At 35.5% G+C, this 72089-nt stretch overlaps 4 protein-coding genes and 1 pseudogene across 6 annotated transcripts; 3 read left to right on the plus strand and 2 right to left on the minus strand.

Moving 5' to 3' along the window:
• The first annotated feature begins 10919 nt into the window (after positions 1-10919).
• On the plus strand, positions 10920-12825 carry LOC113289330 (annotated as a pseudogene).
• Positions 12826-12891: 66 nt separating this feature from the next.
• LOC113289328 (wall-associated receptor kinase-like 14) lies at positions 12892-16727 on the minus strand. The gene is made up of 3 exons (XM_026538561.1): positions 15776-16727; positions 14747-14824; positions 12892-14300 (listed from the first exon to the last, which is right to left on the minus strand). Exons 1-3 carry the CDS (start codon positions 16494-16496, stop codon positions 12958-12960), a joined length of 2142 nt encoding a protein of 713 aa, XP_026394346.1. The 5' UTR covers positions 16497-16727; the 3' UTR covers positions 12892-12957.
• Positions 16728-27606: 10879 nt separating this feature from the next.
• LOC113291502 lies at positions 27607-28248 on the minus strand. Its single transcript, XM_026541027.1, has one exon. It carries the CDS (start codon positions 28246-28248, stop codon positions 27607-27609), a length of 642 nt encoding a protein of 213 aa, XP_026396812.1.
• Positions 28249-29803: 1555 nt separating this feature from the next.
• Positions 29804-34912, plus strand: LOC113289331 (flavin-containing monooxygenase FMO GS-OX-like 3). Of its 3 annotated transcripts, none has more exons than XR_003330951.1 (8): positions 29804-30441; positions 30873-31000; positions 31762-31914; positions 32022-32104; positions 33702-33837; positions 33937-34094; positions 34333-34518; positions 34596-34912. XR_003330951.1 is itself a non-coding variant. In XM_026538562.1 (8 exons), exons 1-8 carry the CDS (start codon positions 29892-29894, stop codon positions 34617-34619), a joined length of 1434 nt encoding a protein of 477 aa, XP_026394347.1. In that variant the 5' UTR covers positions 29806-29891; the 3' UTR covers positions 34620-34912. The 3 variants fall into 3 exon arrangements, 2 of the variants coding, with proteins under 2 accessions (XP_026394347.1, XP_026394348.1); XM_026538562.1 differs by having other exon boundaries at positions 29806-30441; positions 33937-34110; XM_026538563.1 differs by having other exon boundaries at positions 29808-30441; positions 30930-31000; positions 33937-34110.
• Positions 34913-49397: 14485 nt separating this feature from the next.
• Positions 49398-51181, plus strand: LOC113286191. Its single transcript, XM_026534879.1, has 5 exons — positions 49398-49548; positions 49642-49694; positions 50420-50596; positions 50708-50788; positions 50884-51181. The coding sequence occupies exons 1-5, from the start codon at positions 49492-49494 to the stop codon at positions 51050-51052; spliced, it is 537 nt and encodes a 178-aa protein (XP_026390664.1). The 5' UTR covers positions 49398-49491; the 3' UTR covers positions 51053-51181.
• Positions 51182-72089: the final 20908 nt, after the last annotated feature.

Below are 72089 nucleotides of genomic sequence, written 5' to 3' on the forward strand. Positions count from 1 at the left end.
AAGGTTGGATATTCTAATTGATTGATCTTAACGCACAACCTGTGATATTTCAATTATATAATAAAATATAATGCGGAAAAGAAATAACACAGACACCAGAATTTTGTTAATGAGGAAACCGCGAATGCATAAAATCCCCGGGACCTAGTCCAGTTTGAACACCACATTGTATTAAGCCGCTACAGACACTAGCCTACTACCAATTAACTTCGGACTGGATTGTAGTTGAACCCTAATCAATCTCAAACTGATTCAAGGTACAGTTGCGATCTTTACGTCTCTGATACCAGTAGGATACTACGCACTTGATTCCCTTAGTTGGTCTCATCCACAACCAAGAGTTGCTACGACCCAAAGTCGAAGACTTGATAAACAAATTTGTCTCACACAGAAAATTCTATAGGAATGAACAAATATGTCTCCCACAGAAATACCCAAGAGTTTGTGTTCCGTATTTTGATAAATCAAGGTGAACAGGAACCAATTGATAAACTGTACTTATATTCCTGAAGAACAGCCTAGTGTTATCAATCACCTCACAATAATCTAAATCGGATGATGGAAAAACTAGATATTGTGGAATCACAAACGATGAGATGAAGTTTGTTTGTGACTACTTTTCTATCTTGCTTATCGGAGAAATAAATCTCAAGCCAATTTTACAATTGTACTCGTACGATAGAAACGGCAAGATCATATCACACAACTACAAGAGAAGTAGTATCGGTCCGGCTTCACAATCCCAATGAAGTCTTCAAGTCGTTAACCTATGGGGTCTCGAGAAGAAACCTAAGGTTAAAGGAGAATCGACTCTAACTATACAACTAGTATCACACAGGAGGTGTGGGGATTAGGTTTCCCAGTTGTTAGAGTTCTCCTTTATATAGTTTTCAAATCAGGATTTGCAATCCAAGTTACCTTGGTAACAAAGCATTCAATAATCATTGTAAGATGAAAAATCTTATTCAACCAATCTAATATCTTTCAACCGTTAGACCGAACTTATATTGTTACACACAAATGAAATGTACCCTCATTTAGGTTTATGAACCGTACCCAAACGTGTACACTCATGTTGGCTCATCAAATAGTTAACCGAGGTTAGCCACTTGGTTACTCTCATATTAACCTTATTCATCTTATCCATAACTAGTTCAAATGACTCAAATGAAACTAGTTAAAGAGTTTTTCAATTGCATAGAAGACACAATCGAAATCAAATCGGTTTGATTCACTTGAATCAATCATGAACATTATATACACGGTTTGCAAAGATTGCATTCCTTAAGATTTAAATGTTTAAGTTCATGAACTGACCGGTTTAACAAAATAACCAGCTTAAGTATGCGTACGTGTATGCGTACTTAAGCAACCGGATTTGAGTTTGTCAAGTTTCCAAACTCAGCAGAAATTTTCGGTTGGAAAACTTCCGCCAGTATGTGTACGGGTACGCACACTTAAAGTGACCAGTTTAGGAGTTTGTAATTCCCAAACTCAGCAGATATTTTCGGTTCGAAAACTCCTACCAGTATGCGTACGGGTATGCATACTTAAGGTGACTAGTATAGGAGTTTGTAATTCCTAAACCCAGCAGTTATTTTCGGTTCGAAAACTTCTACCAGTATGCGTTCGGGTACGCATACTTATCTTGTCCCCTTCACCAATTTTGTATACACACATATGCATACATTTGGTTCCCGGTTTATGGATTTATACACTAATGTGCGAACACACTATATATGATTATATCCAAGGATAGTTATCTCATCAACTCTTAATTTCAATCATTGAAACTTTCTTAGAGAACGTTATATAGTTGCTTTTCACAAACTATTTTTTCGTCAAAGCGATTTTCAAGTTATTGAAATTATCATAATGAAATATTCCAAGGCAACATCAAATGATTATATCACACAAACAATGTTAGATGTAACTCGGCAATTTTCATATGATCTTATTCGGACTTTCGTCACGAATGTAAGATGAACATGGCTAAAGCGAAAGCTTGCCAACACATATTTCGAGAAATATATAAGCGAGATGAACTCAACTCGAAATCTCAAATGTGTATAATAGAAAACTATATCGTAACACGACTTATGTCTCAATATAGGATATAGAGAAGAAATAGACTTTCCAAGTGATAGATGAGTTTAAGTCTCCACATACCTTTTGTTGATGAATTTCCACAAGATTCCCTTAGTAGTTCTTCGTCTTTAAATGATGAACGCTGAGAGATCTAAGCTCAACTACACTATCTATGTCCAAGTCCGAGACATCTATAAATAGGTTGGAAATCAAGACTTATAGTTTTGATCACTAACATTGACAAACATGCTTGAGATAGCAACGCATGCGAGTTCGATCACGCAATGCTCTAACAATTTTTATTGTGATAGTTACGGATTACATAGCCTGTGAATGAATGTTTATATTTTTTTCTATGTGTATTCAGTTTATGAGATGTCTGTTTCGGTTTCCATTAATCTTAATATTCGAACTCATATGTTGTGACCCTTATGGTTTGTGTGGTTTTTTTTATTTAGCGGGATTAAGTTCTAGCCCATGTTGGTAGACTTTATCAAAGGATCATAAGGTGTTCCGATTGAAACTTATATATGGAAAGTCACAATATGTTGAATCAGTTTATGTTTACATGAGTTGTGTTTAGCATAACATATGTGTTCAGGTTTTCAACTTTTTCTATTGACACGCATTAGTTAAAACCGTTTCAACCTCTCTCTGGTAAAGGTTGCTTTTGTTGTTGTTATTTTGTTCTTGCGAGAGGATGAAAACATATTGGGGGAGATTTCTTACCTGAACTTGCGCTTAATGATATATCTTTCTGTGGAGAAGAGGATGCGGAATCTGAGGTAACGAATTTGTTAGTTAATCATTTCCTGTTTAAGAAAAGCATGTTTGTATTGCATATACTTTTCTTTTGCTTAACAAAATTTCGGTACAACTGAAATATTCCATTATTGTGTATGGATGTGTGTGTGTGTGTATGATCCAATTATTTCCGGTTAAGAAAAATTGTGTCAATTTATTTGGCTTATTGTTTGGTATCTTTTTTATTATCGGGTATCAAGTGTTTTTGCTTAACGAAATTCGGTGCAATTGCGGTGCTATAATATCTATGTTTGTTTCAATTACTTACGGTTAAGAAAATAATTGTGCAAGTCAATTTATTTTTCTTTGTATCTATTGTTTATGGATTAACGAAATATGGGATTTTTTTTTTAGTCCAAATTGATTCCATATAAGAGAAACTAAGTTAATTTTGATCTTAGTTAGACTTATAAAATTGGAGGATTCGGTTATTCAAGTCAAACCGAATGCCTTGACAAGAAAAACTAATTAACTAACCTAGTGTTTGTCTTGTCTAAAGAGAAAGGTCTAAGTTATTTCTTGAATAATTAGAGCCTGAGGAGAAAAATAAAGTTAATTCTGTTCTTTATTTTGGTCTTATCGAAATAAGTGATTGTATGTTTGCAATCGGTTTAACAAGGGAACTAAGTTTCTTAGTCGATTTGTTAAACTATTAGGGAAAAATGCTTCGGGAAATTGTTTCCTTGATAACATATTAAAACTAAATTACTTGTAGTTTCGGTTTTAATATTGGTTATCAAAAGTGGTATGTGAAACCTTTGTGCTTAACTCTTATAGGTTGTTTACAAGTCTTTTTGAATTATAAGATCCTTTCGGTTTGTTCTTTATTTTCTCGAACCTTTGTCATTTTGTGACAAAAAGGGGGAGAAATATATGGAGTACAAAAGTGATTTGCAATCATTAATGAAAGGACAATTATGCTTAAACATTATATCTAACGAAAGAGTAAAGCATTGACTAAGGGGGGGAACACATCATATTGTTGTTCTAGTATTCTGACTACAAAAAGGGGAATAACAAAGATGTTCGGATTTAAGATCTACCTAGCTTACCTTTAGGGGGAGTAAAAGATTTGCTATTCAAATATTAACAACGGCATTTATTGATTGAATATATGCAGATTTTTGTGCTGTTGAAACTTGGAATCAAGAGTAAGAAAAATGAATTCTTATGTAATTTGTTTACCCATATGTAATAACAGTTTTGTCACTAAAATTGACAAAGGGGGAGATTGTTAGAGCGTAGATCGGTTGAACTCACCAAGCGTTTGTGTGTCAAGTTTAGTTGTCATATTTTAGTGTATCAAAACTCATTTAAAGTCGCTTGATTGTAAACTAGAGTCAACTTCGTAGGTTAGACTAGAAAATCTAGGAATGTTGAGATATACAACTCTTACTTCGAAGACCTGGACTACAACGACAACATCATCCTTCCTCTTGAGGTTAGTAATATTGACTTGAACTGTTTAATTCCTAACGTATCTTTCAAGTCGTGCTATATTGAAAACAAAACTGCAAAGCTGTATATACTGTACATATTGTATAATAATCTAGTAGTGTGACATGGTCATATTTGTATGATTATAGTATTATGGAATCTGGATATGAAGTACAACGCTTATCTTTTGAACTTCATAGATATGACATCGACATAATCTTGTATATACTGTTATGATTATGTGAAAGGGTTATGGTGAAGATTTCATCCTAGGAGACAATGTTTTACATTTGTTTAAGGTAAGTACATTCATGAACTTGTTTTATGAATCGAAATGGAAATCGTTAGGCTTATTGGTTTGTTCATTGCAAATCTTTGGATTACCAATATGTGTGAGATGGTAGAACCGATCGTAACTTTGTTATGTATCTTGGTCCAACTAATCACAAGTTCCCGACTTATGATTTGGTATGACTAGTTTTTATTAATTAGTGTAACCGATCCTAAGTAATCACCATGAGATAGTATGATTGATATTTGTAATTGGTATGACCGATTCTAGTAATTGGTGTGACCGATCACAGAGAATTGCGTAATCGATCCTTGTAATTGGTGTAACCGGTCATAGTAATTGGTGTAACCGATCCTGGTAACTGGTGAGACCGATCACAAGCAATACCATAAGTATATGGTAACCGGTCCTGGTAATTGATGTAACCAATGCTGGTAACTGACGTAACCGGTCCTGGTAACTTGTGTGACCGATGACAAGTATTTCCATATTGAGGTATAACCGATCCTAGTGATTGGCAGAACCGATTGAACCCATGTATGTGATTTGACCAAACACATAGTGATCTTGGAATGCAGGTGAACCAATTCTAAACTTGTTTGGAAGTGCATTATAACCATTTTCAAGAATGTAAATCATATAAATATGAATAAGGATTCAAAGTGAAGAGATGTCAACATACTTTGAACATGTACAGTAACTTTTATCATTTATTGTTCAAAGATATTCCTTAGACTCAAGGAGATACTGTACCGAAATAAATCGAGAATCTTTTAATTAAGGTTTTTGGTTTTATATGCTTTAATTACCAGCAATTAAATGCATATCTTTAGAGAATAAAAATTAGTAATGTGCACTTACTAATTGGAGATTTTCTATTGCGAGATTTCGGAAATTTTGGACGAGCATTTATTGGAATTAGGAAAACCGAATTTTTCTATTCATTGCATATCTTGAGAATATTTTCGGTTTTGGATATTCTTTGGTATCCAAACATCCTTGGTCTATAAATACCTTAGTTTACATTTCTTGCAAACCATCCTAAGATCCAGGCAAACTTCATTCTTGTTGTTTCTGGTGGAGCCGTCTAATCGGAGAGGGAAGTATCCTAATTAGGTGAAATCTCTTACGACCGCTCGTTTAAAGACTTCTGTGGGATCAAGAAGCTCTATGAGTTCCGTTGGTGGGAAACTAGATAATTGCAGTGTTATTAGTTTTCGATTGATTTGATTGACTAACGGTTGTTGAAACTTTGATTACACCTAGTTTTTTTATTCTTGAGAATCTTCCCTTCTAATATAAGATTCACATAGTATCGACGGGATCTTTAGAACTATTTGTAGATTTAAAGACATCTTGTGATAATCCATTGTTAACAGAACCCGTTATGTGTGTGATTGATCACAAGATATTCAAGTGTTGTTGTGAAGGCATTTATTGAAGATTTGAAGATGAAGAAGATTTAGTTCTCATATCTTTGGTGTGCACAAACCTTGATCGTATGGGGTCCAACTAGAATCAGATTTATTCGATTGATTAGTTGCGTAAGATCGGCATTCTCAATATATCTCTTTGAGATTTATTTGGATTGAGTGCAACTCTAAACTTGACTACTTTTGTAGTTATTGGACAAATTGATCTAACCAGGAAAAGGAGTTTATTATATTAAACGGAAGAGCCTTTGCGTATGACTTGAGATATATTTATCCTGAAAGAATCGAAAGAGTTGTTACCAAACTGATTTGTTGTTCCTTTAACGTTTGGAATACGATCCAAAGGAATTGTTACAGTGCGTGCACTCATCGAAGTGTGAAGCGCGGGGATACTGAGGAAACTAAGTGAACTAGGAGTAGTTGCTTGGTCTCAACTATACGAAGTTGGTTTAGATTTTGTATAGCGGCTTAATTCTGACAGTATTCAATTCTGGACTTAGTCCCGGGGTTTTTCTGCATTTGCAGTTTTCCTCGTTAACAAAATCTTGTTGTGTCTTTTACTTTTATGTTTCCACAATTGTATTTGTTTATTATAATTAAAATTAGAATACACAAACGTTAATTCCGATATACTTGATAGTGATCCTATAGAGTTTGGTTAAGTCTGAACCTATTATCAAGTACCACACTTTGGTAGTCGTATTATCTCGATCTCGTATCCATAGACAATCACACAAATTGTGAATACCGATTTTTTGCATTGTCTCGACTTTGTCTATAAACAATCACTTTCGATAAGAGGACTTATAAGTGGATAAATAAAATATTATGGTGAATTTGGGTAACCTCGTCTTTTCACTTGGAAAAACGTCTAGAAAGAGGAAGGGGTGTAACATGTGTAGGAACTGAAACCTTAGGTTGGTCAGTTGAAGATGGATTTTCCTTAGGTTCGGTTCGCACCTCTTCTTCACTATCGAAATTCGAATCCATAATCGGTTTTGGGTTTGATCCTGGGGGCGATCCTTGACTCGAATCCTGATCTAAATCATCACAAAACTGATTTTGTTGATTTGGATCTTCTAATTGCTTCCCACTTCTCAACAATACTGCATTAATCTACTCTTTTGGATTAACAAAAGTTGTTGATGGAAGTTTCGGTGATCCCTGGGACTTTATTGTATTAATATCAATTGCCAACTGCCCTATATGAGTTCTTAAATCCTTAATTGCAGAATCGATACTTTGTTGATATTGTTGGTTTTGCTGATGGCTTTGGTGAAACATAGAAGTTATACCTTGTATATTCTGCATAATGGTGTTGAACTTCTCATCGATGGATGAAACTTGAACTGTTGTAGTTGTTGGAAACCATTCTGTCTCCCATAAGTTGGTATAGATACCGCAACTTCTTCTCCATAGTAGACAACCGCTGCTCTGTATGTGAAGAATCTCTTATCTCATTGACTCTTCTGACCCCGTGAATCAGAATCTCTAGTATAAAATCGATGTGCATTTGCAACCATGTTCTCAATCAAACTAGTAGCCCGTGTAATGGTTTTGTCAGTCAGTGCACCATCAGCAGCTGCATTGATCATGTTCCTATCAGTGAAAGTAATCCTTCATAGAAGTGCGTGATAACAAGTTGTTGTGGAATCTGATGATGTGGACATCTAGCCAAAAATATCTTGTACTCTCTTGGTACTCACAAAGAGTTTCTCCAGTAATATTCACAATACCACTGATCTCTTTACAAATAGTTGCAGCCTTAGAAGCATGGAAATACTTATCTAGAAACAGTTGCTTCATGTCCGACCATGTTATAATACTAATATAACCATGACTCTGCTTAGTCTAATAACTAGAAAGGAAAGGCTTGCATCATAGCCTTTTCTTTGTCTTCAACTCCCTTCCATAGATTTGTCACCACATTCTGAAACACTTGAAGGTGCTGGTTCGAATTTTATCCTGGAAATCCCTTAATCTTCGGTAATTGTTAATCGGATTCGACTTCAGCTCTACTGTGTCAATTATAGTGATACACGGTAATTGCGAATTTGAGCATGAAGATGTTAATTCTCGTAGCTTCTTTTCTTGAGGTGGAGGAGCGCCCATCTCTTCTAACATAGGATCTTGCAGAATTCTTCCGCTTCGAGTAGTAATACCACACTTTTGATAACCAGTGCGATAACCAGGAGTCAGAGATTAAGCACCTAAAATCAAAAATCTAGAAAATAATATCAAATACTAACAGTAAAACCGAAAAACAAAACCAAAAACGAAAAACAAATAACAATTAAAACCGACCAACTACTCCCCGGCAGCCCTGCCAAAATTTGGTACGTGTCGTGAGTGCAACAAATTAAATCAATTATTTCCAAAAAAATTAACTAATAATATAATAGAAGCGAGGATCGTTCCCACGAAGAGCAGAGAATTTTCAGTTATCAGATGTCATGAATGTAGGGGTTTTGTTTATTGGTTGTAAAGCAAAGTAAATAAAAAAACAAATAATAAAGATGTAATCAAGGATGAGAAGTATGATTGAGGAATCCTTCTTCCTTACTAAACATTCATCAAAGAATGTATTCAGTTATTCGTCATAAATCACGGATTATCACTAATCGTAGTGTAATAGGCATGTTTGTATAGCTATCCCCAAGATTTTTACTATTACCGAATAACAGGTATGCTTAGTTATCGGATTCTACCCGTCTGAACCGCCTTGAGGTTCGCCTAAAATATGTAATTTAGTCGAATGCTTTAGGGTTTATGAATTTAAGTTTGATCCTAGCAGTTAAACTCAGCACACGTTGTCCACATACTAATATTATCTCTGCATGTGATTGCTCCACAGAATCCCTCTGCAAGTTCTCACGTTTTCTACGTGTGTAAAGGTTATTCAACAATTATGAATATCCTAACCTGTTACTAGCATTAGGTCAATCAATAGGTCAGTTTAGTAAATCCAACAATCAATCACAAACATTTCATCGTAATAGAAACAAACGATAATCATATGAAGAATCAAAATAGATTCATATATTAAATCAAATCATGTTTAGAACTTAGAATTCATCCTCAATCACCTAGAAGTTTATCTACTCATGGATTTAGTGAAACCCATGATATACATATGAGATAACAAAAGAGAAATAGATACGATGGAAAAAATCCAAAACCCTAGTTTTCGCTTCTTGTCTTCTTGTCTCCACTTCAGATCTTGATTAGACTATGTCTGGAACTCCTTGGAAAGTCTTTGGAAATATCTTTTAAGTACCCCTAACAATATTAGGGTTTGGCAATACTTCGGAACTAAGTTTTCAATTTTTCTAAGTATCATCACTTTTTGAATTGGGGGATCGGTCCTGCTATTGATCCCCCAGGTAAGAGATCGATTCTGCTATAGATCCCCAAATTGTTTCCCCATAACTTTTTCATATGAACTCAGAATGACATCATTAATTTTTCAATCTTTTTGTCTCTTCATTCTCTTCAACTTGGAGCTGAATACTCCTGAATTTGGTCAAGTTCCTCCTGGTCCTTAGTCCATTCTCACGTGTATGTCCGTTTCAGCACTCTTTTCGCTCCTTTTGGATGATTTTACCTAAATAAGACAAACAAAAAAGAACAAGAGTAATACAAGGTAATATGAAAGAAACATAGCAAATATAACAAAAGTATATATATATATATATATAATAAAGTATGCACTTATCAATTACATGACGAACAAGGCAGTGCAGACTGCAGAGTTCACCAGACTCACACGTTGGTGTAGTATTGTGCCAATTTGAGTTTATTTATTCTTTTTCTTTTCCTGAAAAAGAGGTTTCCCTCATATCATAGATAGTAGAGTTTCTTGTTCTCTGTTAAAAGAGTTATGGATTACGGTTACATGTTCGTTCCAGCTTTGAATGTTCAGAAAAGTTAATAAAGCATTTAGACTATTATTGTCTTTCCATATATGTTGTATTGCATATTTGTTACAAAAAACAAAGAGTCTAGTTGCCCATATTACATTGATCCTAAAATGAAATCCAGGGGTATAAAATTTATCTCAAATTCGGTCTTGCTCCAAAATCCGCGCATATCTTGTATCTATGTTCCCTTGTTGTTGCATACTTTTCTACAAGCAGTAGTACAGTAGATTCAGAATTGCTTCTAAACGAGAATGTATAGCCACTCCATTCTGTTGCCCATCGAAATACTGCCTCAACTCCCTTTCTCTTTAGTTGTTCCCAGAAATTGCAATCTACATTAAATTCTCTGGCTTCTCTGATTGTACATGTGTAATCACATAAGGTTAGCCCAATTCCCGCCGTTGCAGCCGAAAATGAACATTGTTCTTTCAACGATGGATTTGAGTTTATTTACAGTTCTCTACGTATCCATGTTAAGTAGATATAATTGTATACAAGAAAATGAAAACTTTGATTTTAATTACCTTTTCTCCAGCAAAGTCCCCAGGCAAGGCGGCTTTCCGCTTTTGACTATTAACAGGCTGCAGGTAATCTATATACTAATATATAATGATATAATAGGTTCGTGAAAGTGGTGAGAAAATCGACACTCATCAAAAATTGATTAGTATCTACTCCTTATCAAAAAGCAGATGCCTTTTGGACGCCATATATATATCCTTGATGACAACAGGTAATAAAGTAAACCATCTTTGTGTGTTCAGGCCATTGGCCAGCCTTCACACAAACATCAGCAAGCTAGCAGACATAAAAGTAGACCAAGTAGCACCATTTTCATCAAAATATTATATGAAAATGGTGAGCAGTTAATAAAAACACGGGAACATGAATTACATACATATATATTGTCACATGGGAGTTGGTACACCAACTGAGCTCGAATGATCTAATAAGTCCTTCTAGGTAAATGATAGTCTAGTAAAACAAAACAAAAAAGGACTTGATAGAAAACGCCTCCAAATATGTTTAATCAATTTCTCTGCAACCTCAGTTGTACTTCTTAAGATCATCATCAAAACTTCGTTGCTTCAGTGAACACTGTTTGTCAAACAAACCTTCAAAAAACAAAAAAGTTTTCGTTATATATCCATGTCGATGAACTGCCCTCACGAAGCTGAAAACAACGCTGAAGTTGAAAACAACACAACTGTTAACTTCCCATTGCGAGAGATACCAGGTAGTTATGGGAAACCTTTTTTTGGTCCCTTGCTAAACCGACTCAAGTATTTTCACTTCCAAGGTAAAGAAAAATACTTCGCGTCTCGAGTTAAGAAATATCAGTCCACGGTTTATCGAGCCAATATGCCACCAGGTCCCTTCATTTCATCAGACTCTAAGGTGGTTGTCCTTCTTGACGCAAAGAGCTTCCCTATCCTTTTCGATGTTACTAAGGTCGAGAAAAAAGATGTTTTTACTGGTACTTATGTTCCTTCCACCAAACTAACCGGTGGCTACAGAGTCCTTGCATATCTCGACCCGTCTGAACCTAATCATTGCAAGCTTAAACAACTACTTTTCTTCCTCTTTCATTCACGTCGCGAATTTATCATTCCAGAGTTCAGAACAAGCTTTGGTGAGATGTTTGATACTCTTGAACGTAAGGTTGCTACAAAAGGTAAAGCTCGTTTTGATGGCCTGAATGATAAGGCATGTTTTAACTTTGTATGCCGGTCGTTTTTCTCGACGAACCCTGCCGATACAAAGCTCGGTATTAGAGGAGTACCCACTAAAATCCTTGTGTGGATTCTTTTCCAAATCAGTCCTATTGCTTCTACAGGATTGCCTTGTTTTCTAGAGGAGCCTCTCTTCCACACCTGCCTTTTGCCTCCGTGTTTGATGAAGCACAATTATAAGAAGCTATATGATTTCTTCTATACGTATTCTGGTTGGATTCTTGATGAGGCGGAAAAGATGGGTATCGAAAGAGAAGAAGCTTGCCATAACCTTCTTTTCGCTGCATGCTTTAATGCTTTCGGTGCAGTGAGGATCTTTTTTCCTATCCTCATAAAATGGATTGGCCGCGCAGGCATAAAAGTACACAAGCAGTTAGCAGATGAGATAAGGTCAGCAGTGGCATGCCATGGAGGAAATGTTACGGTGAAAGCAATCGAGGAGATGCCATTGTTGAAGTCCTCTGTCTATGAAGCTTTAAGGATAGAACCACCTGTGCCGTTCCAGTATGCTACTGCAAAGAAAGATTTGGTGATAGAGAACCATGAATCAACTTTCGAAGTTAAACAAGGGGAGCTGTTGTTCGGGTATCAGCCATTTGCAACCAAGGATCCTAAAGTATTTGATAGAGCTGAAGATTTTGTAGCTGACCGGTTTGTGGGAGTTGAGGGAGAGAAGCTGTTGAAGTATGTAGTATGGTCTAACGGACCTGAGACTGAAAATACAACGGTTTAAATAAACAGTGTGCAGCGAAGGATATCGTGGTGTTGGTCGCAAGGCTTTTGTTGGTGGAGTTATTTCTCCGCTACGATACGTTTGAGGTTAAAATACATACTTCACCATTATTTCCGTTGGTGACATTCACTTCTGTTACGAAATGCAATGGTCTGAGTTTGGAGAAGCAAATGCAATAGATTTTGCACTCCAGGAAACTTCCTAGAGGGGTTCTCTGTTGGGTTGGACCACTACTGACAAGTTATAGTAGTATAGTAGAGATTTTATATTTCTATGTAATTGCTTCCCAAAATCCATTTTCACTTATATTCTGTATAATTAGTTTTCCTTGTGGATATTCAATATCCTTTGTATAATTCTATTTGAAGCTTCTGTTTTGAAAATGTTTCTACAGCCTACACTAAATTCGCAACATTCCTCCATATGGTTCAGATAAATTTGAAATGGAAGATCGGTAAAGAGCATTCATGCATAGCTAGAGTAGAGAGAAAACACGACGAATGGAAGTGTTGGAGAATCATAAAAATCCCTTTCTGATATTCACAAATTGAGATGAAGTTGATAACATTTGGTTAACCACATTCTCCAACAAACTGTTTGACGATGGTGAGCTGTCTTCACTGAACCATGGTGCATGCACAGAAACAGGGGAGCTATCTTTTACCTCGTGAATGGAAGTCACAAGCTTAACCCTCTGCGACACAGTTAGTCTATGACTCTCCGTCACTTTCTTGATTACCGATGACCCATCCAACTTCTGATCACTTTCATCATACACGGAAGAACAAGTTGAGCCTACTGATGATGCTCCCCAGATGCCCTCTTCCATCGGTGCCCAAGCACTACGCCTGATGTAATCTAGTTCACTAGCTACTTCCATCATAGTAGGCCTCATGTCCCTATGAAACGCAAGGCATCTAAATGCCAATTCTGCCACCTTGTGTACGGAGGAAAGTGTCCATGCATCCCTGTTAGGCTCAATGAATGGGTCTATTATGTCATCCAAACAACCTTTACCTATTTTCTCTACAGCAAGTGCAGCTAAATTTATCTCGCTTTGAGGCCGTGAGAAGTCTACCACCTTCTGCGCAGTTATGATCTCCACCAAAACCACCCCAAAACTGTAGACATCACTTTTATCTGATAGGTGGAAATTCTGATGGTATTGAGGATCAAGATATCCCGGTGTCCCTTGTGGTGCTGTTGAGATGTGAGATAACTCAGTAACTCCCACCCCCACTCTAGAAAGACCAAAATCTGCAACCTTGGAGTTGAATTTAGCGTCCAACAGTATATTGCTAGACTTGATGTCTCTGTGGTATATAGGTGTGTTGGCTGAGTGGAGATGTGCGATGGCTTGTGCAGTTTCGGAGGCAATGGTAAGGCGAACTGTCCAAGGAAGGGCAGCTCCCTTTTCTCTCTGTAAATGTTGAGCTAAAGTACCATTTGGCATGAATTCATAAACAAGAATCTGCTCACTCCTTTCTATACAGTATCCTAAAAGGCGAACAAGATTTGGATGGCTCACAGAAGAGAGAAGCTTGACCTCATTCATGACTTGCTCAATCCCATCTTGATCGCGATGTCGGATCTTTTTTACAGCAACCCATTCATCATTGTGAAATATTCCTGCATAGACTGTCCCATACGCCCCTATTCCTAACATATTGTCCTCTGAGAAGTAGTTTGTGGCTTTCTCAATTTCTCTGTAGGTATAAAAAGGGATGCTACAGCTGCCCATTGTTTCTGATAATAGTCGTTTCATGTCCTTGTGGGATCTCTGAAAGGTGGGCCGACGACGTCTGAAGCAGTAGCATAAAAGAGCCAGGCCAGCCATAAAAATAGCTCCAGCAACAATGCCTGAGAAAAAGAGATGCCCATTTTTACATTAAGTTGTGTGGTTCCTTAATGTAATACTTACCAATGAACAACAAATACACGCACATGAATTGCCAAATTTAAGCAAGTATGTGTGGACAGCATTAAACCCTACTTCGCAAGCAATTAACAGTGTATTTCAGGTATCTCAGAAGTGCTAGAAGTGAAGCTTTTTCTGTATGAGCTTTTAAGTAGCTTATACAATTCTACATCCATCACTAGCTAATAAATCAACCAAAATACACTGTTACAGAGTTTAGCACATTAAGTAATCAGTTGACACTCTTTAAAACCTTTGATTATCCTTCTTATCCAAACCTAAAGATTAAACCAACTTGAGTATCTTGAACAGTTATGGGATAAATGGTTTGAAGCTTCTATTTTACAAAAAAAAAAAAAACATAAATATGTGGAACAAGAAGGATTACCTCCAATTAGAACACCGACACTCGTAGTTCCGCCACACTTCCCTGACATGTACTTCGAAGGGTTGCAACTGGAAGAAACTGCAAACATACAAATAGAGAAACAGATTAGTACATAAGTTGCATAAAACTTCAATTATGAGCTTTCACATTAAACCGTCACAACTGATATAATAACGCTACAATTATCCCCAGCAGAAAACTAGAAAATGAAGGACGGCAATCCAAATATATGCTCTGCAACCAAACTAGAATTGCTAGTAAGAATTCAAAAAGCTTCCTTTTCTTACTAGTTCACATCAAGGTGGGAGTTGAGTTGATATCTGAAGTTACTCAGATGACCCAGCAAGCAATACACGAGATGATGTTAATATAGTATATATATATATATATATACACGTTATTGGTGACCTGCATTGTACACATCCAACTCCAAGAATCCAACTATCAATATCGTCTCTACCATTATCCTCATCCTCACTAGAAAAAACATGAACAAAATTCATGGGCCTAATCTACCAGTAAAACGGGTCTGACTCAACCCAACAGGAAAAACAGAATCAACATTAAAGTCAAAATTTTGGGAAAACCAGACATAACTTCAGTTCCAGTTTTAGTGTTGGCGTAAGTGAAACGCAGTTCCCAATACAACAATTTTTTTCATCTTCAAGTTCAAAGTTCAAACTTTCATTTTCATCACAGCCCATTTTTTTCATCGTTATGACCAGACCAAAAACTTAATGGCGATCATTCAATTCTCATCATCCGCTCGTGGGTCCCACCCAACCTTGACTAAAGTTTAAAAAAATCTTCTCCAATACATGACTTTTCACTATTCTCAACCACACCAAAAACTTATCCCATTTTCATGATAGTGGTACATCCACTTTCTCTAATCATGTACATTTCATGATATACTTTTGTAATGCTCATTACACTCCTAACACTAACAGCAATTAGGTTTAATTTCATGATTAAAGGTTAGTTTAGTGCTGTTAAATTAAAAAGTTTATTGGTGGTTAAAGATCTTACCTTTCCGACAACCCTCACCGGAACGATACCCATCTCCGAAGAATCCTTCTTTGCAGTGGCACCGGAATCCTTGCCCAGAAGGAGTACGTAAATCCGTACAATTAGAATTTCGAGAACAAAACTTATCTTTTTTATTAGAACAAGAACCTTCTAACCACCATTCTAATTGAAGAGATTGAAATTGTAAAGAAACAGAAGAACTGAGATTCTTTGAATTCCGATGACCCAAAGCAATCGATGAGAATAATGTCTTACACCCACTCTGACTAATATTTTCAAAATCCATAAAACCATTTGTTCCGTTAGAGTAACAACTCAAATTACTACAACCGCTGGATTCAAAATTGGTCTCAACAAATTTTGCTGGTTCTCTACATTTATGAAGAAGCCTAGAACTGCAATTCCCTAGTAATAAGCCATTTTGAGATGTTAATCCATAGTTTTTACTGAATAGATGTCTTACATTTCCGATAGGACGACCACAGCTTTCTGGTAAATCTATAACGATAGTTTCATTAGTTATGCTTTCTACTCTGAATTCATGGATTCGAATTTCTTCTGTTTCACCGCAATTTAATTGAATTCCACAACTATTAGAAAACCCAAATGGATAAGGAACTTCGGCTGCGCCGCCGCATGATCTGTTACACGAAGATTGAGATTTGATGAAGAAGAGAATAAAAATTGAAACAAAAAGGGTATGGTTTTCCGTAAAAAACATTTTTTTTAACGATTAAAAAATGATTGATTGATTACTAACTGAATTGCAATTGAAAAAAGCTTCCTCTGGTTTTTGGTGCAATTTTCATCACTCTCTCTTGTAGTACAACTGCGAGATTTCAGCTGTGAGAAAACATTGAAACTCTGATCATCTTCATCTTCTTCTTTTGCTACAAAAAGGAATGAAGTTCCCAGAATAGTTTTGCTTTTGCTTTTGCTTTCTCTCGGTGCGTCTCGCTGTTACAGCTTACATATGGTGAAGGAATCGATGTGCTGTATAAAATGACTGAAATGTCCTTGAGGTTTAAAGATATTGGCGGGGTAGATGTGCTCTCTATTCCTGGGGAAAAAACCTTCCAAATATGGATTACTTACCAAAATATCCTTCGGAAAGAAAGCTAATCATGCATTAAGAAGTCAAAGAAAAGATTTACAGTGTTTGACTTTTCGTCCTTCAGTAGCTCCATCTCCTCACCAGTTTACAGAATCAAAGAAATTTGGTGATTTTAGTAGGAAAATACTGCTCGTCTGCTCGCGACCAAATTCAATTATACTTGATATATGATTTTTTATAAGGGCCAAGTAGCCAACTAACGTAGCTTGATGAAGTACACGAGCTTGTAGGACCAGTTTTGCATTATTAAAACGTATAACCGGATCAAAGAATGATCGCTTCAACGTTCTTGATGATACGTGTTTGCTCTGGTTACAGCTAATTATAATGTACTCCATTGCTTCCACATGTATGTCGTAGAAATAGTAAGATCAACAATATTGGTTAGCTCACATTTAAGGTTGACTCGTCGATATTAAGTGTTTCGATATCGGTTATTCCGGAGATATTTTCTTCAAGGAACAATTATTAATAATTGGTTAAGTGTAAAAGTCAATGCCTATTAATGAGATTTTTGAATTTTAGGTTGCCTATTAATAACTGATCATAATACAAATGGCAGTTAATGAACTGAAACTAGGGCTTGGTCTTGTCTGCACATCAATAATTGACACTTGACTAGAAACTTGAAAGCGAGTAGAAAGACTTGAAAATCGATACAATCCAAAGAGCACCATTCAATGGGAAGTTTCAGAAATTCGAGCTAGTGCACAATTGATTTTGACATGCACAAATGTGAGCTTCCATATCTAAAAAAAACACCTGGAGGGACGAGATATTGGGTGATGATACCGGTGACCTGAGTTCAAAACTCGTCAATTCTAAATTCTCTGCGGACCAGAAGACTTGTTTTACCTAGTTACCAACCCTTAAGACTTGTCTGAATGATTTAGAGAGGTGAATGTCGTTAGAGAAATCAACAAACTTAATTTTAAATAAGGGAATGCTGTGTTCTGTTTTAAATTGATAATCAGCTCCTAGCTAAACTGCAAGCATAGGGATATTATTTTAAGACTGTAATAGTTGCTTGCCTTGGGAGGGGTAACAACAGTTGCCACTCTGTGATTTATTGATTGCAAGCAATTCCCAACTTCCAACTATAACAAACAATTTAAGGATGTGATGTAAATTTCTCTGATCTTCTCAACTGTTAAGAGGTAGAACATGCATTAAATGAGGAAGTAACTCATTTCAAAAGATTCAAGAGGATTATCATGCAGTGGGATGGAGTGTTTTGGCGTAAAGGGTATTATGGCCATTGTAAACAGTGAATGTTCTGTTCGCTGGTTATGGGCTTTATGGTCATTTTAATCCAGTCTCTTTCCTGTTCCTTCCCGGATGGCCGAATGTCATATTGTCATTGCTTTTCTCAGCGTCTAAAGGGTTGACTAAATATCTAAACTCACAATAATCCGTCGGTCTCGCTTTGCTGCATCCTTGACTTCAGAAAAACACCAACGTGTAATACTATAAAACAGTGGCGAATCCAGAACAAAATTTTACTGGGGACACATTTTATTCTCGAAGAACATAACTAAAATCGTAGCGAAAAAAATCCCAAACATCAGCACATAAGTAAACTAAATACCATAAAGTTCATTCAAACCGAAATGTAAGTACGTTACTGAATATAAAACTTGTAAAGAAAAAAAGGTTTGATCTAGCTAAATCACCAATTAAAACTCAATAGAAACACACAACTTCTATGTCTGCCCGCGACGACTGCACATATTCTGAAACCTTTTCATGACAATATCATCTCCGATCAGATCGAATAAGTGTCTCTCAATGTAGCAAATCAAAATGTCATTCATCCATTCGTCCCCCAATCGATTACGCAAGCGATTCTTTGCAATTTTCATAGCAGAAAATACCCTTTCTACGGTGGCAGTAGCAACTGGTAGAAGTAATGCTAATGTGAGAAGTAAGTAAACCAAAGGGTACACTTCATCCTTTTTAGTCTCTACCATTTTGATTGCGAGATCAGTAATTCCATTCAATTCTGAAAAGTCATTGCTGGACCTTACATCCGCAATGTAATTTAGTAGTTGATCTTCTAGTAACACAAGTTGAGTAGGAGAAAAATCTCTTGGGTAAAACCGAGCAAAATAAATTAGTTTATCTTTGTCAAATCCAGAGAATGAGTCTCTTGGACTTAAGCATGCCACCGAAAGAAGTAATTCAGTGTTCGTCTCGGTGAAGCGATTGTTTAGTTCTTGAAGTTGCATATCTATGACTGTGTATAAATACTCAACTTGGTAATGATACAAATTATTTACCTCTTGAGTATTACGCCTTGGTTGACCCTCCCGTTGGAACACATCATTCATATCAGGAACTTTGATGCGGTGCCTTGCACAAAAAGAGGATACTTCTGACAACAATGAATCTCATTCCTTATCTCTCATTATCTGGAGTCGTTCCCTGCATACTGTAACTAATTTCATGGCATTGACAATGTCTTGATCTTTTCTCAGCAATGCCTTTGACAGATCATTTGTAATTCCCAGAATCTTTTTCATCAAGTGCAAGCTGAAAATAAAATTGAAATTTTGCAAAGAATCTAGGAGAACCTTAGCTTCAAATTTCTTATCAGAATCCACTGCTAAATCTTCCAAAAGTGTTATAACAGATGAGAATATATTAATCAGGCTTACTATCGTATTGTGATGTGAACCCCAACGTGTGTCACCAGCTCATTTAAGAGTACTTTCTTGATTAAGTCCTCTCCCAGTTAAAATCTCACCACTACATAATGCCTCAAAGACCGCCTCAGCTTGCTTTTCACGAAGCATATCTTGACGTTTGGCTGATCCAGCTACCACATTCACCAAGTAACTCATTACGACATAAAGTTCTTCTACATATGTATGTTTTTTTGCCACAGCCACAACAGCTAGCTGCAGTTGATGAGCAAAGCAGTGGACAAAATACGCGCAGTCATTATCTTTCAAAATCAGTGCCTTTATACCATTATACTCACCTCGCATATTGCTTGCCCCGTCATAACCTTGCCTTCGTAATCTGGAAATGCTCAATCCATGTCGAGAAAATAAATCATCCACTGTTGCTTTAAGTGAATTGGCAGTTGTACTAGTGACGTGTTCGATTCCTACGAAACGCTCAATTACATGACCTTTGTGCACATATCTCAAAACAATATCCAGCTGTTCTTTTGATGATATATCTTTAGATTCATCTAAGAGGAGAGTAAATGGTCCATCCCCGAGTTCTTTAATAATTTCACTTAATATTTCAGAAAAGAAGCACTTGGTTATATCTTTTTGAATATCTGATGCTATTAACTTTTGGTTCCCTGGAGCATTCTCTAGTACAACGGCTTTAATTTCTTCATTATTATCTGCCAACCATTTTAAGAGCTCTATAAAGTTTCCTCTGTTGAGAGAAGCTTCAGTTTCATCATGTCCACGAAATACAAGCCCCTGCCGTAAAAGAAATCGAACACAGTTAATCGATGCCCTCAACCTTTTCCTATTATCCCTTTTCTCTTCCTCCGACTGTTTTTCAATAATTGCATCAATGTGTTGTTTCCTATTCATTAACACCTCACAATTTTTCAAAGCCTTATTATGTGCACTTTTTGGCCCCCCAATATGTAGTTGTAGCCTTTCTTTCTTCCTCCAACCTCTAAATCTTTTTCCCACAAAGGAATCACCACTACCAGCTCTAAACAAATAGCAACAAAGAAAAAACACCGCATCTGTCGAAATGCCATATTCCAACCAACTTGGGTGCTCGTTGAACCAAGAGCCGCAGAACTTTCTTGGCCTGCCACCAGATATTCTTGTTGGATAGGTGTGCTTCTTTGGATGACAAGGACCTCTTTGTAGGTAAGCTCTTCGAACTCGGTCTCTGATATTGGGATCATAATCAAATATTGGAGTTTGCAGTCCTGGATCCGAAGGTAGACTTGCCAGTAAGTTTTCATTCACATTGTTTTCAGCTGCGCAGGACGGTGCTACATTCTGGGCACTTGAACTCTCAGCATGAATTACATGATTTCGCGTTGTAGAATGCAGGTTTGAGACAGAAGGTGCTGTTGTAGCATTGTTGTCTCTATTTTTTCTCTGGAAGTACCTAAGCATTTTTTTCTGAGAACCACAAACAAAATTTCATTAGCCTCACTACAATATTAGAGACCAATGAGTTACAAAGAATACAATTGGTCTCTATGATTATTAATCCTCACTAGTCACTACAAACAGGAAACACAAAACATTACAGTACTATGATTATTAAAGATGAAGAAAAAAAAGATTGAATCAAATGTTATTGTAAACACTATGGAATTACAGAACCATGAAAAATAAGCAACTAAATGTGTTAATCCGAAACTAAACCCATATATCATAACACCTATGCCTACACACATCCAAAGTATTTGAGATTTTCTGTTGTAGTTTAGAAATGACTATAACACCGAACTTAGATTTTTACAGGAACTGTCAATCAACTTGAGCTTAAACTCTTCCAACACACATCCATAAATCTATTCACACAATGGAATAAATTAAACACTATTCACACAAGTTTTAATAAAAAGAGCAACAATAGATAAAACAAATTGGATACACATTTCTTCCCTAATTAACAGATCTTGAGGAGTTGAGGTATTGGATACTAAAATTGAAATCAAAACCCATTATATCTAATTCCCAAAGCCAGCATCCACGGTATCTCAAAAATTGATGACAATTATAGAAATCAGGACAAAGTTTCACTCACTAACATAATGATTATAAGCCACGAAACACAATTTTAAGTAGTAATCACTAATTAACTTAATTTTCTTACCACAACAAAACAAAGCAATGACACCCACCGACTGTTTGTGAAATTGCAGTATCACTTTTCCCTTAAAATTGATCAATTTCGTCAAACCTAAAAGAAAAATCGAAAACTCACCATCATAATAAACCCCAATTTCATCAATCAGTAAGAAAATATACATAAATTAAGTGATTCAAGAAGAAAAATATCAAAAATTAGAGTATTTAGGAGGTAGGAGTAAAAACCCTTACTTGGAAACTGAATTGATGCAGACGGAGACTGATGAATGTTTAGTTGTTCATATAAACCATATAAGAACCACAAATATAAGGAAATCATCGTGATTTCAGCAGATTTTCTCCCAATTTTCCTTCATTCTAGGGCAGTTTTAGTTCGTGGAAGTGAGTTATGCGCAGGAATAGGGCTGAAATTAGTTTCAGAAGCATATCTGTTCCAAGTTTTGGCGTTAATAGAAAGGGGGCACGAAGCTAAATCACGTGAATATTACACCGGATCTTTTCCTTTTAGAAAATTTAGGGGGGGCCAGTGAACCCACTGGCCCCAGTGTAGATTCGCCACTGCTATAAAAGATTGATTAAGCAGTTAACCAACCACGATACAATATCTTAGTTTTAGGCCTTCCCAAGGTGGAACAGCTAAATAAATTTGAAATTGACTCAATGTTATTTTAATTTCATTTGGTGATGGAAAATTGACTTCATGTAGCTCATACAGATGCAGAGAATCCCAATACAAACACACCTTCAAACCGAAGGTAATAACACGATTAGTGCCGCCAAATAGTAATGCGCGTAATAAGAGAGAATGCGAAAATGTGGTAAGACTTGCTGATCGGATACTACACGTACAACTATAATTCATGGTTGTCAATTTAGAAAGACTATATGAGTCCACCAATGAAATGCAATGTCACATGTTATAGCTAATAGGTTTTTTTTACCCGACAGGAAGATGGTTACGGATGAAATAACAACAACCATAAAATGGTCCTCTTAGAGCAACTGCAATGGACGAGTAAACCCAAATTTTCAGTCGAGTGGGCTGGCGTAGTGGGACGGACCATCGATCAAAATTTGATCAAAGAGTAAAATCCAGACCAAATTTGGTCTGGGATTAGGACCAAATCCAAATATAGTCGGGCGTTGATATAATCTCCGCTACACATCGGGCGTTGATATAATCTCCGCCATTCATCGGGTGTTGATATAATGTACGCATGAAACGGGGCGTTGATATAATGTACGCCTGAAACGGGGCGTTGATATAATGTACGCCCGATGGGGCGTTGATATAATGTACGCATGAAACGGGCGTTGATATACTTAACGCCCCACTTTCACAAATTTTCAAAACTTACATGGGGCGTTGATATACTTAACGCCCCATTTTTTTCTTTTTTCAAAACTTACATGGGGCGTTGATATACTTAACGCCCCATTTTTTTCTTTTCTTTTTTTTTTTTTTTGTTTGTGAAGCGTAGAACAATACCAACGCCCCACTCGCGCGTTATCTTTACCAACGCCCCATTCGGGCGTTATCTTTACCAACGCCTGATCCCAGGCGTAATGTTTATCAACGCACGACCAAATATACTCTTTTCCCACTACGCCACATGACGGACTAAACCCAAATTTGGTCTTTTTTTTTAGTCTTTGGTCTTTGGTTATACTCGCACCACTGTGGACGCTCTTAGTGATCAATGGTACATGACGCAGCAGTTTAGTTTGACTTCGTATTGGACCAACATGCATGCACATTAAGTTTTTTCTTGACTAACCCAAAAGGATGAAAGTATATCGGCAGGTTAAACAGTTTCTGTAATTCTATGAAAAGTTTGAAAGATGATGACCAAATGATTCGTGTTGTCCCCTTGGTGATGTTGCAATAGATTTTTTATTTTATTTTTTCTGTTTTTTTTTTTTAAGCAATTGTACACTACACACTACTAGTAGACAACAAAGAGACGACCATATTCCCTCTTACTGATGGAGAAACGCACTATTAAAAATTCTTTTTTGTTCTTAGTAAAACAAACCGATATAATTTAATTTAGTTTTTTTTGATTGGTTAATCTGAAAATTTATTGAGAAAAAAACACTTAAGAGATACCTCAACCCAATGACTACAACCAAACAAAAGTGGAGCTGAAAGGGGGTACGGCTACCCGTGTAAAAAAACCACAAAAATCTACAGAGACATCTACAAGAAATCCCATAAAGAAATCATCATATTTGCCATAAACCCTGACATCTTTGTGTTTGATTCGGCCCAAAAGAATGCATGTAATCTGATATCTCTAGTTAGGCTTGCCAAAATTTTCTTATTGTTATCGAAGATTCTTACATGTCGCTTTTTCCATATGCACCACCATATAGCAACCGGGATGTTATTCCATATTCCACTAAGCCTGTCATCCCCTGATTAAACTTCCAAGTCTTCATAGATGCAGTTATATTAGAGTCGTACGTCCATAGGAAGTGGCACCCTTCAACAAAATAATCTCATACTCTCTGGATTCTCCAACATTCATGAACAAGTGCGAGCTTGATTCATTATCTTCCTCAACAAAACCACAAACACTAGAGATATTCATACCTCTTCTTAAAAGTTTATTCGTGATCGTTACCCTATCATGAGAAAGAATCCAAAGAAAGAAATTGATTTTGTGAGTGTAGTCACGGCTCCAGACGATATTGGTTGGATAATTCGTCTCGTCTTGATCCCCATATTCTCCAATTTCATCCTTAACCATCTATTGACCATGATCACTTCCAACCCATATTTGGGTATCCGTAACACCTTCTTGAATAAATATAATAGAAAGAAGGTTTGATATAGATAAGATTTCACTTGAGATATTTTGTGAGACCACCTTCCCAAACTTCATAGCCACCACACACTCTTTGGTTCTTGAAGCTCCGAATGCCAAAGGAAACATGTCACATAATTTTTCATTACCGAGTCAAACATCTTTCCAATATCTAGTTTCTTTTCCCCCCGCCAAATATATCTTTATTGAAATCTTCAAGATCTTTATAAGTATTAATCCACAAACTACCGCATTTTGATCCTTTGGGTTGGAGAGTTTCCCGACCGATGGGTGTTTCACCATATTTTTCAACCATAAACTTGCTCCATAAAGCATCTTTCTCTAAACCAAATTTCCACCACCATTTTCTTAGCAAAACCGAATTCACTTGCTTAGTCCTTCTAACACCTTGACCACCTTTCTCTTTTAGTTTAGAGACCATTGTTAACTTGACATTATGAACTCTTTTCTTAAATAAAAAAATAGCAAAAGATGTTTGTCCATGTTGTTTCATGGATAACCATAGTCTGCTTCAATGCCAATGGCTATATACAAAATGTCCACAACGAGATTGCATTGGCACTAGGAAGGTAAAAGAGTTCATACCGGAGAAGATAAGGTATTTGGAATGTGAGTATGCTAAATGTCCGGGAGAAGCACAATGTTTGGAGGATGCAATGAAAGATGCAATCAAACAAGAAAAAGTTGACGAACTATGCAAGAACTTCAAACTAAAAGGAAAGATGGAGTTTGAATGACCAAGGGGATTCCATGTGAAACTCAGGGTTCTTTATGGAAATGCACCGGTCAAGTGCAAAGAAAACATATAGAAAACGAGACTGAAAATGCCTTGTATGTGAAACGGTGGCATGGGCTGAATAAGTGTAGTTATGTTTTAGTTTAACCAAGAGTTTGAATACCAATTGATGTGATTGTAGTTTTTTATAATTTAGTATGTGTTGATGTTCTTATAAGAGTTTAAGTTTGATGAACATGATGTAATGTGCTTTTACAATAATTGATAATAGTTATTTTCATATTCATATGATTCACGATTACACTAAGCACATGCAACAATCATTTAAACCAATAGGCGACCCTATTGGACGAGTTATGTCTCATGAGGGTTTACAGAGAGATATACCCACAAAACCTATCATTATTTAAATTGTTTACTCTTCATCTGATGATTCAGAGGATGAATCTTCAAAGGGGGGATGGGTTATACTCTGAGAAATTGTTTTTCAAAATCACATAGCAGTTAAAAAATCTAAAAGGTTTCCTCTTCTTTTTTTCATAACTCTCCAAAGATTATTGCTCCTACAACAAAAGAAAACAATATCAATTTACAATTAAATTATTCAATAATTCACTACACATACACAAAAAATTGTTGGATAGGTAATCGGTAAGTTCTTACGATTTCCGAAGGTAATGGAGCCCTTAATAGATATAAGGTTCTCTGTGACGATACATGTTCTTTCACGTCTGAAGTGATAATGTTTAACCCCGTTATCAGATACTTAACCATTCATTCATTCGGATTCCCGTTATGTATAATCAACCTTTGCAGACTGCTCCAAAAGGTTTGTGTTATTTAGTTGTTCATTTTCTTTTTCATTCTCCAGATTAACGTCGACCCATAAACTAACAATCAATTCGTCTTCCGCCGGAATATAACCGACCATAATTAAGAAAGAAAAGTGTTGTTTTGTAAATAATAACTTGGACAAAAGAAGTGTTTATTTTTGTAGATCGAGAAGAGAGTTGGTCGAACTAATGTGTTCATTGGCAAACCATATGTGATGTATTTATACATGGTCAGTATACATATCCATATATTGTACAAAGAGATTTTCACGGATAAGTATACATATCTATATACTGTACACAAAGATTTCACGGATAAGTATACATACCCATATACTGTGCACAGAGATTTCACGGATAAGTATGCATATCCACATACTGTACACATACATTTAAATGATTTCACGGATAATCCAAATTGTAAACTCCATGCCATCAAATATAAACATATTCATTTGCATACATAATTGAAGCCAAAAAAATAATTTGAAGTCCCTCCTACATATGCATGTAGCATTTGAAATTTTAAACACAACAGTGAAAGGGTTATCATACATCATCATCATACATACCCGCACCATCGTACGCAGCCTCCTCGTCATCGTCATCGTCCTCATCATCGTCATCATCCTCATCATCATCTCCATCATGTTCATATTCGTATTCGACATGCCCGTCTCCTTGAACATGTTGAACTGCATGTTCAAAGTCATCTGGGATTTGATCATTGTAATCTCCATAATAATCAAATGCACCATCCTCGTTTTGACCAGGAACAACTTCTTCTTCTAAGTATGTATCATCATAATCTCCATCTGATGATGGAAGTACCACATATTCCATATCTGAACCCTCCAAACTAGACAAGTCCGCTGCCTGACCTCCTCTACCAGGACGCGCAACAATGTGCTTGACAAGATCCGTTCTTAGTTGTAGGTGCATTTCTAGGTTTTTCAGAGTTAACATAAATACAAGACCATTATTGGTAGGTTCCGGATTCGGATCAGGAACAACTCTGCCCCAATCCGTATCCCAACGTTCATGCTCGATAATCATGTTGTGTAAAATAAGACAACATTTCATAATTAGGCTCAATTCGAATTGTTGTCAATACTTACATGGTGATCCGACAATTCTGAATTTACCCTGAAGCACTCCAAAAGCACGCTCGACATCCTTTCTTTTAGACATTTGATACTTGTTGAATCTCACATACTCGGGAATGTCCAATGTCTGACTAAAAGATTGTACAATTGTAGTCAACTTTGGATACATACCATCGGATAAGAAATAAATCATATTGTATTGGTGACTATTGATGACATAATTGCATGGAGGTGCTACACTCTTTAGCATGTTATCAAAAAGGGGTGAGTGTGGCAACACATTCAAATCGTTGTTTGATCCACGCATTCCAAAAAAAGCATTCCAAAACCACAAATCGTATGATGCCACCGCATCTAATACCAAACTACCATGTTTCTCTTTACTCCGGTAAGTTCCTTGCTAATCTATTGGACAATTCTTCCATGGCCATTGCATACAATCAACACTACCAAGCATTCCAGGAAAACGTCGTTCCGCATTCTCAGCTAGCAACCTCTGAACATCTTCAGGAGTAGGTTCACGCAAATATCTTTCTCCAAAAGTCATGCAAATGGTGTGACAAAATCTTTTTAGATAATAGTATATTGTAGTGGCACACATACGAGTGTAATCATCGATACTATCATCTGCCGTACTTTTGCATAAACATTTCATCATGGCAACTAATTTCATATGCGGAGAATGCCCCATAGTACCGGTTGCATCCGGACGTTGTTGCCATTCTGGATCAACTTCAAGCAATTTTCCTAACAATTTCTCGAATAATTCTTCCATCATGCCTAGACGTTGTTTGAATTGTCTTGAGGTATAACTAGTTCCAGGTGTAAAATAATCATTCATCATTTTCGCATCATGCCACAATCGATCACGAGTTATTACACTACGTGGATGTACCTCCCTAGGTATCAGTTGACGAATAATATGCAAACGTTCATCCAAACAAAGTTGTGTAGACATTAGCAAAGCTTTCTCTTCTTCATCACTAGAAGTATCCAAATAGATTCCATATTTAACTCTCACATAGGCACGCATTAGACTCATTATGTACCTTTGCAAACAACAAACATAGTACAGTTTGTCTATTCAATACATACATACAATTCAATCAATGTTATACATCGATAAAATGGTAGTTTACAAACATTTCATTCAACATAAATCAACACACACAACAAGTAATAATCATGGATTTTTCACTAATTTTTTTTTTTAATTACATTATTGAACTGCATACTACACACCTAACCAACCTAATATGAACAATTTCATCAAAATCAAAATCAAAATCAAAATATTTTTAAATCCTGAAATTTGAATCACTCACCTTTAATGATTTTCTGGATGTAATTTGAAATTGAAGAATGGATTTGTTTCACCTTGGAGTAACGATCAAACTCTTTTAATTTAAGACAACGAATCGCAAATAATCGATATGAAAATCAAAAGGGATAAAAGGGTTTTGAGATGACGAAAAATTAAAGAAGAATAAGGGAAGGGAAATCCGAGCGGGTTTCTGATGATTTATACTATAATACGGAAACTGAGTAGTCGTATCGGTCAAGTCAACGAGTTGACTTATACGACAACTGAGTAGTCGTTTGACACTATTCATACGGCTGTTGAGTATCCGTATCATGTAGGGAAAGGAGAAAAGGGCACCATAGTGAGATTGTCTTCCTTGTGACATTCCTTCCCTTTATTTGAGGATAGGGAAGGGATGCCCTGCACCATTGTGCTTGGCCTAAGGGTTCAAGAGAACCAAGTAACAGCAGTGAGTTAGCATAGTGGGACGGTGAATTTTTCAGGCCAGCTGTCATAGCCAGCGAATAAAAAAAGTGCATAGTGCCGGCCTAACACACTACGCAAATACCTAGTACCGTTGATTATGGGCACAAACATAGCTAGTTAATAATTCTCCGAATCATTCCCGAATAATTCGCGTACGTATCCGAACTGATCGAATCCGAATGATACTTCCGAACTATTTGAACTCCGAACCTAGTTCGCGGATTATATGGACCTCACGAACTGACCGAATCCGAATGATATTTTCGAACTAGAACTCCCACAGGTAACTCTCTGACCAGAGTTCTGTTGATTGGTTTTTGTTTGATTTTGTATATACTTTATATTTAAATACAATTATTCAGTTAAAATTTTCTATTGGTAGTTGTTTAACCAGTGTTTTATGTGTTAATTTTTGTTTAAAAAAGTCTATAAACTCGTTTTATAATACATTTATGCGATTAAATTGTTTACTTCTTGTTAAATAATCACGCTAAAATATTTTTTTCCATCTTATAAATCATATACAAACAAAATTAAGGTCATAATACTTATCAATTTATCATATATGTAAGCCGAATTTTAAGTGCCGAACTCACATTTATAAAACGAATATGCACGTACGTATGCCGTTCAGAATTATTGTTCGAACCATGAACCGTTGACCGGATTTTTGACCGAATCCGATCTATCCGAATCCGTATAATTCTCGTACGTATGCCGTCCCGAACTACTACCCGTACCCCGAATTGCTAACTAGGAATAGACAAGCAATTTTGTCTTTCCACCAACGACCACATCCTCTTTTCGTTGTTAACAAGTCAAATTACCCAATCGCCATGGCCAAGTGTCTTTCTTCGCATTTCGGCTGAAATTCAATAACTACCTCCGACGTAAAGATGATTTCAAGAAAAGTAGCTGTGATCGGTGCAGGTCCTGCTGGCTTGGTTGCATCGCGAGAACTGCGCAGAGAAGGTCATGAGGTGGTAGTCTTTGAACGGAATAATCAAGTTGGTGGAACATGGGTATACAACTCAAATGTCGAATCTGATCCATTAGGATTGGACCCTTCTCGAGCCATCATCCACAGCAGTCTCTATGATTCTCTAAGAGTCAATCTTCCTAGAGAAGTCATGGGTTTTAGTGATTACCCTTTTGTTGCAAAAGTCAAGGATGGGACGGATCCAAGAAGATTTCCTCATCACAGTGAGGTCTTACATTATTTTGAAGATTTTGCAAATCATTTTGGACTCATTCAGTTGATTCGTTTTGAAACTGAGGTAATTTATGTTGGATTATTGGAGGAGGAAGAAGAATTGAGGGAAGGTTGGGTAGTCAAGTCTAGGAAGAAAGGTGAAGTTGGTAATTCATCTGTTGCCCGTGATGTGTTTGATGCTGTGGTTGTGTGTAGTGGGCAGTATACACAACCAAATATTGCAGAAATTCCAGGTACTCCTTTTCTTGCACCTTATGTTTTTGTTTGCACACTTGCACCAAAAAATTGATTTTTAACCATGGGGGACTTAAGCACACGCACTTATACTCATATGAAGATCACCATTAGGCCAGCGCCATCCATGGAACTTTATTCTCTCGTAAAGCCAAACAACACTTTCAGAATAGAGAGAATCGTTGCAATTTGCATAAACCCACCCTTTGTTAATAGTCCATTCCAATGCAAAAGCCGTTGCTTTATATCTGGAAAAAGTCAGTCACTGCACCTACTATGGCACTAATTTTGAGATTTGAGTGCACATAGGTTTATTAGGTTCTGATGGTACAAACAAAATACGTTGATGTAACCTTGTCAATTTAGTTGTATCTGTGTAAAGTGGTCCATTTCTAGGTGTTCTTTCCTGGATGGATTTTGCTTGTTGTAGATAATCGTGGAGTTACTTTCATTATTATATATCTTGCGACCACTGTGTCCGTTCTAGGCATTGATGCATGGCCAGGAAAGCAACTTCACAGCCACAGCTACCGTGTTCCCGAGCCCTTCAGTGGTCAAGTATGAATCACTTTTCTTTATTTCCTCATACTTCAATTCCATCATATGTGCCCTGTACTGTGTTACCCTTAAATCTTGCTTCTTCTGTTTTATCTTGGACTCGTACATGCATGCTAGTTTTGTGAAAAGTTTCTTTTATGATGGTCTTGGACTGAAATTACGTCTTTCATAAGAATCAACCACTACGTAGTTAGTCTGATGGCCTAGAAGTTGCAATGGACTATAGAGCTTTTTAACTTGCTGGAAAATATTTTTCTGAAAGCAACTCTGACTGAAGCAGATGAAAGAGCAAAGTCCTTTTGGAGATTATTGACCAAACTTTGTAAAAATATTTGAATTAGTTCAAGTCAACTCTAGAATGGATCACGTGATTGACGACCAAACCACAAGAATGGTGAAATATACTAACTAAACGTTACCCTTTCATATCAAGAATTCTGATGAACTTCCCCAATTGCCTGAATGGCCATCCACACAAATAATTAACATGTTTTAAAAAATCAGTTATTTGTGATAGATTTAATTTAATAATAGAAGACTCAAGCATTACACGGCAGAAAATTTGATTTTCTTTGAAATTTCAGCAAACACTTACAGCCGTGATATCTCCTGCTGGCAACCTTAAGTATCTTCGATACTTTGAAAGGAAAAATATATTCTTCCAGTAGAATTATCTAGTAAATATTATTAGTTGTTGCAGTTTTCCTCCCTTATTTTCTTCATTTTCACCTAATATTTCTTTCTACTCTTCTTGTTCACAGGTTGTGCTTGTAATAGGAAACTCTGTTAGTGCTGAGGACATATCTAAGGAGATTTCTGCAGTTGCAAAAGAAGTTCATGTTGCATCAAGATCTACCACGGATGTGTTACCTACCAAAAAATTTGGTTATGATAACATGTGGCTTCATTCGATGGTTAATCACATCCACATTTGTTTGCTTCTTAAGACACATTTATGAAAAAGACTTCTGAACCTTATTTTGTAAGTTAGACATACTGAATATATATAGCTTCTATGCAGGTCAAGTGTGCACATGAAGACGGAACTGTAGATTTCCCAGACGGAAGCTTTGTTCCTGTTGATGTTATTGTACACTGCACGGGGTATGTATTACTAGCTTTGGTTCACAAATTTTGGATAAGTCAATCTTCTTATCCTCTATTCAATCCTAAGTAGGGTAGACCAACTTTATGCCTGATCAAGACACCTTTTGATTTATGAACTTCCGACCTCTTTCCCCAGAACTGTGGTTGAACCATGGTGGTCCCCTGCGTTTCTGGATACTAAGACCATTACGTAACCTACTCCATATCCCATTGCTAGTAGTACGATTCTTTAGATGAATGAGATACTTCAAGCTCAAAGTAAATACCACTAGTCTGAGCCAGAGAAAGAACTTCACTAGCCAAAGTGTAACAAGGGAATGTTTGATGCAATCAACAAATCTTTCTCAGAGAAATTCATAGAAACAACTATAGGTTTACCCTTACGCAGATAGAGCCACACGACCTACTCTATCTATTGGTCCAATACTGGGAATCTCTTTGTATGTCTTTTGTTCCAGATCCGTAGTGATATTGAAAATTCAGCGATTTCAGCCTTAAACCATATCAAAAGCGTATGTTTTAATGAAAATGCTATAAACTTTGGCTATTCAGATGTAGGAGATGTACGGTTTCTTAGATAAGGAGATGTATATAATAAGGATGAAACATCAAATGATAGACTTCGACACCAAGTAAGATTGCTAAAGAGTCAGTTTGCTGAAAATATCGAAAGAATGATGGAAGGATCGCGTTACCTCTATAGGATTTATCTGTGATTCGGTTGGTATGCCTAAGGAAAGATTTAAAAACAGAACCCATGACGTGATGATGTACGAAAAGATGTAGATTTCTCTCAATTGTATAGCAAGAGGACTGAATACGGAATTTGGAGTAAGTAATACTGAATTTATTAGTTCGCGACATCCTACATTTGCTGCTTACAGGCTACAGCTACCGAGAACAATGTTTGAGCAAAGCCACTGTACCTGATACTGAGGAAGGAAACCTTCAAATTTCAAAAATTGAACAATCGTGAACGCTGAGGAACTGGCTGGGCCGCTTAAGTATCAGTCGAAGCTCTCAGGTGCACTATGGAAAGATTTGAGGCCAAGGATGATCTTTGGAGTCCAGTCAGGGAAAGCTCAGGTTTTTATCAATAAGAGTAGTTGATTGAAGTCAAAGGACTTGAATGCCTTAGTGTTGTCGATACTGAGAACATCACAATGTGCTATCAACAGCAGTTTATTGCTATGCACTTCTTTTACAGTCTTAAGCTAGTATCCATCAAAATCTGCAGACATAACTTATTTATGGTGGTGAAGAACCACCATTCCCGAGATCCCACATATTAGCTCTACATGATTAATTATATACTAACGACTTAATGTCTAATACACAAGACACAATGCTGAATAACTGGTAACATTTGAGTAAAACAAGAATTTGTTTATGCGATTTTATAATCAAATGTAGGATAATAATGCTGATTGATCAGTAACATTTTAGTGAAACAAAAATGTGTTTTCATGCGCTTTATAATCAAATATAGGATAATAAACAGTTTAGGTGCTAATCAATTTCTGTAAGCTAGTATTTTGATTTAGTTTGATAAAATGTTTTATCCTAGGTGTTTTCATTCTCCACCATTTTGCAGGTACAAGTACTATTTCCCTTTTCTGGAGATCAATAATATTGTGACCGTGGATGACCATTGTGTAGGTCCTCTATACAAGCACATTTTCCCTCCGATGTTGGCTCCAGGGCTTTCTTTTATCGGGATACCTTTTTGGGTGTGTTCTTGTTGACTTAAGCTTAATTCTTATTAGTCTCAGTGCTTATGTTTTATGTGGGCACTTGTCACAAAATTCATTCTATTCACATGATGCCAGACTCTAGCTTTCCCCTTATTTGAAATGGTAAGCAAGTGGGTGGCTGGTGTTTTATCTGGACGATGTAAACTCCCATCTGAAGGGCTGATGATCGAGGATGTTGACGCCTTCTATTTGGAACTTGAAGCAGCAGCTGTCCCAAAACGTTACACTCATCGGTTAGTAGAAAAGCAGGTAAACTGTGTTAAATCAAAGGTGTTTGGTGGTGCAAACCTGTTTAGTTATCTATAGCATATTAATGGAAACTGTTTTGGAACAAAAGCAAATTCTGCATAATGAACTCAAACCTCTTCAGTAAATCCCTCAATGTATTAGTCCAAGTTGTTCGATGAAGTGAAGTATATATTTCATCCTTGATCCTCAAGACTAGTTAAGTCTCTTTGTTATTCTGTTCAGTTTGACTACAGTGATTGGCTTGCTGCTGAGAGTGGGTGTCATCCGTGGGAGGAGTGGAGAAAGCAGATGTTTAAGGAACTTGTGAACAGCCATATAGCACGACCAGAAACTTATCGCGATGAATGGGAAGATGAATATTTGATAGTGCAAGCCCAAGAAGATTTTTGCCAGTATTCACCAGCGGAGGTTAGGAATGTGCAGCCCCTTCAAAACATGATCCCGCAATTTCTCTTTTAATTTTATTTTTGTTTTTTTTTCTTCAGATCGGTGCACATGGCAAAGAGTAGTTTCCTGTTGAATATGGTACATATGCCAACTGAACCAATGTGGGTACAACATAATTGACAGGATAACAAATGATCCAAGTACGCTACTAAGAAATGATGCATATTTCTTTTTCTGAAGAGCGAGGCTCTTTCCAAACTTTTTTAAACTTTATTTTCTACTAAAAGAACACGTAAACATATGTATCGATCGTGGGAACTCTGAAAATTCTTGATGTATGAAGAATAAACAAAACATAAAGTATCGCTTCAACATGACATAAATAAACATTGAAAAAAGGTCGAGAAAGTAAAAAGGGAGAGCATACAAGATTGCCTCTTTAGGCCTTCTCAAAGGGTATAATAGAAATAAGAATCCCACAAACAAACTACCATATTGGCCGTTAAGCCTAGCATTTTGGTGTTTGATTCCGTCCAAAATAAAGATTGAATCTTGATATCTCTAATTATATTTGCTAAATTTTTCCTTTTGTTGTTGAAGATCCTTTCATTTCTTTCCTTCCAAATGCACCACCATATTGCGGCCGGAAGATTGTTCCATATACGGTTAAGCCGCTTATCACCCCAATCATGACTCCAAGTTTGAATCGTGTGGCAATATGATCATTGTAGCTCCAACGGAAATCACATCCTTCAACAAAAGAAGTCCAAATTCTTTTAATTCTCCAACACTCATGAAACAAGTGAGAGCTTGTTTCATCTTCTTCTTCACAAAAACTACATGTCCTATCCACGTCCATTTCCCTTCGAACAAGTTTATCGGTCGTCATCAACTTTTCATGAGAGAGAATCCAAAGAAAGAAATTAACTTTATAAGGATATAACCGACTCCAAATAATCTCGCTTAGGAAATCCATCGCATCCGTTTCACTAAGAGAAGTTACTCCATTCTTTACCGAGTATGCCTCCAACTTAATGTTATCCCCAACTATTCACAATCTATAGTCTACAACTCCTTCTTGTATATTAACCGATTCAAGTGATAACTTTATGGAAGCAACCTCCCTCAATATAGATTGAGAATATCTTTCACGAGACATAAACTTCCATTTGATGCCGTCACTAGTGCTTTCATACAACCGAGCCACTACACACCCTTTGGTTCTTGAAGCTTCATAAGCTAACGAAAATCTATTACAAATCACACTATCACCGATCCATAAGTCTTCCCAAAATCTAGTTTCTTTCCCCGCACCAACCTTGAATCTTACATGTTTATTAAAGTCTTCAAGCTCATTGTAAATATTGTGCCACAAACTAGAACCCTTTTGGACGAAGAGTTCCCCACCCCGTTGAAATTTCGCCAAATTTTTCCACAATTATTTTCCTCCAAAAAACATCATTTTCCGTTCCGAATCTCCACCACCATTTTTTGAGAAGAGCGGAATTCATATGTTTAGACATTCGAATTCCAAGACCCCCCACTCTTTTTAGACTTCAAAACCGTAGACCACCAAATATTATGAATCCTTTTCTTATTTAAGTCATCATCCTATAAGAAACTTCTTACTACGAGTATTATTAAGGACTATGAGTGATTTGAAGAAACTTGGTAAGGTTTATTAGGTTATATAGAACTTGTGCCTCTGGGGTGCACTTAGTTAAATCAACTGATTTTAGTTTATTACTCCCTCCGTTTCTGGAAAATATTTACTGTTACTTTTTTAATTTGGCCGATTTTTAGTATGTAATGAAAAAATGATAGTAAATTTTTTCCAGAAACGGAGGAATTATTATTTTTATTTTTCAATATGAAAAGCAAAGATAATTATCAATGAGAAGCACATCATTCATGTCATTCAACGATGCTTCAAAAAACAAAATCTTTTAACACTTTACTTCTAATCTAATGTAACTAGGAGAGCCATTCCCTTGTAACTTATTCTCTCAGCTCTAGCAATTGTAAGTAAAATATTTGTCAATTTGTCTGTGTTTTTTGCACATGGTAGCACTTCAAGTTTTAAGTCTTCAAAAATTTAAATTGTTTGAAAATTGAAAATGATAAATGGTATCTGAAATCAGATGATGGAACTTCCATAACAAATTATGAGTATCAAGGGATTATGGATTAGAGAATACGAAATCAAAGATAAACATAGATGACAAAATGACTAACGTGGTTTGGCATTAACGGGATCGTATTACTCACATAAACGCCATGATCTTGTATTGCTAATACATCATGATCTTGCATCACTTATTATAAAGTGAAGCCAATGATCGACATGGTCATTCAGAGTCAATTGTCTGTCGATAAGAGTAGAACGGTGACGTTCGTGCATCACTGTGAGTTTTTACGCATCTCCGGCGTTAATATCAAGTTGTTATTGACATAACTATCTCTTTATTCCTTCACGGGTATTTTTAACCGTGGATTGATGCCATGAAGTGTTCGGTTGATAAAGAGTATACGGATTACTTAACGGTCAATGTCTGGCATCACTACTCCAACGAATGCCCGCGACTGGCATTACTGAGAAATCAACGTTTATTATCACTGATAGTCGAGTCTACTCGACTTATCAAGTTCATCAAGTCTCTACGAGACTCACTATTCTCAATTAACTTATTGCTTACTCTGATTAATTAGTTCTCATATGGAGTCTTGGATCAACCACTTGATCTGGTATCTCTCACAGATGACTTAACTAAATGGTTTCTCACAAATGACTTAACCGACTCAACAGTAGCAGTACTTAGTTCTACTACTAATTAATCACGAGACATCAAATATGTATGTGTGGATGTTCACTAGGGTTTTGGTATGGCGGTCGGCAATGTACGGTGTAGCAATACAATAACAACAAGAAAGTAACTAGATCTTGTGAACATCAAGAGAGTGAAGAGAGTTATGGGCGTGTAACTTTCAGTCTTACCTGCATTGCGGACATGACTTCACCAAGTTATTTATAGTCTTCATTCTTCGATACCTTCCGCCACTTACGAGATCAGTGTATACTACAACTACTATAATTAGACCGCTCAATCTATTTATTGGAGACAGACTTACACATACAAGTCTTATCTTTACTTTTCTCAGCTTCCTCTCTGTTTTTTACAGAGAATCCTTAACAAAATAGTTTCACATCACACGTCCAAGAACTCCAAACTACAGTTCAACGACACCATATACTACAAACACATCATACTCTGATCTTACTCTTTCTTTGTGTCCCTCTCTAAGTCCAAACCTTCTTATCCTTTATGGCCGAAGTAAGACTGGAACATCCTTTTCTTGATTTAGATGAGTCTTTTACGATTTTGATCTCTCGTACTCATACAAGCATAGCTTACCCCTAACTATTCACATTATTGTTTTTACCCTAAAACAGAAGGAAAATCCTGCTCGGATGCTCGTGGTCCTAATTTATAATTCATCCCAATACGTGATGTTTAATATGTAATTGGTTGACATCCTTTTCGTGTGGGACTCAATGTTGGTTATAAATATCTCTCTTCACTTGAAATTGTTTGATATGGTATAATTGTATAAAATAAAAGAAAAACACAACCATATGAAAGAAATGATGGGAAAAGTATAACAAGTTGTTAGAGCAAAGCTCGGTTGAACCCATCAAGCATTTGTATGTCAAGTTTAGTTGTCATATTTTAGTGAATCAAAACGCATTTAAAGAGTCGCTTGATTATTTACTAGAGTCAACTTCGTATAGGTTAGCTAGAAAGTTACTAGGATATGAGACTTACAAGTATTACATGAAGACTTGAAGAATGTGAAGAAGTAAAGAGCTACAACGACGACATCATCCTTCCACTTGAGGTTAGTAATATTTGACTTGAAATGTTTCATTCCTAACGTATATTTCAAGTCGTGCATATTGAAAACATAACTGCGAAGCTGTGAATGATTATACTCTAGTTAGACATTCAGGAATTACAATACGAAGTATAACGTCTATCTTTTGAACTTCGTATATAAGACATCGACATAATCATATGAATGCTATTGTGATTATGTGTATGGGTATGGCTGAAGATTTCGTCCTAGGAAACAATGTTTTACATCCGTTTAAAGGAAGTACAATTCATAAACTTGTTTTATGAATCGCAAGGGAAATCGCTAGGCTTATTGGTGTTGTTATTCATTGCAAATCTTTGGATTACCAATATCTGTGTTTAGTATAACCGCTCATAACTTGTTTATGTATCTTGGTAAAACTATTCACAAGGCCTGACTTTTGTATTGGTATGACTTTTATTAGTGAAACTGATCTTAAGTAATCACCTAAGATGGTATGATCGATATTTGTAATTGGTGTGACCATTCCTAGTCATAGGGTGACCGATCCTAGAACTTGGTTTGGACTAATAACAAGATGTGTAATCGATCCTTGTAGTAGGTTAACAAGTTTTAGTAATTGGTGTGACCGATCCTATAACTTGTACAACCGAATACAAGTTTATACCATATATATGTGGTAACCGATCCAAGTACCTAGTAAACCAACTTTTGGTAACTAGTGTGACTGATCCTAGTACCCACATGGAGGTAGAACCGAAACTTGTTTTGGTAGCCGCTAAACCCATGAATGGTGATTGAATGTTTTTGATCAATCACATAGTTCTTGGAAATCAGATGAACCAATTCTAAACTTGTTTGGAAGTGTGGCAAATCGATTACAAGATTGCAAATATAAAAAAGGATTTACAAAGTAAATATGTCGACATACTTTGAACATGTGCAGTAACTTTTATCTTTTATTGTTCAAAGATATTCCTTAATAGCTAAAGGAAAGAATCCCGGATCGAAATAAATTGAGAATCTTTTAGTTAAGGTTTTTAGTTCTATATGCTTTTAATTTCCAGCAATTAAAATCGTATCTTTAGAAAATAAAATTGGTAATGTGCATTTACTAAATGGAGATTTTCTACTGAGATTTCGGTCAATATTTGGACAGAGCATTTCCAGGAATTACGAAAACCGAATTTGGAAATATATTGCATATCTTGAGAATATTTTCGGTTTTGGAAATTCCTTGGTGTCCAAACCTCCTTGGTCTATAAATATTGAAGTTTGCATTTCAAGCAAACTAATCCTCATATCCAGCAAATCTACCTAGTTGTGTTGTTACTGGTGGAGTCGTCTATTCGGAGAGGAAAATACCATAATTAGGCGAAATCTCTTACGACCGCTCGTTTTACAGACTTCTTTGGGATTGGGAATCTCTACGAGTACCGTTGGTGGGAAACTAGATATTTGTAGTTTATTACTCCGTCCGTTTTACAAATACAGTCCGCTTTGACTTTCTCAAAATATTAAGGATACCATACTATTTTACTTGACTACCCTTAGTTACTTACCTATTTTATTTTAATAAAAATGCTAGCAATAAAGACTATCCAAAATTGGTGTGAGAATTGTAAATACGAAATATAAAAGGAAAATTTAAAGGATATTGAATTTAAAAAGTATAAACTTTATAAAGAATCTAATTTTTAGAGTTAAATGTATATTTCCTTAAAAGGAATGAAGGATATATTTGTTTCCTCAATTATACTAATTTCATTAATATTTTGGATTGGGTCACGTTAAAAATGGATTTATGAATATAAAGAATTCAAGGATATATTAGAGAGTTCATTGAAAAAGTATGACTATAAACAGAAGCTGGACACAATTTTGAAACTGACGAAAAAGGAATAGAGGACGGTCTTTCAGAAACAGAGGGAGTATTAGTTTTAGATTGATTTCATTGACTAACGGTGGTTGAACTTTGATTGCACCTAGTTTGTTTATGCTTGAGAATCTTCTCTTCTGATATAGGATTCACTCAAACTAGATCGAAGTTTTGACGGGGATCTTTAGACTGTTTGTAGATCTAAAGACGTCTTGTGATAATCCATTGTTAACAGACTCCATTTTCTGTGTGATTGATCACAAGAGATTCAAGTAGATTGTGTGCAGGTGTTTATTGAAGATCTAAGAAGATTTGAAGACAAAGAAGATTGCTTGTTTGAGTTCGTAATCTTTGTTATGCACAAAACTTGATCGGCTGGGGATCCAACTATAATCGTTTTATCTATGTGATAACCTTGATTGATTAGTTGAGTAGATCGACATCAACATATTTTCTTTGTGACTAAGAATTATTGATTGCAAAATCTAGACAATTACTTTGGTAGTTGTATTGATAGATAGATCTAAGAACCTGACAAAAGAGTTTATTGGGATAAACGGAAGAGCCTTTTGTCAAACTCATATCACTTGTTTGAAAAGAGTCGTTACCGAACAGATTTGTTGTTCCTTTACTATTTGGAATACGAACCAAAGGAATTATTCCAAGTGCGTGACTTATTACAAGTTGGAGGCGCATGGATACATACGGAACTAGGTGAACTTTAGTTGCTTGGTCTCAACTATATGAAGTTGGTTTAGATTTTGTATAGCGGCTTAATCCTGAGAGTATTCAATTCTATACAAGGTCCCGGGGTTTTTCTGCATTTTTGGTTTCCTCGTTAACAAAATCTTGTTGTGCCATTTACTTTTAATTTCTGCATTATAATTATTTTATTATAATAAAGTAAATTTCACTTTATACGTCAACATGACACTTGAAATTGATCCCATTGGTTTCGGTTATTTCCGTACCTTTTATTAAGTAATCACTTTGTTGTTGTATTGTCTCGATTCCATATCCATAGACAATCACACAAAGTGTATTGGTTTTCTCCACTTGCCTTTGATATTTAATTCACGAGTTAGGCCAGTTCGGACTAACCCTATATCAAGTGGAATTGTGTTGAAATATTCGTTGAGTGATTGTATCTCCAAGAGGTTTATACATAGTGGGTCTTGTATAGGTTGTGAACAAAATAAAAAAATTGTGGTGTATTTGGGTACCCTCGTCTTTTCAATTGGTATTAGAGCAGGCAAACACGAAAAGATCTAACAACCTGTGTTTGGTGCGATCCAACCTATAAGATATGAGTCAAAAAAAGAAAAGCAAAGCTAAACTTATGAAAAACTCAGTTAACATATGTCAAGATAATGAGAATAATATCTCAGGAAAGGTCAATGGAAATTGGTCTCGTAATTCTTTTCGAAAATCAAAGAAAAAGTCTATGACTAATAACTTCATTAAGATTCAGGTTCATGATCAAAAAAGAATGAATCTGAAACTCAAGAAACATGTTTTGGATCCGACTCCAACCTCTAGTGAAAAATCGTCTGAAAAGAGATTATACTCACTAGACTGCCCAAGTTCTAGTTTTAGTAAAATGTTAGAAAGATTATTCAAACATGTTGAAAGCTATTCATAAAAGGGAAAAACCATTGACAATCTAGATGATGTCCTAGAACTTATTGTTCAATTGAATGTAAGAATTTGTGAAAGAAAGCGAAAAACACTCAGTCTTCAAAATAATCTAGCAGATTATTTGGAACAAAAATTGGCTTTATGCAACGAAGTTCATCAACAGACTACAAAGTGTGAAATTCTTACTCAATCGCTGGAGCATTCACAAATAAGGAATAAGATCCTTATTGAAGATAGTCTTACAGAGACATGTCGAAAGGTATATTTAGACAAGTGTTTAGAAAAATATTTCCAACAAGGAATGGATACTTTAAGAGAACATATAGAATGTCTTGAACAAAAGACATCAGCACTTTGTGAATTGGCAGATCTAGACCACACGGGTTCAAGTTCAAGGAACATACGATCCTGGGAACAAGATATAATCAAGGATATAACATCTCACAATATTCCTAATGAAGAGGATGGACTCAAAACCCACACAAGGGATCATGATGATGTCCCTAAAAGTAAGAAGGAAGAAATTCCTCAAAAGGAATTTAGTGAGGAAAATCCTCACCTCGACGCTTAACTGCATTGGAATGTGCATCCTTACAATGCCCAATCCACTGATGTAAGGAAGCACACATATCTAGGAAATATGTATCATGTCAATAATCTCTTATTCAACGTAGAGAGTTTACACAATCTACCGGAAGATGCATAATCTGTCTCCATGTGTAGAAAAGTTGTTTTGCAAACTACTTGTGTAAACATGATAAGTTTCCTATCTAAAGTATCTCTTGATACTGATCTAGAAGATAATTTATTTTCGAAGAAAGTTGTGAATTAGTAAAACATAAGATGCGAAAATCCTTTCAAATCTTGTCAGAATAATTTATTTAAGGCTGAAATCTATGTTTGGTATGTGTTAAAGATATTTCAAGCATATGTACTCAACGTGTCTGAGAACTTATGATAAAGGATGTATTCTCAAACCAGATCTCAAGCAAAACTTCTGAAAGCCTTGAGTGGAATGACTTCTAAGGAAACTGTTCATCTTGATGATACCTTCAAGAAATATGGTTGTGAAGACATACAAAATGAAAAGGAAGATGTGACTCATCTCCTTGTACAAAACAGTTTGGATGCTAAGATTGATATTATCAATCTATGACAAGTCCTCCTCAGTACCATCGAAACGCATCATAGACAGGCAGCACTACTAAGAACTGATATTTGTAACCAAAGAAAGCTGATTAAACTTGGAATTGGTAATAGGGAGTATTCTCTGAATAATAATCGAAAAGTTAATGATTTAGCCTGTGAACATAATTAAGGTACTATGTGCAAAATACGAAATATCAGTCGATATGTTGTTGATGAAGATCCTGAAAAATTTGAGGAAATTGAAGATGATCTTTGAAAAATCTGTTGGAAAATAGACAGTAGTTTTTGGTTGTTTCGATAAAGTCTATTATGAATAAAACTATCCTATTTATGAATAAAATTATTAGTTTATAATTTTTCTTGTGATAGTTTTTCAATTACATAGCCTGTGCTTGAATGCTTTATATTATTGCTATGCATGTTTATGGGATGTTTGATTTCGATTTTTATAACCTTTATATTGGATCTCATATTGTGTGAACCCTTATGGTTTGGGTGAATTTTTGATTTAGCGGGATTAAGTTCTAGCCCATGTTGGTAGGCTTTATCAAAGGATCATAAAGGGTTCTGACTGAAACTAATATGTGAAAAAGTCACAATATATTGAATCGTTTTTGGTTTAGCATAAAAGCATATGTATTTCGTGGTTTCAACTTTTGCATTGCATTAGTTAAAACCGATTTTAAACCTTTCTCTGGTAAAGGTTGTTGTCGTTATTCTTTTGTTCTTGCGATAGGATGACAACACAATGATATTCCTCCCCAGAAATATGCGAAGAAAAGGAGAAGAGGATGCGGAATTTGAGGTAACGAATTTGTTATTTAATCGTTTTCATGTTTAAGAAAAGCCTGATTTTATTGCATATATTTATTGCTTTTGCTTAACAAAATTTCCGTAAAATTGATGTTTATTCCATTATTTGTGTATGGATGTGTGTGTGATTCAATTTTTTCCGGTTAAAAAAAACTATTGTTATCTTGCTTTATTGTTTGGTATCAATAGTTTAGGCTTATAAAATTACGGAGCAATTGCGGTACTTTAATGTCTATGTTTGTTTCAATTGCTTCCGGTTGAGGTAAAAAATTATGTAAGTTAATATATTTGATTTGTATGAATTGTTTATGGATTAACAAAAAGGGTTTTCGGGATGAATTGTTTAGTCCAATTCGATTCCGGATAAGAGAAACTAAGTTATTTGATCTTAGTTAGACTTATCAAAGTGGAGGTTTCGGTTATTCAAGTCTAATTGAATGCCTTAACAAGAAATGCTAGTTAACTAACCTAGTACTTGTCTTGTTTAAAAAGGAAAGGTCTAAGTTATTATTTGAATAATTAGAACCTGATGAGAAAAATAGAGTTAATTCTGATCTTTATTTTGGTCTTATCGAATAAGCGATTATGTTTGTGCAATCAGTTTAGCAAAAGAACTAAGGTACTTAGTCGATTTTTGATTTTCTAAACTATTAAGGAAAATTCCTTCGGACAATTGTTTCCTTGGTAACATATCAAAACAAAATTACTTTGTAGTTTCGGTTTTCATATTGATTATCTAAAATGGTGTGTGGAACCCTCGTGCTTAACTCTTATAGGTTGCAAGTCTTTTGAGATTTGTAAAATCCTTTATGTTTGTCCTTTACTTGATCATACCTTTGTCATTTTGTGACAAAAAATGAGAGAAATATATGGAGTAAACAAGTGATTTGGTATCATTAAGTAAAGGACAATGGTGCTTAAACGTTATATCTAACGAAAGAGTAAAGCATAAACTAAGGGGGGGGGGGGGTAACATATCATATTGATACTTGTAGCTATATGGACTACAAAGGGAACAACAAAGACGAGCGGATTGAAAATATACCTATCTTACCTTTAGGAGGAATATTAGCTTTGCTATTACAATGTCAACAACGGCATTTATGGATTGAATGTATACAGGTTATTGTGCTGTTGAAACTCGGAATCAAGCGTATGTGTAATGAATTCTTTTAATTTGTTTATCCATATGATGTAAGAGTTTTTTCACTAAAATTGACAAAAGGAGAGATTGTTAGAGCATAACTCGGTTGAACCCACCAAGCGTTGGTATGTCAAGTTTGGTTGTCATATTTTAGTGAATCAAAACTCATTTAAAGAGTCGCTTAATTATTTACTAGAATAAACTTCGTGTAGGTTATCTAGAAAGTTACTAGTATATGAGACTTACAAGTATTACATGAAGACTTGAAGAATGTGAAGAAGTAAAGAGCTACAACGACGACATCATCCTTCCACTTGAGGTTAGTAATATTTGACTTGAACTGTTTCATTCCTATCGTATCTTTCAAGTCGTGCATATTGAAAACATAACTGCGAAGATGTGAATGATTATAATCTAGTTAGACATAGTATTAAGGAATTGCAATATGAAGTATAACGTCTATCTTTTGAACTTCGTATATAAGACATCGACATAATGGTATGAATGCTATTGTGATTATGTGTATGGGTATGGGTGAATATTTCGTCCTAAGAGACAATGTTTTACATTCGTTTAAAGGAAGTACAATTCATAAACTTGTTTTATGAATCGCAAGGTTAATCGCTAGGCTTATTGGTATTGTTATTCATTGCAAATCTTTGGATTACCAATATGTGTGTTTAGTATAACCGCTCATAACTTGTTTATGTATCTTGGTAAAACTATTCACAAGGCCTGACTTTTGTATTGGTATGACTTTTATTAGTGAAACCGATCTTACGTAATCACATGAGATGGTATGATTGATATTTGTGATTGGTGTGACCATTCCTAGTCATTGGGTGACCGATCCTAGAACTTGGTTGGGACTAATCACAAGATGTGTAATCGATCCTTGTATTAGGTTAACAAGTTTTAGTAATTGGTGTGACCGATCCTATAACTTGTGCAACCGAATACAAGTTTATACCATATAGATGTGGTAACCGATCCTAGTCTCTAGTCAACCAACTTTTGGTAACTAGTGTGACCGATCTTAGTACCCACATGGAGGTAGAATCAAAACTTGTTTTGGTAGAACCGTTCAACCCATGAATGGTGATTGAATGTTTTTGATCAATCACATAGTTCTTGGAAATCAGATGAACCAATTCTAAACTTGTTTGGAAGTGTGGTAAATCGGTTCCAAGATTGTAAATATGAAAAATTATTTACAAAGTAAAGATGTCGACATACTTTGAACATGTGCTGTAACTCTTATCTTTTATTGTTCAAAGATATTCCTTAATAGATAAAGGAAAGAATCCCGAATCGAAATAAATTTAGAATCTTTTAATTAAGGTTTTTAGTTTTATATGCTTTTAATTTCCAGCAATTAAAATACATACCTTTAGAAAATAAAAATTGGTAATGTGCATTTACTAATTGGAGATTTTCTACTGAGATTTCAGTCAATATTTGGATAGAACATTTCCAGGAATTATGAAAACCGAATTTGGAAATATATATCATATCTTGAGAATATTTTCTGTTTTGGAAATTCCTTGGTGTCCAAACTTCCTTGGTTTGTAAATATTGAAGTTTGCATTTCAAGCAAACTAATCCTCATAGCCAACAAATCTACCTAGTTGTGTTGTTACTGGTGGAGCCGTCTATTCGGAAAGGAAAGTACTCTAATTAGGAGAAATCTCTTACGACCGCTCGTTTTAAAGACTTCTTTGGGATTGAGAAGCTCTACGAGTATCGTTGGTGGGAAACTAGATAATTACAGTTTATTATTAGTTTTAGATTGATTTGATTGACTAATGGTTGTTGAACTTTGATTGCACCTAGTTTTTTTACGTTTGAGAATCTCCTTTTCTGATATATGATTCACTCAAACTAGATCGAAGTTTCGACGGGGATTTTTAGATTGTTTGTAGATCTAAAGACGTCTTGTGATAATCCATTGTTAACAGACTCCGTTCTGTATGTGATTGATCACAAGAGATTCAAGTTGATTGTGTGCAGGTGTTTATTGAAGATCTAAGAAGATTTGAAGACAAAGAAGATTGCTTGTTTGAGTTCATAATCTTTGGTGTGTACAAAACTTGATCGGCTGGGGATCCAACTATAATCAGTTTATATTTGTGATAACCTTGATTGATTAGTTGAGTAGCTCGGCATCAATATTTTGTCTTTGTGACTAAGAAGTATTGATTGCAAAATCTGGATAATTACTTTGGTAGTTGTATTGATAGATAGATCTAAGAACCTGACAAAGGAGTTTATTGGGATAAACGAAAGAGTCTGTTGTCAAACTCATATCACTTGTTTGAAAAGTGTTGTTACCGAACAGATTTGTTGTTCCTTTACTATTTGGAATACGAACCAAAGGAATTATTCCAAGTGCGTGACTTGTTACAAGTTAGAGGCGCAGGGATACAGACGGAACTAGGTGAACTATAGGTTTAGTTGCTTGGTCTCAATTATACGAAGTTGTTTTAGATTTTGTATAGCAGATTAATCCTGAGAGTATTCAATTCCGGACAAGGTCCCGGGGGTTTTCTTCATTTGCGGTATCCTCGTTAACAAAATCTTGTTGTGCCATTTACTTTTAATTTCCGCATTATAATTGTTTTATTATAATTAAAGTAAATTGCACTTTGTATGTCAACTGGGCACTTGATATTGATCCCATTGGTTTCGGTTATTTCCGTGCATTTTATCAAGTGATCACTTTGTTGTTGTATTGTCTTGATTCCATATCCATAGACAATCACACAAAGTGTATTGGTTTTCTCCACTTGCCTTTGATATTTAATTCACGAGTTAGGTCAGTTCGGACTAATCCTATATCAAGTGGACACTGTGTTGAAATATTCCTTGAGTGATTGTATCACCAAGAGGTTTATACACAGTGGGTCTTGTATAGGTTGTGATCAAAATAAAAAGATTGTGGTGTATTTGGGTACCCTCGTCTTTTCACAAGTAAATATAGAAAATGGAAGGATTTTCATTGAAAAATTTAACTTATAGAAGTGTGGTTGTAGGTAAAATAATCCACAACTAAATCAAAATATGCTTGATAGGATTTTTATTTAATAAGAAACCTGTTTTGAGGTATACTGAATTTTTTTTGAGGCATTGTCATTCATTATCCCATCTAGGGTGGGTTTATAAGGGGTGTCTAAAAGTAGTGCAATTACCTATATATCCTTAAATAATTTTAATTACTAGAGTGCCATTATCCTCAAAAATCTAAAATTAAAAATCAAAATAACCTTTAAACTTAAACATCTTGGACTCAAATTCAATCAAGCAATTAATCAAGCAAAGGAAACACGAATCGAAGATGTTGGAGTGCGAAATCCAAATCTCGATTGCTCTCAGATATATTTTAGAATGTATTTATAACAAACCCATCCTGTTTTTGATTGATTTTATTTTGTTTGATCGATGGAATATGATTTCAAAGATGAAATTAGGTTTTTCAGAAGATCAGTTCGGTTGATCTTGGAACATCAATTTTGAGCTGAACCTAGTATATGATTTAGAAAAACACTATGTTCGGCTAATGCGACTTTGTTAGATTTTGTTCGAATCAGCCGAACCTAGCATTGTTATTCGTTTTAAATTTTTAGAAGATCAGTTCGGCTGATCTTGGAATGTCAATTTTGATCCGAACCTAGTATATGATTTAGAGAAACACTATGTTCGTCTGATGCGACTTTGCTAGATTTTGTTCGAATCAGCCGAACCTAAATTCGTCAGTTACATAGTGAAGTTCGGCCGATAAGTTGTTAGCCGAACCGTTCATCTGGTCAGTAGATCTGGGTTTTAAAAATTCAATTTTTTGACAGATTCGACTTATGAAAAGGACATTAAATCTCATTTAGAAGTCTACCTCTGATTTGAATCACACATTTTGGCCACTTCTAATCACTAAAATCTCAAAACCCAATTTTTTTTTCACTTCTTCTTCTTCTTCCTCTCAAAAATCCCAACTCTCTCACATAAATTTAATTTCTCTACTAATTTTTCACTAAAAATTTAATACTTAATCAACCCTTAAAATTCTTAATTAATCAAATCTAATCATAATCATTAACACTAATTATGTAAGGGTAGTTATGCCATTATCAAAAAGAGTGGATAAGGGATGACATTGTTTGTTATTTAGTGACTCTATTTTGACATTATTTAGCATGCCTCAAAAAAAATTCAGTATGCCTCAAAACATGTTTCTTTAATAAGAGCTAAGTAGCCGACTAATGTAGCTTGATGAGACCAATTTCACATCCACCCTTCCTATGCCCTCTGTGTCTACATCACAGTGGGCTTAATGGTTAATTTAATTTCAAAACTTGAAAGCCCATAAAACTATCTGAAACGTAATCCGGCGTTTTCTTACAAATCTGGGAAGACCTACCTTTTCGAAATTCTTTTCAGTAGTCCTTGTTTCTGCCCAAGGAAGCAACTCCCGAAACCCTACCCAAACCTCTCTGAATCTGCAATGGTGGAAAGGGATTCCGACGACTCTGATGCTCCTGAGGAAGTCTCAGTCCAACAGGTAGTTACTCCTCTGAGAGGAGTCCTCTCTCTCTTTCTATCCCTTTTTGTTCGTATTGGTCAGTCATGGTGGTTAATTGATTTCATGTTTTAGGGTTTAAAACAAGTTGAGGAGCTCCAGAAAGCTGAGAGAGAAAGCAAGACCAGGTATTTATATACTTTTCATTGAAATAAGCTTCAATTTCACCCTGTGTTGCTTAAATGAGAGTATGGGTTCCTTGGGGGATATGATAGTTTATATATTTTCATTATTGATTTTGCGGCTTCTGGTTCTTCTTTTGTAAGATTGGTCTTTCATTTTGAACTCGCACCGAATCTGTCACGATATTGAATTTATTAGATTGTGTATTTTACTTTTTGTTGTTTTGCTTAGTTGGAAACTTGAAAATACTATGAATGTTTTGAGTAAGTCTTAAATTCCAGTGTTTGTGAATCTTGTAATTTCTAATCTATTGGATAGTGAGAGATTAGGTGTTAGTTGAAAATCTCTGAGAGCAATTTACTTTTATAGAGGATGATTTTGAGTGTTGTAGGTTTGAAGACCTTAACATGTCAGCTTTAGTAGAAGGGATCTGTAAAGAGGTTATTTGAATTTGAATAGAGCACAATGACTTAAAGTTTCTTAGTATGACTAGTGGTAACCTGTTGGTTCAATGGACTATTGATTATCTAAATATTCGGTGTAGTTTGAATAAGATAGCTTATGTGCTTGATTGTAGATGTGTAAGCAAGCAGCCTTGAAATGCAATTGAAGACATTTCAGGTATACTGGTTCAATTTTATACTTCCAGAGTGTGATATGTATCATGTTGTTGAGAAGTCTGTTATATTCAGCTTCAAGGAATTGGGTGTAACTTCCATTTCCTTTATAGGATTGCTCAAGAAGGTAAAGAGCGGAGAAGACGCTGGGCTCAGAGAAAAACACCTCGAAAATCGAAAGATGACGGAGCTGTCAATGAACTGACAGAAACTGAACTAGAACAGGAGGACGGGCATAACCTTGGAACACTTCCAACTGACATTGTTAAACTGCTTGTTGATCGTGAGAAGTATGTTACATTTCCCTCTGTTTCTTGTGTATGTTATCCTGTTAGGCAGCTTGTGATATATTTATGTGCTTCAAATGGTGATTTTTAACGCGGAGTCTTTTTCTTGTACAGTCAAGTCTTTTTATCAGATTCTGAGGAAGAGAAAAACAATGAAAACAGTAAGCGAAGAAAGAGAAAGGCGAAAACCTTCGGGTAGGATGCCATATATTCTAGTTACTATCTTTTAACGTTTTCACTGTAGAAATTTGTATTTTGAACTAATTAATGTTTTTTTGCGAGATTTTCAGGCCTAATATGGTGATTTTGAAGGATATATCCTCAGCTCAGTGCTTGCAGAACTCCTTGGATTTTCTTAAGAAGAGAAAAATGCAGGTTAAAAGGTCATCTTCGGTTTTGAAAAACTCCAGTCAGGCATTACGCCTCATCTCAACGAGCGGTTTGTTAAATAAGGAATAAGATGTTTGATCTAGATGTATGGGTTTTCGTCTTATAATTACAGTCTTGATCTGCTTTTGCTGCTGTGCTAGTAAAAGGCGAAATAGTGTAATGAATTTTAATATTCCTAATTTATATTCTGTTTGCATATCTTGTTTGCACCTTACGATATATGCACTAGTATGTTAGTGGTTTAGATAAAATATCATATGCTCTGTAGCTTTTGTTTTCACATACAGTATGACATGATAACCGCTTAGCAGTAGTTTATGTAGTCTATCATCAGCCGAGAAGTCATTCCGAGTAAGATTCCCATGAATTTAGTGTTCATATAGAAAAGCTATGCTGGCTGAATCTGTTATTGGCATAGAATCTTCTTGGAGATTTTAACCTTGCAGTACATTTGTAGGATTGAACCCGTCAGTGCTAACATTTTCAGTCAAAGATTTGGATGGTTACCATACCAATAAGTAGCTTTATTTAGGAGATCTTCTGGATTAGAAACCGAACCTCGGTCAAGTAGTTCCTTCCTTTCTCATATTTAAAAGTTGGCAGAATCATATTCTGGATAATGATTCAGATTTCATTCTTTATTTTCTTATTTTTACTCAAATTCTACAGATACTGAGCAATATTATAACACTAGAATTATTGTGTAGAGGAAGTAAAGCTTGAAGTATCAGCTGAATGGTATCCATTTGTTAGAGATTTTATTTTATAATATATATGGTGAAAAGAAAATGGCATCTACTTATCTGCTATAGTGTCACCACTTATCGTTTCAGTTGATAAACAAACTGAGAACTCCATATGGTAAGTTTGCACATGCCCCCAGAGGGAATCTGATTCTTTTTTTGGAATAAGATTCATATCTGTATTTTCGCTAAAGGAGAAATAACTTTCTTATATGTTCCAAGTACTTGGTGTGTTATTTTAAATAATCTGTAATTGTTTGATAATCATATCTAACCTTATATGAGATGGATTCCTCTTATCTGATGACAGTGAAAGTTTGATTCTTGTATACTTGCAGAAAGCTTGGTTCATGAGATTATAAGATGAACAGGTCCAATAAGTATTGTCTTCAATTCCTGGCCATTAATGTGACCAGTTCATTGGAGACTGGATAGAGTGCAGTGACAGCCATGAGCTGCACCACTAATGGATTTGTCTATGATAAAACAAGGCTATCCCACTGATTGAAACGTAAATAACTATGCTTAAATTTCATTGATACGAGATAATACTAAGTTAATATTGGCAATTCAGAATACATAGAAACACAGTTCCCCCTGATGCACACTCTCAGGTCTGAACTGGAGAATACCCCTTCTAACGTTAACTACCTATGCCTTAGTATTACATAGACATAACAACTAGCGAACTAATTTACAGAGATGATTATGGAGCTGCAAAAGCATCGTCTAACCACTTAACTTGGTGATGGGTCGAGCTGCCATTATCCTTGTTGGCATCAGTAGCAGCAGCAGTCTTTGATGAGAACTTGGGAAATGTCAGAAATGATTGGAAAGCATTTCGGACCTTGGTGGCACGCCGACGTTGTCTGATGCGCCTGAGAACAACATCTTTGTCTAAGCTCTGGGATGTATGAGTGGGTTTCAGAAAAAGGTGACTACTGATAACGGGCTTTACAGCTTCTAACTGATCATCCTGTTCTTCATGATCTTCTTCAGTGTGATGGTTGTTATTTCTGTGAATCTTGACAGTGTTTGAAGGAGTCTCAGAAGGCTGATTCTTGAAGGAGACGATGTAAGAAGACATTATCTTTTTTCTTATGTTTCTCAGAGCAGATTTCAAATAAGAGTGGAACTTTGGGAGTGTGAACTGTGAAGTAAAAGGATTTTATAGACCTCTGCTCGTTGGATTTCGTGTTAGGGCGGTGATGAGTTTTTAACTTTTTGTTATTTCCTGGTGCGAATCTCTAGACTAGTGGTTTGTTTTGTTCTCTTTCATTATGGGAGAAAAGAGAGTGAAGGCGGTACCAGGTTCCCTCTATGGAAATGACACGGAACCACCCTAAAAAACAAGGTGTACTGAGGGTGTAACGTTAAAATAAGAAGAAAAAGTTAAGTCTCTGATTGAGGTTGAGTGGAGTGCACTGACTCTATGGCGCCCACGTAGGACCACAACTGCAAAGATTGCGTACTAATTATCGGTTACGTTCCAAAAACTGAAAAGATGTTGCTGCACACAGAGATATTTACCTCAAACTATGGGAGTTTCTGGTGATGATGTGACGGGAGGACTTTTGCCCATGCCTGTTTACCAACCAAAATTAAAGAAAAACCCAAGACTGCTAATTGGAGGTATCATATTGCTTGTAGTGTATTAATATACATATAAGACAAAAAATCAATTGTCTTTGGGTTGGTATACCCGAGCAAAATGATATCCCATTAACAGTCACGGAAAAACCATGGGAGATTTTTATTGTATGGCGGCATGATTGTAGCTGTTTTCTTTTTTCTGAAGTTGCCTCATGTGCAATATGATTTAAACTAAAAAGAAAGTTGTGACCTTCTTTGTCTTTACAAACGTCCGCATCAGTACTACTCCAATCTATTAGATCCCGAGTGGATAACATCAGATTGGCATACTCCTCACTTCTTTTGTTAATTGTCGGTATAGATAGTACTGGTATTAGACTAGTAGTATCTAATTATTCTTGGTAAGTACATGGAGAGATAGGATTAGCAGGAGTGCAGGACATCTGATCGATTCTCATCAGATAGGTGTCAGTTGAATCGGATCTTTACTGGTTAAATGGGTTCAGATCTTACAAATTTGAAATTTGAACAAGGTTAGGTAGGAGGATAATATCTAGTTGTATTATGCTTAAACATACTTAACTTTTAAATAATTGATTTTACCCTGTTCTTACCTTTATTCCGGTTCTCTGCTGACAACAGAGATGCTTGCTTTAACCCGTGGGAAGTGTTATCCTCCGTCTAACTAACCACACATGGAACTTAACTACTGAAACCGGTATTGAGTTTGAGTTTACAAGGGCCCTGTGGGAACTTGATCAGAGGGCAATTCATAAAGTTAAAAAGGAAAAAACAAAAAAAACTCTCGATAATTCAGAGAATTTCGAACAGGGCAGAGCAGGACCCATCTCAGCCTCATCCCAGAAGAAGCAAAAATGTTAGGACTTTTACAGGTAGTAAAATGGGAAACAGAGGAGGGGCTATCAAATTTCAGTGTGGAGGTACCGTGATCTATGTATTTTCTCCACATGTTTCAGTATACCAACGTGGATATGATTCGATGCGCCTAACTCTATTCTCCTCAGCATTCCTTTCATTGTAAAACTTGTTATATTCAGCTTATGTTAAGAAATTTCTTTATCCCATAGGCGTGACATTGTTGTTTTTGGAGAATCTCGGATGCTTCTCTAGAACTTGCTTCAAGTTGATTATCTTACCAAAGATCGTGAGTCTCTTGTCATCATACTTGAACCTATACTGATTCTTTAGTATGCTGGATTAAGTAAAATAAATGGAAAGATTTTTCTGACTCATGTCACCTTTTGTGAAATTTTTTTCTATAAAAGTTGCGACGTGATGGTTCTAGAAAAAAGTGGTAAATAAATTACCCTTCGTTTACTAAGACGTGTGAAGATTGGTTTTAGACTTAAATTATAATACTAAAATAGAAAACTCAATCAAACGATGATTGCAGCATTATAGAGAAAACTGAGACTAAGGATTCCATTACCATTCACCAATTTTTAAGTCATTCAATATTAATAATTATCATGCAACTCATACATTCTAATTGATTCTAATATATTGGCAATAAGTAGATTTCAAATAATAATTGTAAACCAAAAGCACGGGACATCAAGAGCTCTAGATTAATCATGAACCATTAAGCGAAATCATAACTACTTAATAAAAATCATACATTCAATATTAATTCAATGTCAATGCAAATAATCATAAAATTAATTACATAAATTAATTAAATAAAATTACCAAATAATTATCGGAAAAATGGTTTCCTCTGTTGTTTCAGTAATGAGGTTTAGTTTCTGATGTTGAACACTCTCAGAAAATGATAATTCATAGCTCAAAAGTGAATAAAAAGAAAACAAAAAAAGAATTACTTTGGCAATCTGCAACTTTATAAGCGTTGCAGATCCGAGTGTTACAGAGAAACAATAAAACAGAACTGCGACCGTTTTTTCTGAAGGAAAAGGTAACGTTTGTATAACGATTGTCTGTAACTGTCAGTTCGTCGTGTTCTTCCTCTTCTTTTTATTGCTATTGCAAGATCACTCTGCATCAATTTTTTCTTTTGTGCAACATCTCCCCAACTATCTATCTTCCATTGTGACTCCAATCCACGCTATATATAAACCACGGGTCAATAAATCTCTCGAGTAAATGCCAGAATATCTTATTATCTTCTTTTACCAGAAGCCACAAAAACTATTTCACCAAATCTTTTTTATTACGCGTCTCTTGTTTTCAAAACTTCCCAAACTTGACAGAATCAAGTGTTGGGAGAATATCTCCTCTTATTCCTCACGTAAATTCCAAGTATTCGACAGAAATCCCGATATCTTCTCTTTCCCCGTGTAATCGAGATATATATATAAATTCATTTGTTTTTAAATTCCAAAACAATCACTTCCCTTGTTTACTAGTGACAAAACAATCTCAATCCAAAGATACGAATGAATCTGAGAAAATTTCGCCCCAAATAGTGAAGGTGGAGTGTCCCTATTCGAAATGGGGGTGCGTTTAGCACTAAGGATGCTCCTTCATAGGATACGCTTGTAGATTGTTCGACAAGAGTTGGTCGAAGTAAAAATACTAGGTATCGTTCTTCATGACCAACAGTTGGTGATCTTGGGTCAGCTAGTGTGCCTGAAAAGGAGAGGGTACCAAGTACACCACCATTTTTATTTTATTTTTGTGTTCGGTAACCTGTATGGAAAAAACATAATACAATTACAAGTAGACCAAATGAATGATCCTTGACAATCTGTATGTAGAGTTTATATCTCCATCTCTTCTCGATCAGGATGTATATACTAAAGAGTCCGCGAACCTGATTGTTAAGAAGTGTACTTGGATGATCCCAAAAATTAATATCCAAGATCAATCTATCCATATCCATATAATCAAATCGGAATTCTGCAAAGTAATAAACTTGTTATCTATCTTTCAAGATACAAATTCTACAAGAAACAAGTCTTGTAATCGATCACAATTATATGGACGTATCCACTAAAATTGAATACATATTACTTGTATAAATCCTATTATAAAGATAAACAATATAATGCGGATATGAAAAAAAACAGGAAACAATAATTTTTGTTAACGAGGAAACCGCAATAGAAAAAAAATCCCATGATATCGTCTAGATTTGAACATCAGACTGTATTAAGTAGAATCTATAAGAGCATTTCTCGGTTGAGCCCACAAGTTTTGTTATCTCAAGCTTGTTGTTAATGTTATATGAACAAACCAAAATCTTGATTTATAGTCTACTAAGCCAAGTCTCGGACTAGGTATATAATTTGGTAGTTGAGTATCAGACATCACCCTCGAAGACTAAAGATCAACGAAGACATTTGGAGAACTTCATCAACAAGGTATATGAAGACTGAACCATTCTATTTTACACACTATCTTACCATTCTATCTTTATCAGACTATGTTTTATGACTTCTGGTAGATTTATTGCAAATAAGAAATTTCAAGCCAAGCTTGTCTTTTTAAACATCTCGAAATATGATTCAAACACTGGATGTCCAAAGGTTCTTTAAAATATTAGTTCGAAATAATTTATTGTTTAAGAATTGATTTGTGGATCATTTGAAATTTTCCCAAGCAATGATTTTTATCATTTGGGAATGTTTCAAACATAAAAAATTAAAACTTTTGATATTTCGACTCATGGTAGGTTGGCGAACCAGTTCACATACCATGGATATATGAGTTTCTAAACCAAATCAATGAACATCTAATATTGTTAGAGCACTGCTCGTCGAACTCGCAACCGTTGCTATCTCAAGCTTGTTTGTCAAGTTTAGTTGATCAAAACTATATATATACTTGATTTCTAGTCTACTTATAGCTACGTCTCGGATTATGATAGAATGTGTAGTTGAGCTTTAGACTTCAGGGCGTTCACCAATTGAAATAGAAGATCTACCGAGGAGCTTGGAGGAACTTCATCAAAAAAAAAGGTTATTTGGAGACTAAAACTTATCTATCACTCAGAAGTCTATTCTATTCTATCTTCTGATGAGACTAAGTCGTATAGCTATATAGACTTTTACATTACACACATTTGATATTTTGAGCTGAATTTATCTCACTTATCTATTTCTCTATGTTCATCATATTCTTGACAAGTTTAGTTGGAAAAAATTTATATGTTGGAAACTAAATATTAAGTCAAAAGATGATCATGTGAAAATTACCTTGAACACCTTACATGATTTGTATGAGATATTCATTTGATGTTAGCTTGGGAACTTTCGTATTGATCATTCGATCACTTGAAAATTACTTGAAGCTAATGGTATGTGTGAGATTACCATTGTCGTCTTATAAGGATGTTTCAATGATTGAAATGAGAGTTTAGAACAATTACCCATGCCTGGATGCAACACGGTATGCATACCTAGTATGCGAACTGTTTTGTTATGATTTATGTCTGGAACTCTTGTTTGCATACCTAGTATGCGAATGGATTTACCTGAGAAGGTCCAAAACTATTTTTTGTGTACCTAATATGCGAACGAGTTTACCTGAGTTGGGTCCGGGACGATTGTTCGCGACCCGGGTTTGCGAACGGCTTTACTAGGCCTACGTCTGGATCTGCTGTTTGCGTACCTAGTTTGCGAATACAGTGGTTAAGTTCTAAAATCGGTTATGTATGATTCTCATACTCATGAATAAAAAATTTATCATTTAAGGAATGAAAATCAATTTTCCAAACCGCGGCTTAATGTTCATGAATTGATTTTTTTGTATAAGTACTTTTACGATTACGAATCAATCTGATTTTGATTCAATTTGTTCATATATATTTCTATGAGATAGTGAACAATTGAAAAACTCTATTTGAAACACAATTAGGTTCATTTGATTATCTTTCATGATTTATTTATCATCAAATTTGATCTAGAAGTGTTTGACGAATACATCTAAGACAAAAATGTTCATATGGCGAACTTCGGTTAACTGTTATTGCGCCAACTCAATATACATGTTTAGGTACAGTTACCCATATCTAAATATAAGTATATTTCATTTGTGTGTAAAAAGATAAGGCCATCTAACGGTGGAGATTGATTGCTTAATTTCTATGCAGACATAGCTTGAATTTTAAATCAGGAGTTCATCTAACAGTGAAAATTGAATGCTTTGTTACTAAGATATCTTAGCTTTGATTGTAAGAAACCCTGATTTGAAATACTATATAAAAGGATAACTCTAGTAACTACCAAATCTCGGCACTTCCCCGTGTCCTAGTTGCAAATTAGAGTCGATTCTTCTTTAACCTAGGTTTTTCCAAAATCATATTAGGTTAACGACTTGAAGATTTCATTTGGGATTTGTGAAGCCAGATCCAACTATTTTCTCTCTAGTTGTGTATTCTGATCTTACTTGTTCTATCGTATTGAGATTTATCGTCTCTAATATTTACTCGAGATTTATCTCTGATAGGTAAGATATAAAAAGTAATCACCGCAGTTCTTCGTCTCAGACTCTTGTGATTCCGAAATAACTTTTTCTGTTAATCAGTTGGGTTATTGTGAGGTGATTGATATTTCCAGGCTGCTCTTCGGGAGTATAAGACCGGATTATCAATTGGTTCATGTTCACCTTGATTTATCAGAAGACGGAACAAAAACTGAAAAAAAGAATAGACATGGTTATAAGTCTTCGACTTTGGGTCATAACAACTCTTAGTTGTGGGTGAGATTAACTAAGGTAATCAAGTTCGCATAATCCGGCGTGGTTCTAGAGGCGTAAGGAACGCGATTGTACCTTAATCTGTGTGAGACTTGGTTAGGACTCGACTATATTCCAGTCCGAAGTTAACTTGTAGTAGGCTAGTGTCTGTAGAGGCTTAATACAATGTGGTGTTCAAAGATGGACAAGGTCCCTGGGTTTTTCTGCATTTGCGGTTTCCTCGTTAACAAAATTTCCGGTGTTTGTGTTATTTCTTTTCCGCATTATATTTGTTTATATAATTAGAATATCACAGGTCGTGCGTAATTCAGTAAGTTGATAAATCTGATCTTCTTTGTTGGATATAACTTGATTGACACTTGGGCACTGGACTTTGGTACCGTCCAAGTTATTTCTCATATCAATCAGGCTCACGGATTTCTACCTGTTTGATTTGCTGATTGTATTGAGAAATAAAAATAAAGCTCTTTGATATATTTCTTGATTGAGTCTCACTTTTAAGTTGGTGCTCCCAGAATTATATTGGAGTTTAGTCTATACAGATTTCCGAACGAATTATTGGGTGTGGTTGTTATACCCCCGCTTTTTCAGATTAGACCCCAAGGAGCAAAACCGAGTTTCCAATATGTTTTGTGTGATCTTGGAATTAGAGTTTGCTGATAGAAACTTTTAGATGTCGACATTATTTGAACATGTAAATAACTCCTATCATTAATTGTTAAAAGATATTCCTTGATACTCAAGGTGATCCCGAACTGAAATATTGAAAAAATATTTAATTATTATTTTCATAATATATGTTTTAATTACCAACAATTAAAGCATATCCTTTAGAAAATATTATTAGTTAATGTGCTATACTAATAATAGAAATTTTATAAGGGAGTTTTGGAAAATATTGGTTAACATTTATTGGAAATAGGAAACACGAAATAAGGTACTTTAATGAATATCTTGAGAACATTTTCGGTTTTGGAATTTCTATGTTGTGCAAACAACGTTGGTCTATAAATTACAGAGTTTCCATTTCTTGCAAACTATCTTAAGATCCAGAAAAACTTCATTCGTGTTGTTTCTGGTGGATCCGTCTATCCGGAGTGGAAAGTAACCTAATTAGGATTAATCTCTTGTGATCGCTCATTTAAAGACTTCTGTGGGATCAAGAAGCTCTACGAGTACCGTTGGTGGGAAACTAGATAATTGCATTGTTATTTTAGTTTTCGATTATTGATTTGATTGACTAACGGTTGTTGAAACTTTGATTGCACCTATTTTTTTTATTTTTGAGAACCTTCTCTTCTGATATGAAACTCACTCAAACTAGATCAAAGTATTGATGGGATCTTTATAACCATTTGGGTATCTAAAGACATCTTGTGATAATATATTGTTAACAGACTCCGTTCTGTGCGTGATTGATCACAAAAGGATTCAAGTTGTGTTGTGCAGGTTATTGAAGGCAATTGAAGATTTGAAGACGAAGAAGATTTTCATATTATTTTTCGTGTCTTGTGAATTTAGTGTACAAACCTTGATCGGATGGGATCCAACTAGAATTGTGTTTATATTTAATAGACTTGATTGTCTAGTTGCGTGAAATCGACATCACTTTATAGTTACTCCTTGAATTCTCTATTGATTGACTGCAAATCTAGAAATTGGTTATTTCGGTAATTAAATTGATATAACCAGACAAAGGAGTTTATCTTACTAATACTAATATAAAGAAAAGACCTATTTTTCAACCATGGACACCCTTAGTTACTAAACTACCCTCACATATTTTCCTATCATAATAATGCAACAAAGAGTAACCCTGTAACTTTACAATCTAATTGAAAAACAACTTAAATTGGATCTTCGTTTTCTTTGTCGCTTTGCTCTTTTTCGTTTTCCTCTTTTTCCCTGAACACCTCCGCTATCAATAGATTACGACTATCGCCACCACGGTAACCAACGCCATCATCACCAACGTTGTAACCAGCACCACCACCGTAATCAATCCGCAAACTTTCACTAAAATAAAAATAAAATTTTTCAATTCATTCGCCAAATCCTTCACCATCACGACTTCCATAACCAGTAACACCATCACCGTAACCATGTAAATTTGAAAATAATGAAAGGGTGGGAATAATTATTAAGACTTTATATTGAATCCTTCCAAACGTCCTAATCTTACAAACGATTAAATTAATATAAAAAAATTCAAAATTTAATAAATTAGATCAACCTCAAGTTCAACTTATTTCAAATTCGAAAAAAAAATAATTTAATTCTTTCTTAAAACCAACAAATTGATTCACTTATAGCAATTGACTACTTCAATTCGATACATGACATTCATGTTTTCACTGAGTTGAGTATCCAATTAGTGGTGACGGTGTTAGTGTGAGTGAAGCAGGTAAAACAAAACAACCCTTCATCTCCTCAGGAAGAGTAGTTACACCCATATTCATCAACCCAGTTGCTGCTATCATTTTTGTCTCAATCTTCAAACACTTCATTCAATTTATTGAGTTACAAAAATGTGTTCACTAATTTGGTGCTTTTGATTGTTCGAAACTTTGGGTATTAGTTGATCTAAATATTGTCTCTCTCGAGAGACAGAAACAAAAAGAGAAATAGAAAGCAAGAAAAAAGAAGAAGAAGAGATTAGAGTATAAGCAGGTGGGGGGAGAAGACAGAGTTGGGGTTTCACCCCAAGTGTTTTCTTTTTCCTTTGATAACCATAGATACGTGTCTTGGTGGAAAAAACTCTGTTTCACATGTACAATGGGGCTTTGCACTTTGACTTTGGTACGAACAAAACGCAATGTCAGAACTATACGAGAATGTGGGGAAAAAAACTAAATTCTTTTATTCATTTATTTGTTTTTTGATTAAGAGTCTCCTATAAAGTCTGTAATCCAAGGATAAATGGCAGAGAATTTTTTTTCCAAGTTCTTCTTAAAATTTAAATGTAAAAAAGAAAAAAAATGCAGAAATCAATAAGTAAATTCTGCTTGCTCTTATACGTTTACTTTAGTTGTTTTTTTTTCACATTTTATTTTTGTTGTGTAAATGGATATTAACGCCCCAGTTACAAGAATCATATAAATTTTAGAACTGAATTCATCAATACAAGAATCATATTAACGCCTAGAGGCACTTCTCAAGTGGAATGTCAAGCATCAACAAGATATTAGCGACTAAAGGCACCATTGTTAAAAAAAGAAACGTACACGAAAAATGTTGTGTATAAAGAAATTTTTCTGTCTTACAAAACTGCGAGTTACGAATACACATTCTTCATGTAAAATGATATTTATGATTGAAAAATTATTAAATGAAACATTTGAATTTAGTTGTAATTAATTTTGCATATTAGCATTAAATGAGTTTACCAAGTGTTGATTTTGACCGTTGACTACTATACGGAAAAACGAAATTACGGAACGAACAGAATGGCAGGTGCATCATGGTGTTATAATAGTTAGATTAAACATAAGAGTCTTTGTCAACGACTAAATAATATCTTATTACCAAAGATTGAATAGAGTGGTTACCAAACAGATTTATCTTTAACTCTTTGGAATGCGATCTAAAGGATTGGTGATTCATGTGCGTGACTCTAGAAGTCAAATGCGCAGGGATACTGAGGAAACTATGTAGCTAGGGGTAGTCTACTTGGTCTCAACTACATGAAGTTGGCATTAGATTTTGTATAGCGACTTAATTATGAGAGTATCCAAAACTGGACTAGGTCCCGAGGTTTTTCTGCATTTACGGTTTCCTCGTTAATAAAATCATGTTGTATCATTTACTTTATTATTCCGCACTTATAATTTTTTTATTGTAATTTAAAGTAAATATAATTGTACGTTAATCCTAATCACTTGATATTGATCCTATAGTATTTCGTTTAATACCGTATCTATTATCAAGTGAACACTTTATTGTTGTATTGTCTCGATCCCGTATCCATAGACGATCACACAAAGTGTATACCATAGTTGTTGTGTTGTCTCGACTTTTTCCATAGACGATCACACTTGGTGTAAGACTTATAGGTTGATATTTGAAAGATTGTGGTGTATTTGGTACTCCCGTCTTTTCATAAGAAACTAGATTAGTTTGACATTCTAGAAATTTAAAGAAAGAAAAGAAAAGGCTGAGAAATAAGAGTGATTTTTTGTCGACACTTATATCGACACTCAGGAGCTGTTTGATAATCTATTATACAGGTATTTATTAAAATTTATAAAAACTGAGTCATAATTGAAAAAATTCATTATTTTCATAAATAGAAAAAATTGTTTCGGAATTTATCATAATCAATTTTTTTTATTGTAACAACACTCAATTATATTTTTTATTTTTATTTTCTCTAAACTATTAAGAGAAAGGCGGACTAAGAAAAAAATAAATCTTAGATCGTTGTTCTTTCATCTCCTCTGTGAGAGCATGATAGAACCCAGTTCTATATATGCTTAGTTTGATGCGACAACGCTACAAATTAGGGAATTAGGAGTCGGTATGATCTATAATTCAATATTTCAGTTGAGTTAGGACTCCCTGGAAGGGTTTCTCGAGAGAGTTTTTTTTATCTCCAAGAAGTTTAATTTCTTTATGAGTAAGTTAGTAGTTTTAATAGGATTAAGTTTCGTTTCTTAGGGTTTATATAAAATATTAATCATGTCCTTATATTGATTATCAGAAATCAAATATTTTGTTTATTAGTACTTTTCTTATTGTTTGTAATTGATTTCACTTATGCTAGCCATGATAAGAACTCAATTCTTATCATTGGTATCAGAGGGTTTCACTCCTTGTATGACCAAAACTCGAGAACAAAAAATGAAAAATCATGGAGCAGTTGACATTACAAGTGTTAGAGCATTGCTCGGTCGAACTCGCATGCGTTGCTATCTTAAGCATGTTTGTCAATGTTAGTGATCAAAACTATAAGTCTTGATTTCTAGTCTACTATAGCTAAGTCTCGGACTAGGATAGAAAGTGTAGTTGAGCTCAAGGACTTCATGGCGATTCATCATACAAGAAGAAGAACTACTCAAGGAACCGGTGGAACTTCTCGACAAAAAGGTATGTGAAGACTTGAACTTATCTGTCACTCAAAAGTCTATCTACTCTATCTCCTACTTCTTGAGACAAAAAGTCATATGCTATATATAGACTTAGATTATACACATTTGGTATTTCGAGCCGAGTATACCTCGCCTATCTATATCTCGAAATATGTGTTGGTAAGCGTTTCGCTTCGACCATGTTTATCTTTACCTAGTGACGTAAGTAATGATATGTTTTAATCACTTTGAAAATTGCTTTGACGAGAAATGGTGTAACAACTATATAACGTCCTCTAAGAATGTTTCAATTGTTGGAATTAGAGTTTAGATTACATAACCAGTGATGGACATAAGTATTGTTGTGGAAACACATATGTGCATAAGTCCTATCCCTTGAACCAAAGTTGCGAACTTTGTTGATCAAGAGAAACCGGAAGAATGGCTTGTTGCCAAGTCCGGGAACTCAGTCCGCGAACTGCCGAACTTCTCATCCCGAGAAATTTTGCTGGAGTTGACAAACTTGTTACGTGATTACCAGTCCGCGAACCGGCGGAAAGTCTTTGCCGAGATTTTCTGCTGGAGTTTGTAAACTTTGCCCGGTTGCTTAAGTCCGCGAACCTAGTGTGCGAACTTAAGAAGGTTATATATCTGAAGATGATTTCTGAACTTAAACTTATAAAAACTAAGGAATGCAATTTGCAAACCGTGGCTATAAAGTTCATGAACCGATTCGAGTGAATCAAATCATCTTTGCTTCAATTGTGTCTTGTGTAGTACATAAGATTTCCTTGCAATTGAACAGCTCTCTAACTAGTTCATTTGAGTCATTTGAACTAGTTATGGTGAAGAAGAATATGGTTGGTATGAAATTCTCACATGGCTAACCTTTTGGTTAACTATTGTTGAACCAACAATGTACACGTTTGGCTACGGTTAACAAACCTAGAAGCGTGTATTTCATTTGTGTATAACAAGCTAAGTTTTCGATCTAACGGTTGAGAAATGTTAGCTTGAATCTAAATCAGGTTTTTATCTAGCGGTGGATATTGTTTGCTTTGTGACCAAGGAGAAACCCTGATTTGAAAGACTATATAATGTGACATCTAGCAACTCTGCAAAACTAATCCCCACACTTCACGTGTGATACTAGTTTGCGTGCTAGAGTCGTTTCTCCTTTAACCTTTGGTTTTCTTCTTCTAAAACCAGGTTAACGACTTAAAGACTTCATTGGGATTGTGAATCCAGACCGATACTACTTTTATCGTAGTTGTGTGATCTGATCTTGCATCTTCTATCGTACGAGTACAATCAGATTGGCTGGCTTGAGATTAATATCTCCGATAGGCAAGATATAAAAAGTAGTCACAAACATCTTCGTCTCATTGTTTGTGATTCCGCAACATCTTGTTTCGCTACCATACAATTAAGATTGTTGTGAGGTGATTGATTTATCTAGGTTGTTCTTCGTGAATATAAGACCGGATTATCAATTGGTTCCTGTTCACCTTGATTATTATCAAAAGAAGAAAAAAAAACTTTAGGGTTTTTCTGTGGGAGACGGATTGATCCTTTGATAGACTTGTCTGTGTGAGACAGATTTGTTTATTGTCAAAGCCTGCGATTTTGGGTCGTAGCAACTCTAAGTTGTGAGTGAGATCATCTAAGGGAATCAAGTGCGCAGTATCCTGCTGGGATAAGAGGCGCAGGGAGTACAACTGTACCTTGGATCAGTGGGAGACTGATTTGGGTTCAACTACAGTCCAGTCCGAAGTTAGCTTGGAGTAGGATAGTGTCTGTAGCGTCTTAATACAGTGTGTTTTCAATCTGGACTAGATCCCGGGGTTTTTCTGCATTTGCGGTTTCCTCGTTAACAAAATTTCTGGTGTCTGTGTTATTTCAGTTTCCGCATTATATTGTTTTATCTTTATAATTGAAATAATACAGGTTGTGCATTAGATAATCAATTAGAGTAATCCAACCTTTGGTTGTTGATTTTCATTGATTGATCCTTGGATATTGGTATTTGGTACCATCCAAGTTATTCCTTGTATTTGATTAGTACGCCCAGTTTCTGTGTGAGAAATCAAATCAAGAGAGAGATATATAAACTCGTTGATGTACTTTTAATTTATTGAGTCTTGTTGATTCTCTTAAAAGTATATTCGAGTTTGTCCATACAGGTTGCTAAGCGAAATATTAGGTGGTGTTGTTAGACCCCCGCTTTTTCAATTGGTATCAGAGCAGGCAAACACGTTCAAGACCTCAAAAGTTTGTGTTTGTAGCGATCTGAATCTATGGACAAGATTACTATCTCTGATAAACGCTTTACCAGAAATAAAAGTTTTATCTCGTATAACTCTACTAAAGAGAAGGGTTCTACAATCTCGAATATAGATGAACCTTCTGTACTGACGAGACAGGCTAACACTGACATGTGTACTTCCGATTACCCTTCAAATGTGAGCCTCTCCATTAATGAACGAGATTCGGCTGAAGAGAGTGAATTGATTCTAAATCTTGTTAGAATTTAAGCTGATAAATTCAATCGGTTGAAGCACCATGTCAATGTTCTACTTGGTGTAATATGATATTGCAAATCCAAAGGTAATACTGAAGTTCATTCTTCGTGTACGTCTCTTGAAGCTAGCCTTAGAAGAGATGCCTTGGGAATTGAACATCGCCTGAGTAAGATCTCTATTCAAGGATACTCAAAGAAATCTAATATGCCAAGTACTTCTTACACAACTAAAGATGGTTCATGCTAAGAAGTAAAAACGAAAGTCCCTTCTAGTAAAACGGATGTGACTGAAGTCACTATCACTCAAGGATGTTGCACATCAAATGGAGGGAAGAAATCTTCTAACGATGATATTAAGACTGTACTATCTAATCATTCTGATGATCAGAAAGTATGTCTTGTCTGTGAGACAAAGAGTTATGTTAAACGAAAGGGAACCTCTAGGTTGAAGAAAAACTCCTTGGTTCAACTTCAACACACCTTAGATTAATTCTTCAAGGTGTAAATGACATTTATATGACTAAACCAATCGGTTTTTGTACCTACCCTGTGTATGTTACCAGGAAAGTCAGTTCAATGAGTTCCTCAAACACTCAAGAACAAAACAGATGTCTTAATAAACATCGTCTAAAAGAAGATCGTGTCTTGGTCTCTGGAAATAACGCTGCTCCTGTTGAGAAAGGAAGTTCAGAAGAAAGAAGAAAATTTGATGAAATGAGAGATAATCTGAAAAAGATAATTGAAGGGTATAAAGAATTCGTCAACAGGCTGTCCTCCTCCTCAAACCAAAATTCTTATGCTAGGAACTCAAACTATGTCTCGTATTTTGTTGACAGTAAGTTTTATGACAATTTCTCACATATAAAGGAGTCCCTCTCTAGATTCAGGAGGAAAAAGAGACTTGACCATAAACACAAATCTCTTGATGAGCTTGTGGCTCATACTTGTGATAATTAATCACAAGGGTTGAGTAGCTTACTCATAAAAACCCTGTTGAGTAAGATGTGTTAATATTCAGGTATACTTTTGGCACTTGCGTCTGTTAAGTTGAGCTATCTTCTTATCGTCCATAGCTAAGCTTTTTGATTACAGACACACTGTGCTTAATGTATTGTCTGTGTCTAAAGTGTCATTTTCTTTAGGAATCTTCGTCTGAATCTTATTTCTTGCTTCAATTATGCTCAAAATTGTCTTCATGTGTTATGGGATTTTTCGAGTCTTTTGTTGCAAAAATCCCTTTTTGGGCTTTATTTTCGGGGGTCAGGTTGTACACGAATGGATATCAGTGTTATGGGACGAGTCAAGTGTTTAAGAAAACCCTAGAATCCCTTCCCTAAGAGACCATTAAATATCAACCTATTGAGTTACAGAAGTCACGTACGCATACTCTAGGTTGGCTTCTGGGTTGTCAAGAATATCTTCATCTTCATCTTGCTATGGTGGTTTTGCAAGAGGATTCCTTGATAAAGGCGTTGTTGAGTCCAAGAAGAAAAGAATCCTTGTATATGAAGATCATCCTAATGCTTCATGTTATTTCGCCTATGTTCATGAGGATGCTGAAAAGGATGATATGATTTCTACTGAAGTTGTTCATGACTTTCTTAAGTACTTTGGGGAAGCAAAACAACAGCTCATTGCTACTCTGAAAAGTGTTGATGCGCTGAAAACTGAGTTGCAAAAAGTTACCCTTGACCTTGGTCTCATAAAATCTTACATCAATGATTTTCGTAAAGAGAATCACCTCTCTGATGATGCAATGAATGCTGTCAATCACAAGCTTAAAGACCAGTTGTCTCATGAGGATTCTGAATCGTCCATGTGATCTTAGTTCGTGTTCAGAATAGCACTGGAGTCTGTTTTCCTTTAGCTTGTTTTATTTTTTGCCTAGTATGTCTTCTTTTTGGTTTAGTTGGAAGAATAACTAGTGCTTTGAATAGCAATGATTGGGGCTACACATAGCTATTATTTTTCATCTTCTTGTTCTTTTTTAGGTTTACTTGGTTTAAATTCTAAAAATATTTGGAGGATGATGGTTTGCAGTATTTAATCTTTATGATTTGTTATATTGCAATTTGTTATGGGATATTGGTGTTTATGTCTGTGAACTATGTTGTCCCATATTTTGTCAAAAGTGAAGTCGTTCATGATCGGTATTCATGTATTGATTTAAGGATGAATAGACTTTTGACATATACAAAAGTTAAGACTATATTGTCAATTCCTTGATGGAAGATAGGTTAAAATCTTTTGTGTTCAAGGATTATGTCTATTAAAAATTGTTATGCAAATAGTGATGGAAGATAGAATGAATCCTTGTGTATTCCACAATATTAATCTTCACTGATCCATATTTTATGTAATACTGTGAGGCTTCGTAATGTGTCTTATATTGAGCACGATACAACCAAGTTGATTAATTTTTGATTAGGTTTGTTGTTTGTTCCGTAAGGTACTTTATGTTGAGCATTCTTGAATTAATTAATCATCTTGTTCGGTTATTTAGTTATTGCTCCATAAGTCTTTTTATGTCGAGCAAAACAAATGACAATTAAATTGATTACTTTTGTAATTAGTTTGGTTGTGTATTCCAATTAGGTTAATTATGGGTTCTCTTGTAATTAATCTAGTTGAGTATTTTCATACTCCGTAAGATTCCTCTTATGTTGAGTATATGAACGACTATCCTATTCATTTTCTAATGGTTATGTTAGTCCTCCGTAAGTTCTATTATGTCGAGCATAATCAATTAAGTTGATCACTTTTGTGTTTAATTTGATTGCATATTTAAATTAATCATGGGTTTACTTGTGATTAATTTGATTGAGGTTTTGGATATAGAAAATCATTCTCATGGTTTTTGGTGTCCAATAAAAATCCTTCTTTTCTTTTGAAATTAAGGTCGCTCTTGTTGTTCCCTTGGGAATGACATCAAATGGAGGAGAGTTCTTTTGAACTTGTGCTTAATGGTCATATCCTGAGGGGTGTGTGGCTGTGGAATTTTAAAGAGGTTATCTTGTATCTTTAAACTCCTTGATGAATGTTATTAGCTTCGGTTATATGATTGCATCTAAATTAGATGGTATGTATTTTCTATTAGTCATGAAATGTCTCGTACGAAAATTTCATTATGATCCCGTTCTTGTACCTTTGCCAATTTTATTGACAAAAAGGGGGAGAATTAATATGTAGTTCACACTACAAATACATATGGTTTTCGGATCATTGTGTAAGGGGGAGTGGTTTCCATGTGAGATGGAGTATTGATTAAGGAGGAGTGATACATATCACAATAGTATTATTGTTGAAATTGTGATACAATTGGACTTTGACACCGTGTAATAATACTATGACATTGTATAACAATGATCGAGACCGATGCTTTCTCATTGTTATAGCTACGGATCTTCAACAACAGTGATAGTAAACTTACAACCTTTGGGATCATTGGATTACTTGGAAGTGACGAAGATTTCGAGGAATGTTGAAGATTAGACATGTGGAATAGGAGCTACTATAGTTTCTTTATCTTTTTTCTATTCCATATGTATTGATAGTTTTGTCACTAAAATTGACAAAGGGGAGATTGTTAGAGCATTGCTCGGTCGAACTCGCATGCGTTTCTATCTCAAGCATGTTTTTCAATGTTAGTGATCAAAACTATAAATCTTGATTTCCATTCTACTATAGCTAAGTCTCGGACTAGGATAGAAAGTGTAGTTGAGCTCAAGGACTTCATGGCGATTCATCATACAAGAAGAAGAACTACTCAAGGAACCGGTGGAACTTGTCGATAAAAAGGTATGTGAAGACTTGAACTTATCTGTCACTCAAAAGTCTATTTACTCTATCTCCTACTTCTTGAGACAAAAAGTCGTATGCTATATATAGACTTAGATTATACACATTTGGTATTTCGAGCCGAGTACACCTCGCCTATCTATATCTCGAAATATGTGTTGGTAAGCGTTTCGTTTCGACCATGTTTATCTTTACCCAGTGACGTAAGTCATGATATGTTTCAATCACTTTGAAAATTGCTTTGACGAGAAATGGTGTATCAACTATATAACGTCCTCTAAGAATGTTTCAATGGTTGGAATGAGATTTTAGATTACATAACCAATGATAGACATAAGTATTGTTGTGGAAACACATGTGTGCATAAGTCCTATCCCTTGAACCAAAGTTTGCGAACTTTGTTTATCAAGAGAAACCGGAAGAATGGCTTGTTGCCAAGTCTGCGAACTGCCGAACTTCTCATCCCGAGAAATTCTGCTGGAGTTGACAAACTTGTTACTGAGTACCAGTCCGCGAACCGTCGGAAAGTCTTTGCCGAGATTTTCTGCTGGAGTTTGTAAACTTTGCCCGGTTGCTTAAGTCCGCGAACCTAGTGTGCGAACTTAAGAAGGTTATATATCTGAAGATGATTTAGGAACTTTAACTTATAAAGACTAAGGAATGCAATTTGCAAACCGTTTCTATAAAGCTCATTGGCCGATTCGAGTGAATCAAATCAACATTGCTTCAATTGTGTCTTGTGTAGTACATAAGATTTCCTTGCAATTGAACAACTCTCTAACTAGTTCATTTGAGTCATTTGAACTAGTTATGGTGAAGAAGAATATGGTTGGTATGAAATGCTCATATGGATAACCTTTTGGTTAACCGTGCACGTTTGGGGTACGGTTAACAAACCTAGAAGCGTGCATTTCATTTGTGTATAACAAGCTAAGTTTTCGATCTAACGGTTGAGAAATATTAGCTTGAATCTAAATCAGGTTTTCATCTAACGGTGGATATTTTTTGCTTTGTGACCAAGGCGAAACCCTGATTTGAAAGACTATATAAAGGGACATCTAGCAACTCTGCAAAACTAATCCCCACACTTCACGTGTGATACTAGTTTGCGTGCTAGAGTCGTTTCTCCTTTAACCTTTGGTTTTCTTCTTCTAAAACCAAGTTAACGACTTAAAGACTTCATTGGGATTGTGAAGCCAAACCGATACTACTTTTATCGTAGTTGTGTGATCTGATTTTGCATCTTCTATCGTACGAGTACAATCAGATTGATTGGATTGAGATTAATATCTCCGATAGGCAAGATATAAAAAGTAGTCACAAACGTTTTCGTCTCATTGTTTGTGATTCCGCAACATCTTGTTTCGCTACCATACGATTAAGATTGTTGTGAGGTGATTGATTTATCTAGGATGTTCTTCGGGAATATAAGATCGGATTATCAATTGGTTCCTGTTCACCTTGATTATTATCAAAAGACGGAACAAAAACTTTAAGGTTTTTATGTGGGAGACAGATTGTTCCTTTGATAGACTTGTCTGTGTGAGACAGATTTGTTTAGTGTCAAAGCCTGCGATTTTGGGTCGTAGCAACTCTTAGTTGCGGGTGAGATCATCTAAGGGAATCAAGTGCGCAGTATCCTGCTGGGATCAGAGGCGTAGGGAGTACAACTGTACCTTGGATCAGTGGGAGACTGATTAGGGTTCAAC

The sequence above is a fragment of the Papaver somniferum genome, chromosome 6, assembly GCF_003573695.1.
Source record: "Papaver somniferum cultivar HN1 chromosome 6, ASM357369v1, whole genome shotgun sequence".
NCBI classification, from domain to species: domain Eukaryota; kingdom Viridiplantae; phylum Streptophyta; class Magnoliopsida; order Ranunculales; family Papaveraceae; genus Papaver; species Papaver somniferum.

What these genes read in the sequence shown, in the direction of transcription:
- LOC113289331 (XM_026538562.1), top strand. Translation starts at nt 29,892, where the DNA reads ATGATTTCAAGAAAAGTAGCTGTGATCGGTGCAGGTCCTGCTGGCTTG. An exon ending in AAATATTGCAGAAATTCCAG is followed by an intron (nt 30,442 to 30,872) that starts GTACTCCTTTTC and finishes TGCTTGTTGTAG; the next exon opens with ATAATCGTGGAGTTACTTTC. An exon ending in ACATGTGGCTTCATTCGATG is followed by an intron (nt 31,915 to 32,021) that starts GTTAATCACATC and finishes GCTTCTATGCAG; the next exon opens with GTCAAGTGTGCACATGAAGA.
- LOC113291502 (XM_026541027.1), bottom strand. Translation starts at nt 28,248, where the DNA reads ATGAGTCTAATGCGTGCCTATGTGAGAGTTAAATATGGAATCTATTTG.
- LOC113286191 (XM_026534879.1), top strand. Translation starts at nt 49,492, where the DNA reads ATGGTGGAAAGGGATTCCGACGACTCTGATGCTCCTGAGGAAGTCTCA. An exon ending in AGGAAGTCTCAGTCCAACAG is followed by an intron (nt 49,549 to 49,641) that starts GTAGTTACTCCT and finishes TTCATGTTTTAG; the next exon opens with GGTTTAAAACAAGTTGAGGA. An exon ending in CTGCTTGTTGATCGTGAGAA is followed by an intron (nt 50,597 to 50,707) that starts GTATGTTACATT and finishes TTTCTTGTACAG; the next exon opens with TCAAGTCTTTTTATCAGATT.
- LOC113289328 (XM_026538561.1), bottom strand. Translation starts at nt 16,496, where the DNA reads ATGTTTTTTACGGAAAACCATACCCTTTTTGTTTCAATTTTTATTCTC. An exon ending in CGGTGAGGGTTGTCGGAAAG is followed by an intron (nt 14,825 to 15,775) that starts GTAAGATCTTTA and finishes GTATGTTTGCAG; the next exon opens with TTTCTTCCAGTTGCAACCCT. An exon ending in TGTCGGTGTTCTAATTGGAG is followed by an intron (nt 14,301 to 14,746) that starts GTAATCCTTCTT and finishes TCTTTTTCTCAG; the next exon opens with GCATTGTTGCTGGAGCTATT.